The sequence below is a fragment of the Diprion similis genome, chromosome 12 (genome assembly GCF_021155765.1).
Source record: "Diprion similis isolate iyDipSimi1 chromosome 12, iyDipSimi1.1, whole genome shotgun sequence".
In the NCBI taxonomy this organism is placed as follows: Eukaryota; Metazoa; Arthropoda; class Insecta; order Hymenoptera; family Diprionidae; genus Diprion; species Diprion similis.
In genome coordinates, this window is record NC_060116.1 from 14,963,479 (window position 1) to 15,035,567 (window position 72,089).

The 72,089-nt window shown below is 46.4% G+C and overlaps 1 protein-coding gene across 1 annotated transcript; it reads left to right on the forward strand.

The window, feature by feature from the left end:
* Positions 1 to 8,092: 8,092 nt before the first annotated feature.
* Positions 8,093 to 48,394, forward strand: LOC124413672 (transcription factor collier-like). Its single transcript, XM_046894393.1, has 8 exons — positions 8,093 to 8,103; positions 25,651 to 26,292; positions 33,827 to 33,980; positions 36,572 to 36,635; positions 40,837 to 40,892; positions 47,531 to 47,604; positions 48,197 to 48,265; positions 48,388 to 48,394. The coding sequence occupies exons 2-8, from the start codon at positions 26,222 to 26,224 to the stop codon at positions 48,392 to 48,394; spliced, it is 495 nt and encodes a 164-aa protein (XP_046750349.1). The 5' UTR covers positions 8,093 to 8,103; positions 25,651 to 26,221.
* Positions 48,395 to 72,089: the final 23,695 nt, after the last annotated feature.

A 72,089-nucleotide genomic window follows, 5' to 3' on the forward strand; every position in this document is an offset into this window, starting at 1 on the left:
TGATCTCACGTAGGTATATGAGAAAAGGCTCGAAGCCTCGTTAATTTGTTAATTTTGGGCCAAAGTGCGGGATATGCGTTGTGGAAATTAGTTCGACTCAACGATCCGTCAAACGGTGGCTCGGCAAATACCTGCAAGATGAAGCGATGACGCGTCGGAAGGAGATGGATGGACCGCGTAATAGCTAAGGATACTTCGGCCCCGGTAAGGAAGAAAATTCAACGCCTTAACGCGCGGCCTTTCTTTTCCGCGCGTTTACTGCTCCCCTTTGTCACCCACCCCCCCTCCGAACCCCCGGTAATTTTACGACACATTTTCTTCTTCCTGTTGGTACTGCCGCTGATGCCGCGAGAGGAAAACCTAGGCACGGATGGAGAGCTGCGACGCGTTGTAGAGTGTAAGGGTGCCGTGGAGACATACACAATTCAGTTAGAGCACCGTAAGGGTGGTTTTACGTCATATCTTTTCCCGCCCCTCTACCCGCCTCGCTTTTTCTTCCTGCCGTCCCCGTCGCTCCGCGGTTCTCGGGACTCCGCCAAGTGGCTGCTTCCAGGGTATCGCCGTTTCCAACCCTGTAGCTTTGTGTTTTATTTATATACGGTTATTGAAAATGCGACGACTTATCACGTGGAAAATACCTTCAACCTACTTTTTCTTCTCTTTCAGACTTTCAGTTTTCTCATCCCCCATCACCTATGCCGGATCGTTAATCAAGTTTCAACCATTCATGGTCAATACGCGCTGCCGACTATCTTCATCCCCGTGGTTTTGTATTTAATATTCATCCTGTAGGACTCTGCAAACCGAATACGTATACACAAGCTCGCTTCCATGGCCTCCGCCTCTGGGACTCGGTTTGAATTAGCAGAGACATATTCATACGCGGAGTTTGCATCGAGGGTCGTTCCTCAGAGGACACTCCGTCATCTCGGAGCTCGCTTCACGGTGGACGCGGCCACTCACGTTTATTTCTACTGCACCCATCGCCGGGTCGCTGGTCATTAATTAAGACTTTTTGCCGTCTGACCAACCCTCACAAGTGGGGATGAAAAAACTTGAGAGGCTACCGACGCCCAGTGCCCCAGCTCGTATCGAGATATTAAAACCGGGTTTTTGCCCTTCTCGCGTCCCGGTGATCCACAGCGAATTTCAGGAGACGTAGTTTGAAAGCAAGAATTTAAACTCGTCCTATTCGTCACTCGGACTCGACGGAAAGCAAGGACTTTATTATATCGAAGGAGGGTACGGATAGCTCGGTATGAAAACTAACCCCCTGTCACATCCGGCCAGTCGCTTCGACTTTTCCTTCCCGTCGCTACAGGCGTTGCAGTCTCGGAGATTCGCGGAGATCGTAATTCTGCGAAATAATAATCATTATTGGAATTGCTATCCTTGATGTAATAGGAAGAAAAGAAAAACCAAGTAATCGGATGATCCTGAATCTTATCAAGTTCCACGAAGCGAATATCCGCTCCGATTCTATCAACCAAAAAGAACGTCCGTCACGTCTTATTCCAGCGAATAGGGCTAATACACCCTCTGCACCTTGGATTTGCAAAACGGAAAGGGCGCGTCGCGGATCTGGAAATAGCGAGGCTTCGCACCCCACCTACGGCGAATGCAAATAAGCGAGCATCTAGCGTCCGGCATTCGGAGTGTAAGGCTAAAGAGCGACGCGGGGGTGGAAAACCGAAGTGTATGGATGCTGGGGGGGAGGGGGAGGGGGAGAAGGGCAGACGGAATAACGCGGCCCACCGCGAGACAAACAATATGTTAGCAACCCTCAGCGATATTTCGAATTTGAATTTAAATAACTTGGCAGGATCGGCTCGGGGACTTTGGGACCAGGAACGCACACACGCCCAAACTGTTTGACACCGTCGGCAGCGTCGCGACGCCTGCACACGCGGCGGTTTCCGTTATCCCCGTTGTATCGCCGCGCGATATCCCGACGTAGTCGTAGAATTTTTCGTCGTCTAGCCGACGTAGCCGGAGCCGGAGGCCTTCCGTTTAATTGACGGTTGATATTTGCAGAAATCCGCCAGAGACCGGCGTGGATTTCCCTGGTTGACCTCGGTTATTGAAAAATATCGGTCCACTCCTGCAAAGGAGAAAAAAAACGGCGATTTCTACGTCCAAAGCTCCCGCTGGACGCTGATTAAAGTTCCCAGGAATTCCCAGGAACCACCCGACTCGCGATTTCGAGGAGCTTTCACCCCCGATGAGCGGTGACGAGATGGCGAAAAAGGGGAAACGAAAGAGCTGCCGCAGACGCGCATATTCCAGCTTGCTTCTGTGAAAAATCCATCGACTGATCGAATATGAAATTGGCACGGGGAGGAAATTTATTACGAGTCCCGGGCGCTGCTGGATTTGATTTATCAAGCGACAAATCCTATCGCCACCAGGCTACAAGACTTTTCACTCCGTCCTTTGATTAAAATGCTGGCTTAATCATCGCTTCGCGGGCACCTGGGACTCTCGCAGCACCGTTGCTGAGTCCGCGATTTTTTCAGCCCCTCGATGTCGTCTCCGGCTCTTGCCTCGCCTCGTCTCGTCTCGATAAACCGAGCGAACGCACTATACGTTGAGATAATGCGCGAGAGATGCGCCTTTGTGCCCCTCTCCGCCTACGCTAGCTTGTTTTAAGATATTAAAATGTGTCATCAGCTGATGCCTTCGTTACCAACCGAGCCTCCGTGATGGATCCACCCTCGTTCTTCTCATCCATTTTTATACACGTTTTCATCCATTTTCCAACGTTTTTATTTATCTCTCATACACACGCCAGGCTTTCGCTCCTCCTTTTTTTCATCCATCGCCTTGTAATTCTGAGCGATCCGTTTCTTCGGTATAAATAATACCCGTCATCTTTTCTGAACATCTATAAACGGGCACGAAATTTAACCGTAAAGTTGAAAACCTGTCAGCTGCGTTGATGACTCCAGAATTCCATCGTAATCTTCTTCAATTTTTAACAGGTTCTCGCAAGCTCTTGGCAGGAAACTGTTTTTACGAAATAACTTGTTTTTAAAGTACCAAAATAAACGGTAGCTTATCATTATACTAATTGACCCAATCCTGTTTGAAATAGAGAAGAAAAACTTGATTCAGGATAATTTTCAGCGAAGTAACAGACTTTTGTAAAGTAAAAGAGAACAAAGAATTATTTCTCCTTTAGATCCGAAGGCTTTTGGCAAGTTACCAGAAAAGCCTAATCGCGTGTGGAGTCGAAACTCTGGACCGGCATGCGAAATTTTCTGGGACCAGCATGACGGTCAGTTTTCGTATCGTTTCGGGTAATCGAGGGGGCGGCGGGGGCCGCGCTCGTCAGGCAGTTCACGAACGCATTCGCGATTCCGCTTACGTTGAGGCGTCGCGACGGCCGGCGTCGGTCGTGATTGCGCGATTTCACCGTCCCCACTGCGGCCCGGATGCTCCTCGCCATCTCGAGCTAGATTGTAAAAGTTTTGACGATAAAAATCGCGCCGGTTTATCCGCCACCGATCGACCGACGACCGACGCCTGAGGCGACGATCAGCGATCCGGACGACGGGTCGACGCCTTCCTCGAGGTTGGACGCTGCGGTGAAACCAATTCGGAAGGAGGCGCGACTCCGCAAACAAAAAGCCCGTGTCAATAAAATCCCCGCGTTACCTACCGCCGGTGTAAGGCGCTCCGAGGGGGGCGAAACCGGGGGCCGCGGCGAAGTCGGAAGAGGTGGGGTTGCAATTTCCGTGGCTCGTGATTGGGGCAGCCTCCTCAGGGAGCAAAAACTCCATCTACAAATGAACAGCCGTGACAAGAGCCATAATTCCTCGAGCTGAGCCACTGCCTCCTCCACCCGCCGATACCTCTCCTCTCCTCTCTTCTCCTCTCTTCTCCTTCCATCTCCTCTCTTCTCTCTTTTCTTCTCCTCTCCTCAACGCCGCCTACCGCACGACGACCTCTGGTCTCGCTAGATTCGCGCCGATTCACGGCTTTCCGAGCTGTTATCCCCTTATCCAAACACCCGACACCCACTCCGCTTTGCCAAAGTAATCGAGGACGATGATTCCGGCTGATGTTTCCGGCGCTCGGACCTTTCAACGAGACTCAAATTTCATCTCGACTCAAACGGTGAGTCGATGCGGCTGTAATTGTGCTTCTGCAGTAAGACTTGCACAAAGCAGCCTAGTGAGACTTTCCTGTGTCAAAAACTTGATCAACGTTTATACTCTTTTTGATTGTTTTTATTCTGGTATCCTCATCGCGCTCTGAAGGGGGCCAATTGCCTCCCTCGAGGGATAACGAGGTGATCATCGGAGAGAAATCTAGCCGAGGATTAACAAGTCGAGCGGTTTGGGCGGGACTTCATTTACCACGAGAAGCGAGAGCTGAGATCGTCATCCCTTCCACTGAAACCGGAAAAGAAAACACCGAACCATGCCTACATACACTGTGTATGTACAGATATACATATACATACATATATATATATATATATATATATATATATATATATATATGTATATATATATATAATATATGTTAAATAATAAATAAATATATATGTTATATAATAAATGTTATATGTATAATATTATACATATATATAATATATATATATATATATATATGTATAACGTATAACGGGGGTGAGTTTCTCGGCTTTTGGTTTTTCGCTCAATTTCTCGCGTGGTAATCCTGCCACGTCTCGCCTCCCCAACTCGTTCCCATCCCCCTTCTTTGAAGCTTCGCCCTCCATCCCTGCGCAGCTTCTTGGGAAGGAGCTTGGATCACGGCGTATACGCGGGGATGATGTATGGTTGTGCTCGCGAAAAAATTAAACGTACATTTGATAAATAGAGTTGGTGTGGTACCGACTTTCACCCCGACCTTCCGCCCCTTCACGTCGAGCGGAAAAGTCCGACGGAATGCTAGCTGCGTCTGCACTGCAGCGCCTCGACGCTCCTGAATTCCGACTCGCGTCCCACGGGACGGCGTCACTCTCCACCGGGCACCCCGGCGTCCCGACGCCCGTCGATTACGAGAAACCTGCCTCACCAACCCGCTAAGAAAGACGGAGGACACCGCGAGTACGAAGAATTTTAACGGGATTCTTCCGCCCTGCGGCGAGGCTCCGATTAACCGCCCGGATCAGACTCGATTACCATAGTTTCATCCGGTTTTTCTTTCCATTGGAAAAACTGGACGACACCTCGACACCCGAAATTCGTTTTTTCTGTTTTTATTCATTTCTTTTCATCCACAGTACTCGAAATATTGCAGCCTGGGTAAAACGGCACGCATTAGTTCGCCCCGCGTCGCGAGGCTTTCAATTACGGGGCGGTTTACCCCGCATTTGTGCCGGTCATGGCGTGATATACCTACCTGTGAGGTGCAGGTGTAGGTATAATGCGATGCGGCGGGTGACTGTGAATCCCGTTTTTACTGACCGACTAAAGTGAATTCACGTGTCAGTTGACGGGGTGGCGGGTTTCCGTCATCATCCCTTAGCGGTGGTCTAATTACGACGCAACGCAAAAACATGACGGGGGCGATTTTTGACCGACACACGACTCATTAATTACAAAGAAAATTTACAGGCCACTCGGTGAACCAGACGACATGGCAGTGGACTCGCGTCGCGTTTGACGACCTAATTAGGTCATATATTCTCTTGTATCGCGGTTGCATGAGAGAGCCTCCGGAATTCCCCCGAAATCACCCACCTCCCCCCCTTCCTTTTCAACGCAGCTATTGCTCTCCAGGTGCGCGGTAATAAACAACGTCGGTATTAAAACCCGGAACAACAAAGAGAATGGAATGAAATTAAAAGAACAAACGATAAGGGGTAAGATAACGCGGCGCACCCTGCGCAATTCCCATGCCTCCCTGGGGCACAAAATCCTGAAGCGAAACCCCGGAGGAACTCGGTTCTATTACCTAAGGTTAACCACGCCGCCGTCTCAGTTTCCCGCGGACTTTGATTGGCCGGGCAATCCTATTAATTCCAGACTCTGGACGGCCGCAGGTCCCGATGGACTTTGGAGACCAAGTCGCGCATCACGCCGTGGCAGAAAATCATCCTGGCTATTATTGTTCGTCCTTACGTGCGCCCCCCCCCCCCCCCCCCCCCCCCCCGGGCTGTATACCCCCTTATAAGATACCCGCGAAAACGCGAAAGTCTCTCGTCCGGTCCGAAACCTACTGGAACATGGTTCGTGGCCACGAGGCAACGGTGCGAACGAGTTTAATACGGGAGAGGCGCGGTTATCACGCGGTTAATATGCAAGGGTTAATACAAAGGCGCCCCCCAGGAGTCGTATAAGGCGTCACACGTTCCCGGCTCTACCTTCCCGGCCACGTATGTCCTGCGGACGCGGCCCTTCACACTTTGCACATTACATGCCCCCCCCCCCCCCTTCACCTCTCCTCTCCTCTCGCGTGTGTTACGTATGTATAATACTGCAGACGTACGCGGCTGAGTCGAGAGCCATGCTACAACACTGCATATTTCATATTTATATTAACCTGATTAAGACATGTTGCCCCCTATGTTTAATGCAGATATAGTGCTGTTTGTTTCTCAAACTGGCATTCATTTTAATGGAATTTATAATTAAATGAAATAATGTCTGGATTATTATACGACGCAACTCGCTCACACATGGTAAGCCTTAGCCGGTGAACTGATACTCACTGTTTATCGTGTAACGCGATACTTTAGGTGTCGAGACATATTTTTTAATCATTTTTCATAATTTTAAATATTTATAGTGTATTAGTGATAGCTGTGATAATTTTTTCTCAAGAGTGAGAAATAAGAAAATGCCAATTTATGTTTAATTAAACTAGAGTTTAGTAAAACCAGAATTTAGGGGTTGACTTTTTTATTTTCAATCGGTGTCTAATGGTGAACAAACTGTTAGACTTGTTCAGTTTTTCATAGATTCTGCCATCGCTACGTGTTGATCGAAACTAACGTTTGTACAATCAACTGAAGATTTAAATATTCAACGATACCAGAGTCGCAAAAAAGTGTTTTACATACAGTTAGATTGTAAAAAATAGTCTTTTGGATGAAATTAGTAATCCCAGAGTGAAATCGGACTAATTTATATACTAAGCTTTTCATCAATTTAAGGTGATCAGTTTGAAGAATTGATATCCGAGCTCTCGATGTATCGAATATCGAAATCATTGTACCGATCACCAAACTACTTATTGTTGCTTTAATAGTAATTATTTGACAGATGTTAGTGACACAGGATGCACAGGATATTTCTGGAATACCCTAATCGAATTTACTCCAATTTTCATTTTCTGACGTTCCAAGTATACATTTCTTTTGTCTTCGAATCGATATTTATCTGTACAAATTACAGTCTAGAGAAAAAAGGAGCAATCAAAATTCTAACTCATAATCTAACCTTGCGTGGTTTAGAAACGTGAATAGCAAAGGTTGGCGCTCGCTATTAATCCCGTAACGAGGTGTAATTAGTGCCAGCGTCACCTCGCATCAAACTTTCCCGATTAATCAACCAGCTCGAAGCCTCGTGGCTGGCTAGCTGCCTCCGAGTCCGTGCAGTTTGGGAGGCTTGGTGAAGCCTCCGCATCCCTTTCGCGGTGGTGACGATGCCGCCGTAATGTAAACTAATTAAACTGGAGGCCAAGCACTAATGTGTCCATTATGTCCTGCGCCCGACGTGCCCACGTACCGGGGTCCCTTTTCACACCCCAAGCACACCCCTTGTTCTCCCTTACTGGAAACGGTCAACGCTGCGCGTCACTCTCTGCCAGTGACGTCTTAAAGGTTTAAAATTTTCCGGGCTTCTTTTCACCTCATTCGCTAAACAGTTCTAAAATTTTTTTCAACATTTATCATCGATTCATAGGATATTTTCTTTGGTTCGAAAACTTGGAGACCATAAGGTGAGATTTTTCTCATTATCTATGAACTCTGATACTGAAGAGTTTTTTATTACCATATTACAGTATTCGATTAGTCTTAAAACATCCGTTTCCTTAACATTAACAATAGAAAATAATTTCAGAAAGTTGTCGAATCCTGACTAATTTTCTGTCCTGTTGATGAGTGGTTATGCAGAAGGCGTCCGGGTAAAACCGATGCTAAAGACGATCCTGGGCAGGGGATGATGGTCACAGGGATGGTCGAATGCTAAGTTGAGTGCGGGGATGAGGCAGGGTCAAAACTTCCGACCTGACGATGCGGAGACCCGCTAACTTCTGGGATATCAGCGCTAGGAAGTACCGTCGTGGTTGGCTTTATGCCGACTGTCTTACCGGCGTGTATTGCTACTAAGTAATGCCAGGTACCGGGCCCCCAGCTCTTGTGTAAGCTTAACCAGCACCATCCGTGAACATAACGCATAAAGTAGTGTCTGCTAGTCTGCGGGCTGCCGGCGATAAGCAGAAGCCCGCAAATGAAAAGGAGGCGAAAGTTTGCGGTGACGATACATCCTCCTTCGTTAAATTTCCTCGATCCTGTTGCCGGTGGAATTGATAATTTCACGATCGAGTGGGATCGAGATTCAAGTTTTTTATCGAATTGTCTGACTCCTTTTAGAGCTGAACTTGAGCATCACACACAGCGATACGTCTACGCCGGCAACAAATCATCCCCGTATCCTCCAGCCTTCGGACGGCGACAATTGAGCTCGTTTTCGATGGAGCCGAGCCTTTCGATGCAGGAAAAATGCACAATGTGCACTTGCCATACGGTCCATTGCAGCGGATAATATGATGTAGTGGAGCATTGTGCACGAAACGGTGAGGGCAGGGGATCGGAGAAAGGGGGAAGAGACAGGAGGGTTTCGGGGGCTCGGGGCGCAGCGCTCAAGATACACCAACAGATGGAAGTGTTAATAATTGATAGTCGCGCCCCCCTCATTGATATTTTAGGCCAGGGGCCTCGACTCGCCTCCCTCTCTCAGGGCGATACAGAATGTCGGAGAACGGGTAGCTGGTGTTCCTTTTTTGGGAGATAAAAATTCACCGCGCAATTGTTTCGATCACGCAGTAATCAAATTGAATCAACCCTGCCCGAGACTTTGTCTTGATTATTTTCCCCCGAGTTTGCAGTTTTTTTTCGTAGGTCGACGTAATTTTGTGTGCAAGTCAATGCTTCGACTTATCGGTAAATTTTAAGGACAAAAATAGTACGTCCAGTGGAAATGAGACTCGGATTTATTTAGTTAATTTTTTTTCTCTTCTCGAATCACTTTTTTGAGGGGTGAAACGGCGACTACGTCATTTTTCAATTTCGCTACACGGCACTTGCCGCCCCGTTTATGGGGCGCATCTTACATGCAGGCCTACTGTTTTTAATCAATTGGCTCGAGCATATTGCGCCTCGGGCGAATTGTGCGCAGTGTGCGGTCCTTTGGTCCTCTTACAAATTGGCACCCGCCGAGATCCGAGTATCAACCCCCCGCAGCTAAGTCAACGATACATCACGCCTCGATGAATACGTTTATGCTTTACGCTGCAGCCCAGCGTTTATCGTCTGCAGAATAGTGGAACTGAATTCTTCAAATCGATGTTATTTACCCCTGATTCACAGCGAATAACTTTAGCTTTTCTCTGAAAACTACGTATGCAGCGCTTCGTTTTTCCCTTTCGTAAAGTGCGCTGCACCCGTTTACCGTACGTAACCGAAACGTTGCATACTATTTGCTTTACCACTTCAATAGACGATCATATAAGTAGAAAAGCGTCGGATGAAGTTGGGACGGAAGTTGAATACCGGCTAACGAGTAGTAGCTACAGCGTGTAGTGAATGTCCGCAACGTCACTCCGTGACGCCCAATGGTTAGCAATGCTTTTATCCGACACGATATTATTACATATGCGACGGGTGATTTTCTATGCTGCAAATTGTTTCACGCCTATAAACAGAAACTGCACTGCACTGCCTGCCTGCCGCGCGACAGTTGGCTCATAAAATTGTAACGACGTAACGCACCGCTTATGCTGACTCCAGATCAAGTGGAGTGTTTTACGCACGGTTATCAAAATCCTACATCGCTGCACGGTGATTTGACTTTCCTCGGTCGTTCGCGTCATTTTTCACAGCTATTTAATCCTTCCTCTGGAAATTTGAAAAAAGTAAAACAAAACGGTTATGTTCAAAAGACGATCGGAGTTTCGCTAATTTTTCAGGACTCGACACACCATGGGACGAAGGATGACGGGGTAAAAGTGTATCCTCGCAGTCTCTTTTGCTCTTCGTTCACCCCGTGGTTTCTCACCTCTGGTCGCCTGCAGGCGCCGTTAATCCCTTGACGGACCTTACCTGTATAATTCATAATTATGACCGGTGATATAGTCAGAATATAGCCCGACTCGGTGACGGGATCGGAGTGTTTTGTAGCTAGTGTTGGTCGTTATGTGTGGTTCGTTTTATTGCGAGCCTGCGTTCGTTGTTTCGAAAAATGGGGAAAATTCCTATCGAGACAAGAGTGTGTAAAAACTCGCTGTACGGACAGCGGCCAACCGCGAAAGACGAAGTCCCTCATTTAGCAATTCTCCGAGGGCATGAGGTGCGCCGTTATACCGTCAGTGTATGAAAGATGCAGCCCGTGGTTTTATGGTCACAGTGAATGGCTTTAAGGTCGTCATGTCCACCGACGTCATAATATGGTAACGCCGTAGCGCCGCCGGTACTAAGCTCGTAATCAAGTATCTGTATCCAAGATGGATTTTTGTCGAATCCAAACCGCCGTTCGATTTATTATGCACGTTGTTCGTCACGGTGGCTCCCAAGCATTTTCCGCTCTAGTTTTTCAGACGTCGTCAATCCTCGATCCACATATACAAGGAAATAAACGCCGGCTAGACGAACTCCATCGAGCTCTTGAAACCCCCTGCAGACCAGCCACTGCACCCTCGGGATATAGCAAACCGGACTCCTTGTACCAGTGAACAATCCTTGACCACAGAACAGAACACATCCTGAAACGTGATACCTACGCGATACTCAGCTCGAGAATTTAGCAGTCCCGCGTTGTTTTTTATAAGGAAATTGATAAAGTTTCTAGTCTGACTAGCAGACGAGATTAGCTTCGAGTTTCTGAACTCTATGCACGGTGGCTGTAATCAGGATTCCACCTCCTCCTCTCCGCTCCGCCTGGATGGATTTGAGTTTAATTTTTCTACCCTGCAAAAGTGTGTCAACTGCTCGACTCGGCGATCTTGTAATAACGTCTTGGGGTGTAAACGAAGGTCGGAAAATGGCGAGCTGGAAGGAGGGGGCGGGACGTGTTGTATAGTTTTCAGCCGAGTCGGCAACAGGAGTTCGCAGGAGCAGCACGAAGCCGTCTAGTGGCCCCCTCAGGGGCTGTGCAGTGACTTTCGCCCTCCCATCTAGCCGCCCCCGGTTTCGGGCCGAAGCTACGAACCCTGAGACACTCCGAGACCCGGACGACGCTTTCTGAAGACGGTTATACCGGAACCAGCCCACCCATCCCCCGATTAATGCCGGCGTGACAATATGCTTGATGTCTCCCAGCTGCCTCCTAAGTCTTGCGTCATTCCACGCGCTGCCCTCCGTACGCATCAAGTCAAACTTTGACTCTCACTCTACCATTCGAGGAACCGTATAAACATCGAGGAGGCCTCTGGGACCGCGGGGGAAAACTCTTTAAGCACTGCCAGGCTAATTGTTCGGATATACTATTGCCTACATTACACTCTCCTGAAATCTGGGATTTATTTTGCAGCCCTGAAGAGCCTCAAACAGTTTCAAAAATCAACCGCAACCCCCTGAGCTACAGAACGGTGGGAGTTTAATCTCAACATTCAATCTTGCGCGTTGCAAGAGTCTAATCGCGTTTGTCACGCTCGTTCCGGTTGTATGCCGAAATGAACGACTCCCAGTATCATCGGTTTGAACGGTTCTGCCTGCGCCAAAGATGATCGAATTGTCTGCAAATTTACAACCCCGGTCGTAAAAGTATTAGCAGGTATGATGTATTCTCATTGTCCGTACAACGTGGTATTATTTGCCTGTTACCAAGCTTTCTGCCAATTCATTCTCGGCATGAGGTTTGGTTTCGAGAAAACACCGTTACCTGATTTATGGTGCCTGTCTCGGTCACATTTTCACCTCCCATCTCCGTCGTTTCAACTCCTCGGAAAGTTTGCGCGTGAATTCTTTGACCACGAAATTTTCTGGCAAAAGATGAGACATCACGTCCGTTACGTTCGTCCTTGTGAATCCTTCGCTTCAACGTATACATCGCAGTCACAAAAACCGTCTGACCAGTTTTGATCAGAAGAAACTGGTGCCTCTAACTTGCTCGTCGCGGAAACTCACATGTTGCGAGATGCCGCACATATGACGAGGTCTTCATGGCTCGTTACTCTTTGAAGGAAGGAGAGCCAGCCAGGCGCAGAGAGACAGGGAAATCCTGCCGGGATGGGCAGACAAAGGAGTATGTACCGCACTTGCCCCATCCGGGGTTCTCTGCGGTCTCTAAAATCTGTCGCTCGCTCCCCGCTAGCTGGAAGCGATAGCGATAGCGGAGTATCACGTTGTGCTTTATAATGCAGCGGTGGGATATGTGCAGTGTAGGTGCACTGAAACTGCAGCAGTGTATCGGTCCAGGGTGTATATCTCTATTGAGTGGATTTGAGTGATAGCCAAGAGGGGTTTGCGATAGCCAAGCCACATCTGTTTGCAATTGAAACGAGTGGTTTGATTTAGGTTTATAGGTTTGCAGTGTATAAGCATTGTTCGGGGGATTACGTTTAAAATTGGATTACCACCGCGCTTTGATCCGTCGTCCGGTAGTCTGCCGCCGTGCCACATTCACCTTCGCGTCGTTTCTTCTTCTTCTTTACAAACCGAAGATTATAACGAATATTCTCTGCTCATTCGAGACTGAAATTGGTTACACCGTTACGGAAGAACAAAGGATCGGGAACTCGGCGATCGTTCTAGGAGGTAATTTCGGTCGGAGATAAACCGTGTAAGGTCGTTGAGATGAAGCAGACGCGATGTTTTCAATAAGACAACGCAGTTAGATGTCTCTAACCGCACGTTTGCGCAAACTGTATTGTCGTTCCGTATCCATATCCAGGGAACCCGCATTCGCTATATCTGCACCGTAACGGGCAGGCCAGCGCACCATCGGTGTCATCGTATCGCCTTATGGTCCCGAGGCGTTGTTATGCCCAGTTATGTCTGGTTATGTGGCAAGTAAAACTGCGGGAATACCACGGAACGACCCCTCCCCCCCCCCCCCCCCCCTCCTCTGTTTTTACTACTCTGCTACTCTTGCAGTTTTACCTTAACCCGCAATGAACAGGTTAAACTATGATGCCATCCGAAAAATCAGGACTTTAGGACTTTGAATCCACCCCATAAATCGTCTGCAACTATCGCTAAAATACCTCCTACTCTGTAGGTGATGGTCTGTTGGTACCGAGCCGTAAAGACTCGTAGGGGTTGGTGCCTTTGTGCAGTTGGGCAGTCGTCGCGACGCCTCGCTGCTCACCAAAGCCCCGTGGCCTCTCAATCTGTCATAGCGGTCGCGGCACCACCAGACTTGCAGACTTTTCTTCTCTCGCTCCCTGTATTCGTCCTGTTTATAGACACTGGCACATCGTCGATCCACTCTATAATCCAAACATGGGGTGGCGCCCATCCACCGTAACCGACTGCCATGTGTTACCCTACCTTTCTACACGGGGTTGAACAAGGTACGCACTCGGAGAACCGTAGACAAGATGAGTACACCCGACACTTTGCTATCCCGCAGTCTGCTTTGCCTTCTTTTATGATCTTGTTGAAAATCGCGTTATTTTTGAGAAAAAAAACTTCTGCATCAGTATGAAAATGAAAAAATTATCGTCTGTTTGCAAGGTGACTCAATTTTTATCTGCGGACTTTAACTTGATTCAGTGAACATCCCAGATTTTTTAACAAAAAAAAAAAGATCATCGATTTATAATTTTTGACAATAACGTGTACATTTTAGTTACAAAATTTAAACATGCAAACGAAATTCTTTCTCGTTACGAAAATTCAAGGCTTCTGTTGTTGTTTATTGATAATAAAAATCGAGTACACAACCATCGAGAACTGATAACTGTCGACAAACTGAACTGAGTTAAAGAATGATTCATTATTGTTTTGAAAAAGACGGCATTTCCCAACGAAGTGATTACGACGTGACTAATCTGTGTTTTTAATGCCAGCCAAAGTCAACTCACACCAGATACCGCAACCGCTTTTAGGCTCTGCATGATCAGGCAGGACGAGAAGAAGCATTCAATCAGCGATGTTCACTGGGTCAGAAGGCGGTATAGTGAAAGGGGTCGGGGGTAGTTGTTTTCAAACAACTAGACCGTGTTCATCGAGGCCAAAAATTGTCGGGTGATTTTTCTGGCCAGGTGCAGCGAGCCTTGTTAACTCGGAGTCGAGATCCGAGTCGTCGAAACTGCAGAGCGAGCCGCGAACAATACAGGGAACAATGGTACTTGTTACGACGCAACGAGATGTCACCCAGCTATGAATTACCGTAGTCGAAAAGGGTTCTTCCCCGATGGGGTCGCCGTCGCAGAAATCGAACCTGCATCAAGCGACGAGCGTTCTTCGCGCAAATACGAGCGAAGCGCAAGCCGAGGTGTACAGATGTTCCTTACAGGGTCGACCACCTCCTGGGGCCACATGCTGGCGCACTCCGATTTTTTACTGTGTGTGCGAACGTCATCCGTGTATGCAATACATCCGCGAGGTCGAGTCCTGTCAATCTACGTGAGGATCATAATTCGCCAGATATGAATCATTCCTGCAGCAAGTTGTTCTCTGCAGCTACCGCTGCGGTGCCCCGCGAAATCTGAGACGACTTACCGGGGATTTGCGTCAGAATATGACGACCCTGGCACATCTGTCTGGCGCTGCGAGGGGTGCTTTCAGAATCTGCAATGGTTCGATGAACACTGGAGATCTCAAAGTCCACTAATTATCGACGAGAATGGATTTTCTGTGAAATTAGCTGCCGATGGAACTTATTCCCAAGGCAAATGCTGTATTCTAAATGGCACCATTTTTATTCACAAGAATTCGGATTCAAAATATCGACGCCAGTTTCGAATGCGAATCGTTTCTACAATTCAAACAGAGCATAGAGACCCGTCGAATACGTGATGCTGAATTTAAACAATACACGTAATATTCCTTAACGTCAAGAGGCGAGGGTCCTTTGACATGTGAAGGTGTGCAGGTAGCATGGCACAGGTGAAACACGGGCTGGAATGCGTTTACACAAATGGAATTAACGGGGCAGTTTAGTTCGGCAGTCGATCGGACGATAGAGAAGGATATTTTTCCCGTCGTATTAATACGGGGTTGGAAACAGAGTATGATCGGGCTTGTAATGCAGCCCTTGGGGCCAGTGTGATATGATACATTCGCTTTGCATAGTCATCCGTGCTACTGTACACATCTGCATTTCGTAACAAGCTACAAATACCTGACTGTACCTGCCAGCATGAACACCCCGGTATTTGCGCCTGGCTAACCGAGTGATCCTCCACAACAGTCGGCCAATTACCTATCTCTGTTTATTATCATGGCGTCATGCCCAGATTACGCCACTTCAGGAGCCGATCCTTCATATCACGCGGACTTTGATCCTGCCGCGTAGTCGAATTCGAATTCCTTTGAATGGAAAGTTTGATATTCTTTTCTCGGTTTCTACGTTACAGCCTCTCGACATGACCGGAATGGTGTATACATGGTTGCGAAATTTGGCGATCGATTCGGGAAACGAGTTGTTAAATAAGGCAATAACAACGTCCTCGGTAATTGTGATAATTAATGGACGCATAACGTGCGCATGGATTGTATTCGTTGCACCCCGCGATTCGTACTATATATGGCACAGGGGTCACCTGCTCTGCTGCATATTATATACCCGCAGAGACATGCGGTATTATGTAGTATTTTGTTGTGTAATTAGTAAACAGTCGTTTACATTCCTAGCGTGATTCTCACTCGTGGTCGTTACGATTTTATCGTCGCATGATTATTCTGCGGTTGTCATTCCGCCGCTAAAACAGGCTTTCGAGAAGCTTGCCGTGTCTTAGATTCGATACTGCAGGAAACAAATCAAAGTTTCTTTGGCGATTGAAATAATGGCGACGGTGATGACATCTCGTAGAATTTTCCGTGCGTAGTTGTTGGTTTTCAGCGAAGCCTGAGCTGTAGAATTCATGAAATCGGTCGCGAAATTTCAGCGCACGATTAGTCAGAAATTGAGAACCCTTGAAACGGGGTAAATAACAAATTGAAAATCAATGGTATTACGAGATTATGCGTTTATTAGCAGAGCTGCAAGCTGCCCAGAGCTGTAATATCCAATAATTGCGTAAATTGCTGGATGCAGAGCCGACGCGACGCAACGTATCCCCAAAACGCGAGAACGTGAAAACACCCCATGCGCATATTTATTCGTAATTGAACGTACTCAGTAATGAAACAGAAATTACGATTTCCAATATTTTTTGTCCAAAGTTTGACCAATTTTGACCTCGACTTTAGCACAGCTCTCCGGTAGGTACGTGAAAATAGCTGCAATTCCAAACCCTGCAAGAATTGATGACAATTTCGGTCCACGTGTCGGACGTTAAGGTCCGTCGGACAATAGATCACTGAGCAAGAATTAGATCGTTCGAATTACGGTGGCCAACAAACAGAGGATATTGCGGGGGAGAGCATGGATGCAGTCGTCCTGAACAAACATACTAATGTGAGAAACACACACTGAGTGGTACAAAGGCGGCTGACCCGGGAACGAAATCACCGGGCGACTGCTAATATCGGCTAAAAATTGCGCAGCCTCATTCGCCCTGGTGCTCAGTTACACGCAACCTGTGAACCGCCTTCTTCCAGGAGTTCGCATCATGGGTGTACTTACGTATACTGACTGCAGCACAGCCAGCAATAAACGGTAACCTTTACGGCGTGACGAAATTACCAGCAGTATCAAGAAGCCCAACGTGCGAGGCTTTACTGTTATTCTTTTACCGCGAAGGAACTGTAATTGCAGTCGATGGATTAAATCGCGAAGAAGAAGAAGAAGAAGAAGAAGAAAGAACTCCGAGAGTAAAAGCGCACCAGATTCCGACAGTAAATCGATCGCTGAATCCTGCGCCCGAACTCTCTCTCTCTCTTTCTCTCTTCCTCGTTCTGAAAAGCGTGACGTCATCATCGGCAGGTAAGTTATGTAAATGGGCTTGAAGGAAGAGCGTGCAGGACTACAGTGTGTCGCGGCGTTCAAGATGGCCGCACTGCCCCCAGGGAGCCGGCCGCAATCCAACGGCGGATGGCCCCTCGACACCTTTCTTCATCCTCGTCCTCGCGGTCCTTAGTCCTTCGGTGGAGCCGGGATCCACCGGGTGCTCAGGAGTCAAAGAAAAATTACCGTATTCGGCTAATCGTCCTGTCTGCGTTAAGCGAAGGAGGCGATTCCTGGCAAAGAGAGTGACGAATGACGCGATTAGGGTGCACGATCCTGCGGAGTACTTCGAGAAGGATTATCGTTCTTCGTTACAGCCAAGTATTCGGCTGCCCGATACACCCCGAAAGATATTGAGAAACCCACGCCTAATTTCTACAGCACACGCACGCCAATCTGCCAAGGATACTTTCTCAGGCTATTAGCCAACGACTCGTTAATCGGTTTAAGTCACCGGTTGCCGTGGTTACCCATGTAGGCCCACCTTTCCCAAATCCCCATCAATCTCCTGTACATATCAGCAAATATTCTTTGCACAAGACATCTTAACTGCAATTGCGACATGTTTGTTATTATCATTATCGTCCAACTTCGAAATTATGTTACAAGGGATTGATCGTTTCTGGAAGGAAAGGTCCTGATCATTTGTCTCCACTTAGGAAATCCGTTTGAAAACGACTCATGACCGTTGAAGCAAACAGCTAAGCTAATCATTCTCATGATTGTCACTCTGAGTTCTATACAATAATTTAGAAGCGTTCTTCCGCTGGTGACAGCAAAATATTTCATAAGTGCCGACTGATTTGAATCTGACGATATCGTGACCAGAACCTTAGACCATGTAGAATAATCCTTGGATGATAATGCCCTTCTGCCTATGGGAATAGCTTTTCTGGTGAATGGTGAGGGTAACCTGGAGCTGCAGGTTAGGGGGCATTGAAGCTCGCGAAGAGGTGCAGAGAGGAGGTTGGAACGAGGTTGTGGGCGGGGTAGAAAAATCGGGTGGCAGAGAGAGGAAAGACGAGGGAGACAAGGAGAGGTGGAAGCAGCCCGACCACCAGGGTAGGGCACCCTGGAGAGCTGTATAGTCGGCACACGCATCGGTTCACCAGCACGCACACAACTGGGGAAAATGTTACTTATTTTAGGAAACCCGCGCCTTTCGCGCTCACTGAGCTAATACGACTTCCGGAAGATGCGGGGAACTGATGGGTGTATATCCGCTACCGAGCGGGTGAATAAAACGAGATTCCGTAGCTTTTTTCCTTCCGTTCTTCCACCCCGTTCCCCCTGTGATTATCCCGAGTTGAGCAGCTACCTTTCCCAGTGAGCACACCCTTTCCCTTCCAGTATCAAACCTGCGAGATTGCCACTGCCAGTGCGAGCAGTCAACAAGCGTGACCCAGAATGCCACGCGCTGTCGATTAGACGACAGAAAGGAAGCCAAGGGGACAAATATCCGGTTTGATGGGTTAAATTCGCATAAATCTAGCCTGCCCTTCGTTTATACGTACCCTCTGCAACCTCCACCCGGTTATCCAGGCACTTTTGTATATCATTATAGATCCTGCAAGTCCAAATGATACATACACACGTATAGAGCGTGAATGTGGTAACCGCCAGCTATTTATCTTAGATCCCAATCCATCCATGCACTCGGGAATGCTTTAGCTTGAAAATACTTTTTATCGTTGGAGGTTGAGTTTCGAACTTTTATTAAACTCTGTGGATCGGGGGCACGGCGCCATCTCAGATAACAGATTACGGGCTGTATAGTAGCTAAAAGTCCTTCAATTTTTCATAATCATCAGATGGGCTATACCAATTATGGACTAATTCACCTCCTTATCTCATTGCCGCTGTGTTGCGACGTAACATTTTAATCACCCGATTTAAAAGCTCTGACTTAGAAAATTTTACACAAATCAAAGTTGGTTGAATGATTTACAAGACTTCAAACGTTGTTAGTATACGTATAATTGGAAAATTACTATGAAAACGAGAATCCTTACGGAAAATCAAAGCAGATTATTTTATTCCCGCTTGTATCTCATCAAGAGCTGACTGCTTGGACCAAAACGCAAAGCGTGTTCACTGAGGACTATTACCAGGAGCATCATGTGGCAGCGTGGATAATAAAGTATCTATTATAATAAGCGGTAAGCGAGGAGGAAGAGAAGAGGCACGCGTGCCAGACCGGTTTTCTTTGTTTTTTAGATCCTACGTTTTTCATTTACTTTTTTCCGCATTGTATATTTTTTTCTCTCCCACCCTTCTCTTCCCCCAAACCGCCTCACGCCCTCTCCATCCGTTCCTCGCTCTTCGCAGTGATTCATGGGACCTCTCTTGATGCTGCCCAACGGCCTGTAACATTGCCGCCTTATGGCTGCGACGAGGCCCCATTTAAAAATGGAGCCGATCCTCTCGCTGCTTTATCTATATAGGTATAGGGATAGGCGTATACCTGTCTCGAGGTGTTTTCAGAGGCGAAAGTCGGAGCCCGAAGACTTTGAAAAGTCTTTCTATACCCAAGAACGTCGCTGTAACGACCTGTTTGCAATTAACTAACGCAAATTACCAAGGACTAAAGTGTCATTTGGGGAGATTTCGATTTCTACCACTACGGAACAGTTTCAACCCCAACGGAAATGGCCTGTGCGATAATTTTAACAAGCCATTCTAATGCCGGGTGTTTTCTAATTTTTAGTCATACTTACGTATGTCAACTTGCAATTGTTACTACCGTTACGATCGTCGTATTAACAATATGAAAGCAAATCCAACGGCGACAGAATATCGGACTCTCTTTCCGGATGGGGAAAATACCTCAAACTTTGAGTCTATGATCCTGAAAACAACCAGCATTATTCTACCCAGATCCACAACGACATGTGGCAAAACATGAGCAGGAAACACTGCAAACATAGGTGCGTACCCCATGCCAATGTTATCATACATAGCAGTGTAATAAGCTTAAACTATGTCGAACGAACTTCGGATGGAAGAGATCATTCGGATCACTGGATCGGCAGTAGTATGTCGGCAGGTCGTATATCGGCCCGGATTAGCTGACTGCGGTTACCGCAGCAGGCGACAACATTGAGACATATGCGGTTGACGAATAATTGGATTTACCCTGCTCTCAGCACGACGTTGCTCATTCCACGTCGCCCGGACGCTTAGCTACCCTGACGCTGTTTGACATCGGATTAACGGAATACTTTGCGGGCAATTGTTAATGCAGAGGTGTTGATTTGCGGATGAATATCTGATTGAGCTGGGAATGAGCATTAATTCGTTCAACGAAACTATCGAGCTACGTCAGTCTGGAGGTCTGAACGCACTTACATCGTGCAGTTCCCTCATGGTTTGAAAAAATTGTGAAAACTGTCCCTGCTGGTGATGTTTCTGATCGAAATATCCACTCTGTGACTGTGTGATAATGCAGTGACGGAAAATACGGTTAGGTGTGAGTACAGATCGTGAAGCTATGCCGGAGAGGACCTGCCCGACTAAAAAGCTTGCCGATGTTCAGCCCATTCAATTTCTACACGACGCGAGGGGATGATTCTTTGAAATCTAAAATGGACAGATACACTATAAAGGACTCGACAGAACTCCGAGGGTTTCACCGCACTTGCTCCGTGTAACAGCGCAGTAACACTACACCACCAGTTTCGTTTGTGTGTGTGTGTGTGTATCTATCCGCCGTCTCCCTATCGTATAGTGATGGTGCGCGGCATAAGGGGGTCGACATATGCATTGCTTAGGGGGTGAACAGCCCCCGTGCCATGCCCATCACCGTTATCCCAACTCTCCGCACGCTGGAGAACTAACGCACTCTCTCCCTCTCTCTCTCCCTCTCTCTCTCCAACGCAGTAATCCCAAGGCGCGCGCTAAAATATAACGGTCTGTAACTCAATGACCACGTTTGTTTACCTTAGTCCGTATATGATTTTCGAGTACCTCCTTGATTGATTATTTTCTTTTCCTTCACCCCTTGTGTAAACGTGCAAAGATGGTGCTCGTAGTACGTACTTACCGGTATTTCCGCTGGATTTAGTACCCGAAAGCCATACTATAACTTATCGAAGTGAAAGTACCCGCAATCGAACCTCTTGGAAAATTGAAAATCAGCACTTCTGATTAAGAAATTAGTAATCGGGTAGAGCAGGTTGTGCATGGTCCAACTCATCGAGTCATGCTACTATAATTACTCGGTTTTTCATTCCAATCCGAAGGTTATTCTTCTTTTATGAACGAAGGATCCCCAGATTACGAGGCGGCTAAACTGGGCTGGTAAAAATCAAAAAGAGAACAAGTAGAGCGCCTAATGACGTTGAGGCCGAGAACCTGTTGTGGCCCCGATGGACACATAGAGGGATGCGGACAAGGGGGTTTCAATGGGTAGGTGTCTCGTGGTGGCTGGGCTAATAAATGGGCCTCTTCCGTCCCACATCTGTACGCCTACCAAAAACTCGAGCCCCCCCCCCGTTCGATCTCTCAAACGTATAGACGTTGTACCGGGGATGATAATGCTGCACCCCCTCAGTAAAGAAGGGGACCCCATTATCATTATAATTGTGCATCGATGCGCTGATCAGCTGTATTGTCCTGCCAAATGCTAAACCGTGTACCTACAGCCTGGCCTTCGCTCTCAATATTGCGGCTTCTGCTGCTGTTTACCATTTTCATACAAGTACCTATGACAAACTATACTGTTTCCGGTGAACAGGTATAACACACGATTGTAAGATGCAATTATGCTCGATTATACTTTCACTGTCAAGCAATGCTGTGAATTGGTAGACGATGAATCATTAGATTTGTGAAGTGAGAATTAGTCACCGAAAATATCTTTTTTGTTTTTTAATATGGAATCTGTAAAAATGTGTTTTCCATGCAATGGATTCGTTCTATGTAAACAATATCAACGTCGTCGTGTCACTACGAAGGGGCTTGCAAGGAGGAATAACAAATTCAGTTAAGAAGTAATTGATCATAGTATGGGGAATATCCGCGATACGGACGTGAAAAAAATATGGGAACGAAATTTTACCGTCGCCGTATAGCGACCCGTGTAAATGGGCGAAGTATAAGCCGTCGATGGCCGTTGCAAATCTCCCTCACATCGCGAATTCGATTAGGATGACCAACTGAGGCACGCGATATGTGGTACCAGTCATGTACGGCGTAAGACCGAGTGTCCACCCCATCTCGTAACTAATTCACGCCCTCGGAGATATCCCGGGATATAAAAATAATTTGGTTTATGATAACGCGCCGCTCGCGACGGCTTCTCGATACCGCATTCGAATTTTCCATCCAGATGCTTACCATATACCTATACCTACAGAGACGATGTGTTCGCGGACGTATTCCCAGTTCAATAAATCCTGCAGCAATTTCGCAGTGCAGTTTTAAAAAACCATATTCGAGATCTTCACTCGCGTTATTTTCCGAGGTAGGATATCCGAAACCCGGTTTCGAACCGCGATGCAGATCGAGTCGCGTCACCGAATTTCTTGCAAATACAAATCGTCCGGTCCTACGGCGAAATACCAGCAAGAAATTAACCGGAGCAGAACGCATTATCTCCACTTGATATACCCTCGTAACACCCCGGAAATAAGGGGGTGGTTCTCAGGCGATTTTCTCCGCGAAAAGAACGAATCGGGGGATGAAGTGGGCGATAAAACAGAGGAAAGTAGTCACGGGGAGAACTGCTGAAGAGGAGGACCAGTTCAGCTCATTTTCCCTCCTAAATTCACGATTGCTATATTCGCAGCCCCCGTCGGTCGCCATAAATTTATTCAAACAAATTCTATAATTACTTTTTTCGAAAGAAACTAACTCTCTCCTCGTTCTCTCTCTTCGTCTCGAGATTTATGGACCGTGGTACTGCTCCTTTTCTCCCGCCACTCTCCCCACCCCCTCGATCCACCCTCTTCTTTCTCTTAGCATTTTTATTCGACGTGCAATTACGTGTCCTACAGCATAAAATAAGCTGATATTTCACCTAACGGCGTGTTGCTTCTGTCCAAAGGACTTTTCGCCAGGGTGGTTGCGTAAATTCGCTGTTCCAGCACCGCCGGACACGCCATATCGCTTCGGCAGACCCGACCGTGTCTTAAGGCGCGGTTTCGCACAGCAGGGTAATGAATGCGAGTGCGGCCTCGTGTTGGGGGTTGTTCGGTCCCAGAGCAGAGCCGTCCCCGGCGTCGCGAAAACTCCGATCCATCACTTAGCCCGTGTCTTATGCATAACGCAACATAACACCGCGGGTGGTGCGGTACCGAAGCTTCGACACGCGTGTTCGCGAATTATGGACGTGTATGTGGATATCCGTCCTGCAGGCTCGTCGAGACCTGGTCGGAGTCTTTTTTTCGCGGAAAAAATTCGCCTCGACGAAGGGTCGTTTGTGCGTTCCTATCGTTGCCCCGGTCGACCTGACAAGAAATTAAGAGAGGTCTGCACCGCAGCTAAGACAGAACGACAGAAACCCGCAACCGCGTCACCGTCTGGTCGCGGATGTCGAGGATTCATCCACGAGTCCTGAGGGAGAGATCAGCCAGTTCCCGGTACTTGATTGCGCCTTGCAAAAACTGGGCCAGATGCCGTTCCGAGGCGATCTTAGCAAAGTGAGGTGTCTACTCGCGATACGTGACGCAGATGATTTCAGATATGAGACGGGCATTCCGGTACGTAACTATTATTCAAAGGAAAGATTAGATTATAGATCAGAACCTGTGTAGCTTAGATACATCTTGAAGTTTGATCACTTCGGTGAGTTGTGGTATGCTTATATGATTGCGGTAAAGATTTTACCTCATATTGTTTTATTGTTTGTTCAATATATTTTATTTCTTCGGAACAAGAACTACTTGTTCACGAATGCATTTTTTGAATAATTTTTCGAATCTTATGCTGTCTAAGCTTCGAGGATTTTTCATGCACTTTTACTCTTCTCAATTTTCGGTTTTCATGTTGAGAATATGTCGTGGTCACTTGCTTAATCAACCTAATTAGGCTTAGGAAATTAGGAGTCTTCGCAAAAATAATATTTGCAGGTTTATAACCGATCCATCAAAAATGTGAATTCTGTTTGTTACAAATTATTATACCAATAGTTGTACAAACTTTCCGAAATGTTTGATTCGGTATTATAAAATTTAACACCAGTGATGAGTGATCTATACAGAGTTTTGAAATAATTACTCGATCTGTTATAGCAGTAAAAAGTAGAGGAAACCTCGGAGTCAAACCGCTGCCTCAACTTATCTCGCCTTTTTCCTAGTTCATAATACATTTAGAAAAAAATTTATGGCTATGACTAGTGAAACTTTAATTTTACAATAGGAAAATATGTGTCTGTATTAACCTTTGTTCATTCGATTCCTTCACATGCTTCAATTTTTGCAGTTGTAAGATGTTTATATTCGGTACTGCAATAATTCTATACTAACTTTCACCGACTCATTTTTATATATATTTTTTTTATCTTCATTCGGTTATTTTTTCTTACAAAAAATATCCAAAAACTTTGTGATATAATGAAATATAGTTTTGTCAGAATTCTGGTTTACACATTTTCTCGTTATACAAAAATTCGTTCAATTATGATATCGATCACTAAAATAGTAAGCTAGTGCAAAAAATCTATTTCCTGTCATCCATGAATTTCAGATAGAAAATATGTTCTCAGTGATTGATTATCTCGTGAACTGATTTCTGCATATAATTAAAATGAAATATCGAATTCTAAATCATCAACTGTGCGAATGATTTTCACAGAGATCAAGGCCTCGGTTGACTTTGACTGGAATGATGAACCAGCGGGAAAGGCCACATGATATCGGTAAAGCGCGGGGTATCTAAGGGATGAACATCGACGACAAGCCCCAACGGTACGACGGCATCCGCCGTAATGACAGCCTCGTAAGTCTACCACCAGAGCGCCACCGTCCCCGCCATCCGGTTCGAGGCGGTGCCTCGGTCACGTGGTCGAAGCGGGATTGGCGGATTCCCTAGGAAACGGTTGGCCAGCCAACGGGCGTCGGGGGTGGCAATTCGGGCCGGCGTCCGGTCAGCACTCGGAGGGACGTGGTGCCGCTCGGATCCGCCCCCGGCCTCCCGACAAACCCTGAGGGAGTCAGGAGCACGCCGCTCGCCGGCTCCCTGACACATTCGACAAGCGGCGTCGTAACTGGAAGCAACGCGCGGCTAGGGACCTCCGGCTAGAACGAGACGAGGCCACGCGAGACGTCCTCTCGCGAGACACCGGGGCTCTAAAAACAAAAACAACAACAACAACGACGACGACGACGACGACGACGACGACGTCAGCAAGAAGAAGAACAAGAAGGAGAACCGCAAGACGCGTGGGACCCGAAGAGAGGGCTCGAGGTTTCTTCTACCAGTGCGACGTTTTCACCGGAAAGACGTATAACAAGTGATACAATTGTGACGTTTGTGATTTCCTCCGCGGTCCGAGAAGCACGTGGAGAAAGTGTCGCGGCGATTGGACAGATGCAGATTAGAGTGAACAGGGTACCGTAGTGCGTTCGAGGTCAAGGTGCCCAGAGCTTGTTGGGTCCAAAGACACATCATATTCGACGGATGTGCAGTGAGCGCGACTCCTTCGTTATTTTCGGTAGCCAGTAGTCGAGGTCCAGCGAGACGAGAAGCTGAGCGGCGGCGAATTGTTGCCTCAGGAGATAACGCACGGCATCACCACGCGGTCCGACGAGTGGTCCGGACTCCTGCCCAGCTCCACTATCGTGGGTGCTGGCGGGTCGCCATGGCTCGGTCTTGGCGTCGGCGGCGGTGCGGGAGCCACGACTGGCGGCGGAAGTCCCGTCGAACTCGAGGGGCATTGGGGACGGAAGTTGTACGGGGCGAGCGTCGCCCCGCCGCCACCTCCGCCCCATCATCACCCCAGGGCACCGATAGCCTTTCCCCTTCAGGACATGAGGCAGACCCTCAAGGAGGAACCGGTGCCCAGAGCTTGGACGCAGCCTTCCATCGCCGACAATGGAACGTAAGTCGATTCATACTTTCCTCAATTTTATACTCGCGAAAATCTAATGATCAGAGAGAATTAATCGTTACTTGAGGTGTTCAATTTGGACCAGACGTGCACTAGAGCATAGCTGGTTTGTGCTGTTCTATATGATATTGAAACGTCGCCTTTATGGCCTGACATCTTTGTACCGCGTGGTACCTGAGTGTTATAAATTCCATGATGGATCCTCAAGCTCGCGATCTTGAACTGTGATCAACAATGTTTAATTCCGTGGATTTCACTAGCGATGACGTTATTGTATACGAAAGTAAGCCTTCAAATCTACTGCAATACTATCGGTGACGTAGTTAGCAATGATTCGAATGAATTTTTTCGTTGTAATCTGGTTTGTTCTATCGCTGAAAACACTGAGGAACAATTCAAATAGTCGCAAACTGAGCAGCGGATGAAAATCACAATTTGCGAGTCATTATAAAGAGAGTACCTGTAACATGACTAGTAACAAAGAACATGAGCTATCGGAGAATGTATATTACAATCCTCCTGAATCCTTTATAAAGTCAAGTGCATGAGAAGACAGGCATTTTATGCCCTCCAAAGTTCTTGAAGAAATTAGATTTCCACTTTCCACCGCATGATATATCGGAATATTATTTCCTCGTGCCAAGAGAAGAATCTCTAATGTTCCTCACCTCAAGCGGCGGTTATTTTGTCGCGTGATGGAAACGGTGGACTGATTTTGAGGGCCTAGGCCTATCCTGAGTCTGACTACTGGCTTCCGTCGGACGACGCCTGGGCTCGACTACTGCGGATGAACTTTTCTTTAGCGATACATGCTTTAGTATAAGAGTCACGGGAATATGCGGAGAAGAAAAGAGAAGTCCAAAAACGATATTCGAGTGCCGTTACAACTTTTGTGACAAATTTGGTGCACGAGGCTAAACGGAGAGCCAAGGGAGTAATGATCGCAGGGAAATGAAACATGCCGGTAATCCTCTTTAAACCGAATTAAGAGACGGTAATCCTCTTACGTACCCACCCGTAACACGCCCCGAGGCTGCCTCTTTCCTCCGCAAAGCGGGTGTTCCGGCCCTCGACGAACCCGCGGAAGACGCAGAGGGTCGGTCAGTTTTCGCTCGTCGTAAATTCCGCGATTCTTTTTCAATCGGAATCGGACTCCAGCTATACTCATTGACGTCTACGGGATTCATTGAAACTTGATAAACGCAGCTCGCACGCACATCCAGCGGGGAAAATGTCGGAAGAACGCGGCAACTTAATTCGGTAACGGATTTGTACGACGTGTAAACCGACGGTTTGCCGCGACGATGCTGCCGGGTCAAAGGTGCCAAGGCCCCCGACGACGGTGGCGAAGGTATACCGAAGCTTTTCGCTGGGGGTCGGACCTCTAATCCAATAGCGGTTCCCTTAACTAACCCTCCTCTTCTCAGCGTGTCACGACCCACGTAGCGAAATCAAGTTAATGTAATTGAGAATTTTACCGCCTTTTACAGGCCCGCGTTTTCACCTTGTGCCAACGGATTCCCTCTACTGCGGTTAGATACACAAACGTTTTTCGCGGGGAAAAAAACCATACGTAAGCCTACACGACCAAAAAACGGCTGTAAAAGTATAAAAAAAAAAAAAAAAAAAAAAAAAAAACAATTTCAGGCTCATCGTCATTCTCCTATGAATACTGAAAACATCGTACCTAACAGATTTTTGAAAGAAAACATTCGTTCGTAAAAAAAAAGAAAAATGATTAGATTTAAAACCGTCCAAAATAAAAGCGATCGTTTTTGTCTCAATTTGATCAGCTAAAAGAAGAACATTTATTACTTGGTCGCGATAAGAATATATCAGAATTGTATCTGACGATAAAGTATAGAAATTACGCGCAGAGATTCACAGCCAGATGTGTAACGAATTGCTCATTATCTCGTCGGGCATTATTAATCGTGTCGTGGTTGCAGCCCGTAAACAGACTCCGTTGCATTCGTAGAACCGAGTCGTATAATAACTGCGGAATTCCGAGCTTCCATGCCTGCACAGCAGCAAGTGTGGGGAGGGCGGGAGGGGGGGGGGGCGTTTTGCCATGTATTTATTGTTATTCTCAAAGTGTGCATAGGTGTTCCCCTGGACGGGTGTATAATACGCGATACCCGCTACAATTTTACTCGCTTACCTTACCCACTAAAATCCGCTCCGGAACGCTGCAGCAACCGAGTGTATAACCCGGTATTTCGGATATCTCCAACTGTATCCGAATATTACTAGCTATAACAAATTTATACGAATGGCTTATACGGGCTCTGAGCGTTGTGCAGCCACCGCACCTACATATTTTATCACACCGCAAATTGTGATCATCCGCACAGACTAGGAATTAGCTCTCCGCGTAGCGGATCACGTGCGGCGACGATTACCGGGAGATCGAAATTACGCGTTTATACTGTTCTTCGATTTTTCTTTCGCCACCTGAAGCAGAAAATTGTTCGCTTCTATCTTTGAATAATGATTGAAAACTTTGCTCGGAATGTGCCGAGGAGTAAAAATTAAATTGTTGATGCAATTAATTATTTTTTTTTTAACCTATAGGTTTAAAGTGGATTTTCTAATAATGTAGGGATAAAAAATTTTTTTTAAAAATTTAAAAAAATTATTGGACATACAAACCGCGAATATAATTTTCAGCCAGATCGTGATGGACTCAAAGTTAGATTACATCCTGGTGTGGGTATAACGATTCGGGAATCGTAGGATACTGTCAGAAACGCCTCGAGCCAAAGGACACAACCTACATAACGTACGCAATCCGGCTAAATTATCGCGAATTTCGGGACAGGCGTGAATCAACCTCGTAATTAGTACCACTGCCCTTCCCCCTTCCCCTTCCCACCGCCATGACACATTCCCTCCTCTTTGTACCGCTTTTGATACTGTGTGAGTCTAATACCCTCGAATTAGCTTTGCCCTTTGTATACATATATGGGTTATTCTGAGAAACTAGTCAACTCTCTTTGCACATAGAATCATAAATCGGCGTTACCGTGAATTTTTAATTAACTTTTACAGTATGATTTTTTTTTTTTTTTTTTTTTTTTGCAAACTAATTATAATTTCCTCGTAGCTTTCCCTTCAAAGCTCGGGCTTTTGAATTGACCGTCATTTTCGAAACGGTCTATACATGTATACGTTTACCTGTAAATACCAGAGCATACATAGGTATACAATAATACGTATGTAAAAAAGAAAAAAAAAAAGACTGGATGAGGCTGACGGCAAACAACAGCGATAGGCACTCGATAACGCGCTCGACACGTCTATAACCATAACGGCCAGGGGTGACAGGGGGGGCTGAGAGGGGGCGATGAGTACGGCGATATACAGACGGTATGAAATGACGCGAAAAACAGCCATTTAATAGAGGGATATTGGCGAGAATTGACAGTGCCCCCCCCCCCCCCCCCCCCCCCGCCCCGCCGCCATTCCTGACCCCCGTGCCATCCTGTGGCCGATTATAATTATTCCGACATGCTGCTAAATTGCCTCTATGTCCACCAATTCTCTTTCTCTCTCTCTCTCTCTCTCTCTGTCTCCCTTTCACTCGCTATAATGCCAACTACCTGCTTTTCTATGTGCACGGATGTATGTACAAACTGTACTGATACTCTACCTTATAGATACTTGCCAAGTAAATGCGTGGTTGTACGTATAGGTATGGGTCACTGTACATTCTACTCTGAAATAATGCCAACTACTTTGATTCAATTGTGTCATGAGGGTCAAACAATCGGTGTTTAGATGGTGAAAAGAAGTGAAATTTAGATCCTGAATTTTGCGGTTGTTTCAACTTTTGTTGTACTCGATTTGAAATCGATTTTCTTTTTTTAATTTTTTTCGAGATTATTCAAATTCATTTTGCAGAGGTTAAGTTTTTTTAATTAGAATATTTGAATGTAGCTAGCGTCAAGCGATAATTTAGACAAAATTTTTAGGAGCACTGGCAATTAGTATAATATTATATTGATTCAATAAAATGAAATTAAAGTCCGTGGTTCATCATTTTCGAAATGTATGAATATGGGTCTAAAAACTCGTAACTGAAATCGAAACATAGTGCATTTAAAAAATAACGTTTTCTTCTGCAATGATTAACGTTACAAACTAGATATTCTAATACTTGACTCGCAGAAACATGCTTAGATCAATTTCTCTATACGGATTTCCAGCTTGAGAATTTTCTCACAACACACGGTATTTTTTCTTTTTCTTTTTTGAGTGGTCCAGCCCCTATTAATACCATCTTACCAAACAGACTAAAATATAACAGCGTTAAAATCGATAAGTCATGAAGGTTTAAAATCGATTTAATGTAAGTAGTAGGTGCATATTTAATTATTCTACGCACGATGCGAACTTGTAAACTATTTCTTCGGAAATCAGTACATGTATGAATCCTACGCACATGAGTTTAGTGCAGGTGCGCAGTGACAACCCGGCGTACATACATATGGTGGTAGGAATTGGTGCATGGCAAACGGGGCAAAATAATCGGACATCGAGAGTTATGGAGCGCGAACCGGCCGCCGGTTAATCAGCCACCGATAATTATCGACACGGGCCGTACATCACCCCTCCTCGTATCCCCCGCCCCAGCCTGACACCCCCTAAAGGCCCACCCTGGATCACCATGCCGATAATACACCGGCGGACCGGACGTGACAAACGGACCTCCGGTCCCGTCATTTATTTCACAAATCTACTGCAAAACTCCGGCTATTCATTTCCGGACGCCGTGTCTATTCATATTAAGGAGGCTGGTTGGTCAAACTTCGATGCCGTTTTATTAACTCTACCAAGGGATCGTTGAGTGATAGTTAAATAATTATTTTTCAAAATTACGGTCAAATAAAAATCACGTAGAATCGTTCGACTTTTATCAACGACGGATTGATTCATCCGGAAGAGTAAAGCTTCTGTCAAATCACTGAAACACTTTTTTTTATCATCTTGGTATCTTTGATTATTTAATTTTACAATATTACATTGATATAGAATGCTTTACAGTAATTTTGTGGAGAAAAGTGATCTGAATAAATTTAGCTAACGTGAAGTAAAATCGTAGGTTTTACGTTTATATTTTCAGAGTTTTTCGTTGCTTAGGAAAATGATAATTTTTAGATAAATTCTTATCATATGACTGAATATAACAAATAAATAAAAAATAATTGATTTCTTGTTGACGAACTTTCGCGTGGAAAAAAATAGCTGATTTTCTCAGAATGCTGAGAAAACTAAAACAAAATCAAAGCAACAATTGCTAAAACGATTTCCAGCCTGTTAATACGAGGTGAGCACCGCGATTTGGGAATAATTTCTCATTCCCGCGGGTTCTTCCTCCACAGAAGCGGGTGTTGCGCCTTCCCAGGGGTGGAGAGATGAGAGAGAGGCGCGTAAAGCATTTTAGACCAGGGTGAACGGGCTCTTGTCACCTTTTTCCCGCAATTAAGCTATCCGGTTGAATATTTAACACTTTGCCAACACGAATCTACTCCGCTTATAGTCTACAGGATTCGCGCTCTTTGCGAGATTCTCGCAGGCACTGGGGATCCTGCAGGCAATTCCAGAATTTGGCACCCCAACGTTTACTCTTCTCGCTGACTTTGTTATTCCGTTTGCACTAATCTCTTACCGAGTAAAAACCCCACCGAAATCACACGGTAGTCTTGCGAATTTGATCGCAACGATTTACAGGCTTTAAAATTTGCGATTGGAGGGTGAAAATGAAAAATGGCTATCATATCACCAGCGCTTTTTCCACTTTTGAAACCGCGCCTTACCTTCTTCACCCGGAATTCCACGCGTTGTGGAAAAGGGGCGTGCCACATGGCCGAGCTCACCGCAAATTCCCAAAATCACGAGGGACAGCCCATCACTCAACGTCCATTCGCACGTGTATCGCACACATATAGTTATACATTATATATATTGAAACTTGAAGCCGGGTTTCTAAGTTTTCGAGAAATACAATTACAAAGAAAAAGGGAAGAGGCAAAAATTTGTTCGTGTATACTCGCCTAACCATAGAAATACGAGGAACATCCCTCGAAACACGGGATTTGTGAGAACAATTTTTCAACCTGTCAAAATATTCTGAACCCCTTGATGCCATCCAGGTATGGATATCCGCAGGTAATTGTCATCTTAACTTCTACAACGCGGAACTTTAGGTGATCCTTTTTTTTTACCTTGAGCTTAAAATACCCGGCATGGGAACGTCGCACCTGGAAGTAAAATTATTTTCTCAAATTTGTCGTTTTAATAGGCATAATTTACGCCGCGGAACAAAAGCATGTTTTACAGTATAACAGTACGGCTATCCGCGCTCACTCTTCACATACACCCAGCCTATTTAAATTATGGCATAACGAAAATGATATCCGTCCAACGCGTCCATTTCATTAGTAAAGTCCTCTGGGTGAAATAACTTCACACTGCCAATTAATCATGCCTATACGTAATTGCGACGTTCACACTCTGCGTAATGCGTTTGGAGGTACGTAGATTACACTCGATGATCAGTGTGCAGGTGTACGGAATTATTTAATGAAAGGTGATAAAAAAAGGCGGGGGCACTTCCCTTCACCACGCGCCAAATAATTAGTACAAAAATAATGAAATATATCGGCTAAATTGTGATCTCGGGATCTGAACCGACGACTCGATGTCTGGTACATTGAAATTCTGATTTACAAATCGTTGAACTGGCTCGACTACCCGCAGCTGGACGGATGAGCGATGATGGGGTTGAAGTGACTGACTGATTGCGTAAAGAGGGTGAACACGCGTTTAACGCCGCACTCGATTAATAATCCAGAGCCAGCGTGGCTCTTCGGCTGTGTACGTACAACCATCTAAACATTCGGGTTTAGTTAAGGCACGTCGAGCAGTTATACGTTTCGAAAACAACGCCACGTGTCGACTCTTCCGGCTCTTGACGATTTCAACTCGTTAAATTTCTTAAACCTGATTTTTTAATTCAAATAAAGAATTTTACCAAGAGTTCTAAATTTTAAAGCGAAAGAACGATCGAGTTACACCGCGGATTTTAGCTGGCCATACTGTATATAAGGATTACGCGCAATCCGGGGCAAAGTTGGGACCCTGGCACCATTGTCACGATGCCGAATCCCGTGGCCGATAGTACAGTCGCTTTGGCTATTATATCGCGTAGCGAAGGGGTCTTTCCGTGCCATTACTCAAAGATGGTACTAGAGTCCGGCGGCCTAATCTCGGCACATGAGACCTTAATGGGATTTTAAGGCGTTGAGGCCACCTGCGCACTGCGCCATCCGTGCTCGTTTGTCTTTCCTTTATACTTCCATCGTTCTTCCCTACCGATGGAGTCTTTGGATCCGTTTCTGCAGAGTGTCTTGGTCTGTATACGAGAAAGAAAACGTTCTTGATCGCTTTTCACTCGTTTTCATAGAAGGAAAGAAGTTCTCAGTGACGATATCTGACCTGGCATCTCTGCGTCTTGTTTCAGGGTTGGCGTCGGCAGAGCCCACTTCGAAAAGCAGCCACCGAGCAACCTCAGGAAGAGTAATTTTTTTCACTTCGTTATCGCGCTCTACGATCGGGCGGGACAGCCAATCGAGATTGAGAGGACGGCCTTCATCGGATTCGTCGAGAAGGATCAGGTAAGCTGACATTAATTATACCGATTCTGTCTAAGATCCGTTGCTGCAATTCTGTCGTGGGTACACGATGGGTATAGAAAACGGAAGACAAGGATAGTGGAATACAATACGTCCGTTGACGTGGCCAGCAACCATGGCGTTCATTAACCACCGTAGATAAGACAAAACGCCCAGAACGCGAAGAAAACTTTTGCAATGTGCAGGACTCTTCGCCATGACGCAGCATAAATAATATCAATGCTTATGGCCGTGTGATTTTCAGAAGAATAATGCACCAAGTATTTATGACTCGCAGTAAAGACGACTGACGTGCAATTTTAAATTAGTTAAATACTCGGCACCGTTTCGGGGTCATGGAAGTCGTTTAAAATTTTTTTTTTTTATACACATACTGTTGAAAGCAAATCAACATTTTTTTGGAAAGCCACCCTGAAATTATCTCGAATTCTATATTATACGATAATCACTGAGAAAATTGCTCGAGGCTTGTTTAGTATTTGGTAAAAAAAAATTTCCCATCCAGACGATGTACCGAGGTTTTCTTTACCGCGTATAAATTTACCGCAACTTTCATTGCTCGCAACCCGACCACCGCGAAGCCTTGTGTACCTACCACCTGTGTTTATTGACTTTCCGTATTTGAGCATTTGTGAATAACGAATGACTTCCATACACCAGGTGTAATCTTTGATCAGCACGGCTCATCGTTGATCTATCGGGTGCTATTAAGTTGCGTGACCAATGAGAGAGACGGAGGGGAACTCGGTGGTGGAGTCAGGCGGTCGAGTGCCCTTCGTAAAATGTCGTAACGACAAGCTAGCCACTCGTGATCACAAGCTGACTAATAAATATCCGCCTTTCATCCCTGCAATACAAGGCTTTTGTACACGCTGCTGGTATTATTGATGTACCGGCTTGGTAAAATCAAGCCGCAACCTGCGCGTTCGATACTCGTAATCGACACGCGTGCATGCCGGTTATTGTCCATTGATAGCCATCGCCAATCGTCCCCTCCGACACCTGCCCTTTCCATTTGTATATAGGACACCATGTCCGACGCGCCAGAATCATCTTCGTCTTCCTTACTCGGTGCAACTCGAGGCATTCCTTTCACTTTAGATCTCAGTCAAACTCTGATATATTTTCTCATCCGGAATCTAGCGGGTGAATGAAAATTCACTTCTGATCAAATTTTTTGTGACAGACTAAAAAACTAACAAATTCGGTCTTTTAAATGTCAGGAATTGCACTGCTTCCCCAGTCAAAGACGTTTTACGAGTTTGCACTTCACCGACGACTTCAACGTCGACGAGACGTGCAGGGATCCGGAGTTTAAATATAAGACATCTTCGAGCGTAAGCCGCGTACACGCATCTTCGGAGAATCACCCTCAGAGGAGCAATAAGGACCCGAAGTGTAGTCGAGAGTCTGTTCTATCTTTGGCGCTTTTCTACACATCAATCGGGCCGGGTGTAAAAGGGGAGGATTGTTCACTTCGAAAAATGTCCGAGTAAGGGCATTGTCGGGATATCTTAACGAGCTCTCGACTCGCATCAACGTGTGAATCAACCCCCGAGACTCTCGAGCCTACTTAACTAATTACAGGAGTCAGTGCGCTCGCGTTTAACAACGGCGAAGCGCATTGGTGTCGAGCAGCAAGCTCGTAGGTATGCACGTGCGCTCGCAGTTGGCCTGTATAATTCACGGGTAGTAGACAGTTGCATCGCGTGGTCTCCTATTAATTAGGGTCATGCACCGAGGGCATACATCAACCCCCAAGCTGGACGGCGCTGGGAGTGCGAGTAGGTATGAGCCGGGTGTCGGCGTCGCGAGCTATCATCCCCTATTTACATATTTTCGTCCGGTCCGTGCATCTCTTGGAATGGAATTGACGTCGTGTACGCCGTTTACGATTCACCTCGCAGAGCTGGAAGTGCGATTCGGAAAATACTTCTTGCCACACATCGCATAGCATAAGATTTTTGTGAAAACTCACCCTCTCTACATGTAGTTTTCTTACTGATGCACATGCAGCGGCGCGTTCAGGGTTGTTGAAAATGCATTAAGGACTGTCCGCTCTGGAAGACAGCATATGGCACAATGCACGCGTGACTCGTCAGGAGCCAGCGCATAGGGGATAATTATGCATCGCACGCCACGCGAGGATATGTATGACCGCATACTCTGCCTATGTCTATGACTATAACGTAACTATGCTGCAGCCAGAAGCTCTTATATACGCGTTCATCAAGGAATTAATAATTAGCGAGTGACGTTAGGCGGGTGTAGTACACCTACGATGTCCCATACATACGTCAAAATGCATTTAATTAAGTGCAGTCAGTGCTTCGAGGCGGGGCCTGCACCCTCCACCTCCCCCCCCCCCCCCCCTTCCTGGCGAAGTAATCATCTTGATCTACTTTAAACCGCACGCTTCTTCACTATCTTCGTAAAACCTTCCTACAACGGCACGGTTTATGCGTGCAGTGGCAGGCCTTCGATATCACGGACAATGTGCTCGGGTTTTTATGATACTGCACTCCAGCCATTCATTGTCTTCCTGATGAATTATTATCATCTTTTTGTTACAGGAAACCGAGGGGCAGAAGACGAATAATGGGATCCAGTACCGACTTCAGCTGCTCTACGCTAATGGTAAGGAAAACCATATTTTTATGCTGTTTTTCTGGTTCTTGACTGGTTATTGTGCTGATCGATTGTGAACGATCAGGTACATCGGAACGGTATCATAGATCCTTTATACAAATACGAGATAGACTTCCAATTTTGACAGTTCATCAAAATTTCCATATTTCTCTTACTTCTGCGTCTCGTAGATCTGAATTTCCAAGATGTCGTTTGATTCGTTTTTTATTCAATTATCTCGATCACTTATCGGACGATCGATCGATCGGACCGTACAAATTAATACATCGTCACCTACGGTGGTCACCTGATCTCGAACGAAGAAGTTAGGAGCTATCATGGAGTGTTGACGCACAGATCAAGACGGGCCATCAACATTCCGCACGGACACCGGACGATCGGTCGCATATCTATGTATCTTATAGGCTCTAAAAAGCTCTCGCGCTCTCCAACTTTCAACGACTCGGTCAGTCAGTCAGTTAGTCAGTCAGTCAGTCAGTCATTCCGACGGACAGAACCAGCCGCAACAGAGACATATTTTACGTCACCCTGCATCAGAGAAGGGTGTTGCGGCTGGACGACACAAAAAGGTACTTGTGACGTCCGTGCAGCAGAATAGCTCGCATTTTGGAACGGAATGCCTGCAGCCGATGAAGGGCCAAAAAATCCTCACGTTTGAGCATCAAAAACGTCCCGATTGGCGCCAGCTGCCAGTAAGAATGATGACAGTAATGCTCGATCGATTTCCCGAACTCCTGTCAAGATGGTAGAATTGTTTTCACGCATGTGGCTCGTCATGTCTTGGTGCTCTGAAAATTACTCGCTATTGGCTCGAGTCTCCATTTTCATTGAACGCTGAAACACAGGTAGAGCTAATCTTGTGCACTCCATACTCAGCAACCTCGAGTTCCTCGGGTCCAGGTTGGTTTTATACCGAGTTTCGATCAATTAATGCGAGATTTTTGCCAAGGGGGGGGGGGGGGGGGGGGGGGGGTCGAGGGGCAGCCCCTCCATCTATGGCAACTAAAACGTGTTACCAACAGTGCGAACAAGAAACAACTGACTGTGTTGCAAAGATAGAAACGCGAAGGTGATCTGTAACGTCCTGCGGTGCAGGACTCTCGGACCCCGATAGCCGCGGCTCTCCTTGTCCGAGTCCTTCGGGATCGGGATCCGGGACTCTCGCGTGATCGCCTCGCGGTACGATCCCTATTAGTTAATCACCTGTCAAAAGTTTAGCATAACTGGGCCCGTAATGCGCCGCCGGGAGTTGGGACTGCGTTCAAAAGTGATACTTTGGGAAAAACTTGACCGACCGCACCCTGTAGGCCGATCGTGTACGCCGATCGCCTCGATCCTTAATCGGTTGCACTCCTGTTCGATCGCTGGTGCCTCATCTTTCTCCTCCTTTTTTATCCCCAACTCCTTCTGTTTCTCTTTCTCTCCGTGCTTTTTTTTCTCTCTCGCTCTCCTCCGATGCCCACCTCGCTCGTCTCGTCGGTCGACTGACTCTCCGGGGCCTCTCCGAGGGCAAAAACCATGCCCCGATATGGAGAGCCTCGGGGGTCGCCCGCCGGCTTCGCTCGATCCTCGCAGCACCGCTGATCCACACTCGCTCCTTATTTATTATTTAATTATCGATTTATTGCTCGCCTGCCGCGATGGTGACGCGATGACGGACTCGGACACCTGACGCTTCTCAACCCACCGCCAATTTGTCTTCTCAGAGGCGATCCGATCTACGGGAATGAATGAGACGCAAGGTGACGGTGGGAAAAAAAAATCAAGGATCGAATATAAAAAACGATCCACTGACCTAGATCATCAAAAATCAATTTACATATCGACTGACTTCAATTTTACGATCTTGCATTATTCAGGCTGATTAAGATAAATATATACCGCATTTCGAGGATCTTGTATACAATTGTTCAATCAATTTTTTGAATTCTCAACCTGCGTGAAACCATGAGAAAATATATTAACGATCGTTTACGTTGCTGACCGACAATGTCAAAAATCTGGATTTGATCTTCGGATCCAGTTCATTCATTGATTCAAGTGGCTCGAACGATTGGATCGTGATTCTGGAATATAGCTTCCTAGGGTTAAAAGTGGCTTCGATTAGACACTGAGAACTTGGTGCGCGAGAGAATCGGATATCCATAGAACAGTAGAGGAGTGCAGAGTAAACGTACCGAAGTGGGAAACTGTTGCTTAAACACCAACCGCGAAGGACAAACTTGTGAGCAAGTGCGAGTGTAAGAGCGGTGTATTCAGGCACTAGTCACACTCTTTTCAACTATCTCGGGTCCTCCTCCCTCCGGAAACTGCGCCAGGGAGAGACAATTGTATCCTCGGGACTTTCCGCCTCGCACTATTCCGTGAAACGAATACCTATTCCGCGCTTATCTTCACAACCAATTTACGCCCGCGTCATCCATGAGTCTAGACTAGTATCAGAGCGTATTTTGGTACGAACAATCGCAGTTTTTACACTCTCACCTACGATTTGCTTAACGGGTTAAAATATTTCTGGAAGAACTTCGGAACTTCAAAATCAGTCCTGGTTTACGGGTTGGAACTGCATCTACAGGAACGACAGCTGGCTGGAGGGAAAGGGATCAGGCGCTTAAGGGTTACGACGGTTTTTTCGGGGAGCGGGACTCCCGGATCTCGTATATGCCGCTTGTAAACCGGGAATCACGTCGGCAACAGAAAATTTCGGGAGTTACAGCGTAACTACGTCTCACAGCACGTCGTAGTTTCGCAAAGACTTTGCGCATCCCACCGCTGACACCAGAAAACAGGCTCCGGCATAAAACGCTCGGATTTTTGCGCACCCGGATTCTCATTCTTCCTCACGTTGTACCGACTTCGGGTGAGTAATTTCAATTCAGCCCGACTGTACTCGAAGCTTGGAAAATACCGTGGTGTCCGTTAAACCCTCTGTAATCCCGACATAAGACTGGTGACCCGTAGTCCACACCCTCTGGACAGCATCCAGTTGTGCGCCGGTGTGCTCGCAGGATAGGACAGGATGTTAGCCAGCGGTTGTAGGGAGTTCATCTCTCTGCAGGTTTGAGCCAACCACACTTGGGCTAGAGAAGCCCGAAGCGAGAGCCCGTACAGGCAACTAGATGTACACCCGTAGAACCAGACCAAGCAGCATTATGTAGCCGTGGATTATTATATCTGGCCCCAAACTAGCTCACAAATTACCTCGAGAACCCGTCGCGGCTTATTACAAGTCCGTGCTACGTGGTCCGCGGATTTTCAGCTTAAGCTAGGGTCGAATCGGGACTCGTGAGCACAGGCCATAGTTTTTATTCCGATAAAAACACGTTCAACCTCACTAACAGCGGGTTGTCTCAATTTATGTTATCAGGATAAACAATGAAAATATCTGTGAAATTCTCTCAGGACCTTTTTCAACGGTTGAGACTATTTCACCTACTCATAGGTCAGTTTTCAACCATGTCTTAAAAGTTTTTGGACAGGAATTGCCGAATTCTTCTTCAACGAAGACAAAGTGAGGAAAAAAAAACGATTTTCTGATGCACCGAGAGAAAGAGGACGCATAATTTCATGCGATCGGTGTGCGAAGGTACGTCTCGAGCTATACAGGGGACCTCTCGAATGACCACATGGTGAAAAACGATCCGGGATATGGGGCACGCGTAAGTCCCGAGAGAGGCGTGCTGCCACAGTCTGCAGTCGGTCGTAAACGGTTTTTAATGGGAAACTTTTTTTGCCAAACGCTCATTTCAACCATCCTGAAATTCTGGGGATTTGAAAGCGCTTTTTCCTTGTGCCAAGACTAGGCACTGCATTTACCTTACATTACGGGGCTTGATTAGGTATGTTCTCGTTGTCCGATGGTGTTACCTTCAATTTTCCTTACCGAGAACAAAGAATTATCGGATTTTAATGAAAATCCGACGAAATAGGTAATAGATGAGTAGGTTTCTGAACTCTCATCGTTGATTCCAATAAGCGTATAAGTTTGGTCACAATTTTGTGCAAAACCTTAATTCCAATATTTTTGTTGCACAGATAGACGAACAGAAAAACATTTTTGATCATAGAAACCGATTTCCCATGCAAATCAGTCAAAGTCCTGTGTGTGTTTGCACGTCAATATGAATTATTAGTTTCGTTGACGCACTGAAAGTATCGCAGAATAATATATCAATAATTTATGTTTCAGGCGTGAGGCAAGAACAAGACATCTTCGTCAGGTTGATCGACTCCGTCACCAAGCAGGTGAGCGACGATCATGAATTTTAACTAGTCGCATGAAATATCATTACAAAAAAAAAAAAAAAAAAATCAGGCTGAAAAATCAATTCAGCTATTAAATTGGATCTAAATCCCTGCTCAACGGATCGGTCTAAGAAAAATAAAACGAAGGGAATAAAAAGAGAAGAATTAAATAAAATTACGAGCTCTGAAATTTTTCCTCTAGTTTCTCATGGTAAAAATTTATTACATCTTTATTTTATCAACTAATTTTTATCGATTGAATCAACGCGGAGTAAAATCGGAAGAAATACTTTTCTCTTCAACGTTTTGACCGCTGCGATTTCCGCAAGACTATATGCCGCACTGCGTCGCGACGTATTGTTATCGGAGCCACGTGGCGTCAACCGAACCGGGTATCCTGCCGTCGGCCCGGTCTGTGCGGATAGATCCTGGGGAGTAGATAGGAGCGAAGGAGGATCATAACCTTCCGAGCAAACACAAATAAAGCCGGCAGATTAGAGCAACGGATAAGAGGTTTACGGGTGAAGGGCGGTGTCGGTGGTGGTGGTGGTGGTGGTGGTGGCAGGATATCTCCTGGATTCTCAAAGCCACGAAGCCCCGGCGTAAATCGTTCGCACCTCAGCCTCCGACTCTCGTTTCTCTCAAGACAAAAGTCACCTTATTTTCCCCCTGAATCGCAGTTTTTTTCGAAAGACGCCGACAGGATGTTCCGCAGTTTTTGGCCGGTGGAATCCTGCGGAGGAAACAATAAAATCAATCGTTATATGTCGCATAGAATTTTTGAAAACCTGTCATCCTGCAGAGTGATCTACATGTGCAATAAAATTCGCGGTACCCGATTTCTGCACCGTCCTTCTACCCCCGGCCTGACTAATAAATGGGATGGATTCGCGAATTGAAAAGCGTTTTATGCCCGCGCACTACTGCCACGGCTTAGTAATTTAATCAGCTAAAACTAACGTCAGAGTGTCTCCCGCCGAGATGTTCCTCTCCTGTATCCTTTAGCTCTCTTTCATTCACCGTAGATTCGAGTCTGTATAAAATATTCACTCATATCCGTGCAATTCATACCTGAGATAAGATTATTTAATCGGCTAAAACCTTCTTCTTCTTCCTAAATTTGAAAAAAAATTTCAAGTTTCTTTCACTAACAAAACGGGCTTCTCGTTTGTGAAACGGGAGTTCGGCGAGCCTTCTGACACTTTTCTAAAACTCTCGCGAAGAGCAACAAGGAGCGGCAATTGCGGATCCAGTTTACCTCGCGGGATTTATTCCCTCAAAAATCGTCCTCTCCGCGGCTCGGGACGGACAGCGATTTATCTTGTCGTTCGTGGGCACATACAACGTATAGTATAGGTAGGCACCTGTGTCGGCGAGGCAGTAACGAACTCGGTTATACCTACCATCGGCGGAAATTTTCCGCATTTGGAAGGCCAAGCCGCTCTGGATACGCAGTGTTGAATTAGAATGCCGGTTGTAAATCTGTAATAATTGAGTGCAGGATTTCTCGATCCCTCCGTTTATCAACCGCAAGAATAATGAGTTTTTGCACGGTTACATAGTATCCGATTTTCCCGATCCCGTTTCGCCGTTCGATCTATAAATAAATTCTCAACGATCGAAAAAGTAGATAAAATTAAGAGACCACTTTGAATATTAAAATTCAAAGAAGACGAAAAACATGGAATTGAAATTCAAAAAAATTACAAAAGGAGACACGCAGACATCCAGTTAAAATTTTATCCTCACACATCGTTAGCGAATTGTAATATGTTGAAAGACACTTTTTCTTTTCTTCTCTCCTCTATCTACTTTCTCGTATCTACTACTTTTTTCGTTCACTTCTTTTTCCGAAATTAAAAATGCTAAATGCTAATTACTTCAGAGAGGGGGGGCAAAACATTTATAGTCTAGATGCGTGGAGGGAGCGGCGAGATGGAGGGGGACGAAGTAACGTTGTTATTCTAAATGAATGAGCAACACGAAATTGTACCAGAATTTGTAACAGTGTTACTCTGCTCTGCCTCCCGTTCGGGACTCTGTAGATACAGATGTACGTATATAGTACGACTGGAAAGTCTTACACGACTTGCAACTGCTGCTGCTACCAGCTCGAATAAAGACAATGGCGAGTTTTATTACAGTAAACCATTTCAGCTCCGTTTCTGCGTAAATCTTTCATCCCGTAGTCAAATTTTATGTCCTTAGTATTTCCACCATAGCAATACTTGCAAAAATGGATTTCAATTGACTAGCGTACAAATTTCCGTATGATATTCCGTGATAAAAAAAAAATTTATTTTAATTAGAAGCGTCCTGTAGAATTTAACGTATTTATTTACTTGATTCAAAGCTTAAGGCACAATTCCTTGGAATATTCATTGAGGCAACGGATTTGATCAATTTTTTATTAATTATAATTTAAAAACGTCCTGAAAGGAGGGTATTTTAATTGTTTCAAAAATTGACATTTCTCATTTTACACTCACGTATGGAATATTTAAAGTTTTACATTTCTCGCAGCGTTCGGATATGGGGATAAAGTCCTTAATTACAAAAACAAGCGGTTTCGCGCAAGGACACACGTGTAAGCTTTTATCTCCCCGGCGAAAAATTTACAGCCTTTATCGAACAAAGTATCGCAGTGTAAAGTAACAACAACAATTACGTATACCCGCACCTATAATACTCGAGGTTAATCGGTGATTTTAATTTTTGTCACGCATTGAAAAATCCCTGCTGCATCTCTGCTCTGCGGTTGAATATAATAACATTAATAATAATAATATCATCCACCCGAGCTCGAAGTTATTTATGTGGTAATAAACTTTTCATAATCGTAAAAAAATCGGCGGGGTTGATTATTACATTAATATATCATTCAACTTGAATGCAAATTTTTTATTTATTATTATTTTTCTCTCTAAAACTGTGCTAATAATTTTAAATTTCAATTCACATTTAACTCGGGCATGTGACAAAACTATTTCGCGAAATTGAGAAGCTCGGAACGAAGAGCTCGTCGCTTCTTGAAGTTCCGGTAAAGCAAATTCGCAGCTTTCTTCGCGCCGATTGAAAATTCCATCTTCAGAAACCCCCGCCTCCCTCGGCGTGGGCCGACAGAGGTTAGTCAGACCCTATGGTGGCTCATCAGATCGCGTATGTGTCGTTTTAGGCCCGGGGCGTCGCGCCCCATATGCAAGACTAATGCTAAAATATGAGTATTTAACTATAGATTAAGGAAATAATAAGCTCGAGATAAGTTAATCCTTGGATAGATAAGAAAAGAGCGACCCCAAACCGGCGCCAATGCTGAAGGGAGAGGGAGGATTGTAGTCGATGTTAGCTCGACGCGTGTTCTACAGGGACAAGTATGCAGGGGCTGGTCCACCGATAGGAGTGATTCCCAGGGGATAGCCGAATCGATTCGCGATAGAAATCATTACGCCGCATTTGAATGCCTATCTCCGCATTTATCTGAGGCTCTTTTATTCCTCCGCTTCATTGTGCGCGCGTCTTTCCGGGTGTGCGTTGGTGTGTGTAAATGTACAGATCCACGCTTGTCGTGTTCTACCCTCTTCTCGCCGTGTATATTGGCATTGCGTAGTCTGTTGGCCTTTCTTCTTAATTTTATCGAGATAGAAGTTTGCTCCGAAATTTCACAACCCCTCCAGATACTTGACGGGTTCGATTTTCGAAGGAGATTTTACCGGCTGCTTGAATTATTTTACTTCAATCAGCCCCGCCTTGGCTTCAACGTTCACTGTAGACCCTTTAACCAAGGAATGTTGAAGGGAATCGACTCTGTTATATACGCTGATAAATGGTGGTTGAATTTATTCAATATGTAGTATGTTGTTTTAATAATTTTGTGTCATAATCAACGTTGTGTTATTTTTATCAATTCATATTTCAGGTTTCAAATTCATTTTTCAAAAAGAAAAGTTTCTTAAACTCAATTTTACCTTCATAAAAGTACAAATTTTTTTTCTCTACATTTAACACAAATAACTACTTTCTCATTTTCGCAAAACTTCTTACCAACAACTTATCGGTTATCGGTACGTATCTACCAAATGAATTTGGAAAAAATCTTTGACTCCTTAAGAGTTAGAATTAAAACAATAAGAATTGATATACTTGGTGAGAATGACGACGGAACTTTTTTTAACCTTCGGGATTTTTTGTGACAGAATAATTTTGTCCTTCGTAAAAAAATTTGGCAAGGAGTAAAGCGTCCAGCAGCAAGTGGTGAGATACTAGAGGAAAACCGTGATCGGATCTATGGCTATTAGTCCTTCGTTGGTAATTCCCGTGGGAATTATACGGGGGGCAAAGCGTAAGAAATCCTTTTGGGACTTGCCGGAAGTGGAAGTAAGCCCCACGGGGACGTTGCTGACTGGTCGCACCCCCAGAAAGACGACGGCATGTAGTCAACGTCGCGGGTTCTTCCGCGCCGGTGGAGCTGTCTCCGTATCGCAAACACCAGACATCGTCCGGGCGACGATCACACCTGGGGACCACCCCGTTTCATTTCCGGGTCCCCGGGGCCCAGTCGAAGATCGCGTGCCCGTGCCTCTGGACCCTGATGAAGATCGAGGGGTTGAAGAACCTGTGAAGTTATCGGCCGTTTTTAAGGTGTCGAAAGGCGGGCGCGTTTTTTCATACCTTGGCAAGGCTAATCACCGGTTAAGCACACAACGAGTAGAACAAACGCTGAGCCACGAGAGATCGAAAGAGCTCGGTAACACGGCATCGACACGCGACCGATGTTTGCACAGCGAGTATTATACACCGTCGTCGCACAATACAATTCGCCTGCAGTGAACTAGTTCCCGATATTACACACCGGATCCGCCTTGTCGTCTGAGAAATTAGTTTTGTTTAAACTTCGTCCCTGTCCACACCTAGACTTTTTTTTTTTTTTTTTTCCTTTTTTCACAATTCCATGAATTTTCTCCCCATCGAAACACCCCGGATCGTGGATGAACGGTAATTGATCACGGCACATCATAGATCGTCCACTTTTTCATTTCAACTTTTATTTATTTATTTACGCCGAGGGTCCACCTAGAGCGTAAAATATAACGGGCATAACAGGTTATACGCATCGTCGTCGTGGTTAGTTTTAATTATTCAAATAACAAATAGGCTCGCATGACTTTTTCCTATTAGTGTATAGGTACGTCTAATTCTTCTTGCAGGTTGGTGTAAGTATCTCTCCGCACGAGAGCCTCGCCTCGCCTTTCCTCGATTCGGCTCGCCTCCTCTTTCCCCATCCTTTCCTCCCGAGAGGATCCCTGATTTAACCTGCGCGGAGAAAGAGGAGGAGGGAGGCCTACCCCCCCCCCCCCCGCCCCACCCCGCCTCCTGTACGTTTGAGTTGCAATTTCGTTATATCAGCCGCATAAATATTTGACACTGGTTTTCGCAAAATCCCGGGGCAAAGTTAAATCCCCGGTTTTCGCGGTGTGTGTTTGATATCGTTATCACCACCCCGGCGCAGTTCGCCCCAGCAATTCCCGTAGCCGCGCGCCATTCGCGCACAAACTCCCTGGGATATTGTATTTCAAACTATTTACATTTTATCACGCCGGAAACATCTATACGGAAATTTTCGTTATTATACAGTTTGCCTAAACGCCGAGGTGCAGGGGGTGGAAGGGATTTTAGAGGATGCTTTTAACCATTCGATTCTCTCTGGCTATCCGTCGAAGAATTTTTTAGATACAGAAAAAAAAAAGAGAGAATTAAAAAAGCTTTCGGGGTATATTCGAGCGGTAAGCACTATCTTGTAAACATCAAAAGCTCGGGTCTTGTAACCCCCTTCCAACGTCATTATTCCGGGGGAGGCTAATCCGGTGCCGAAGCCCTCTATACATAAATACATGAATATACGGGGCAGCAAAGTATGTTGTCATTAAATAAAAATCAATCAGAAGATCGTGGAGTAGGCTTAACGGATTTGCGTGTAACGCCCCCGGCTTAGCCGAGTGCAGGTCCTGCCTCCGGTAGGGGTCCTGCGTCGCTCTCCAGGCGCTCGCGTCCTTCCGGGAAACAGCGTCGCAGTAATTGCCAAAAGAACAGTTTGGCACCCCCGGAATATCCAGAAGGCATTCTCCAATATTCCCATCTTTCTCTCTCTCTCTTTTTCTCTCACTAACGATAGAAAAAAAGACCAAAATAGTATCACCATCTTAATACTACTACCGTATACTTTATTAATTATTATTAATTCTTTATATATGGATAATATTTCTTATTTAGGCAATCAGTTGCTCTCTGTGTGATTTCGTGAATAATTGTATCCTCAGTCTAAGGAAAAATTGGTTTTGAGTAGTGTCGATTGTGTTCAAAATTATTAACTGATCAAGTATTATTATGCTTTATGAATTTGTTCATAGGTGACGTTATGGTTAATAAACAAAAGAAATACTCTCTCTCTCTCTCTCTCTCTTATCTTTTGTGTGTAAATATTAACTTCTCTTTTTTTATCTATCTGTTTTATTTTTGAATATCCGTGTCTCTCTCTTATGACAATATCGCTACGATGAAATAAACTCAATCAATCCATCTGCCTATCCATCTCTCATGAAAGCAGGACTCGTAAGACGTTCTCATTTCTTTTTTTCTTTCAGGCCATCATGTACGAGGGACAAGACAAGAATCCGGAGATGTGCAGGGTGCTGCTGACCCACGAAGTGATGTGCAGGTGAGTCGAAGCCGCGAATTACGCGCCCCCGCGCTTTTCGGAGATACGCGGTTGCGTTACGCGTCACTCCCCAACGCCATTCGAAATAATTCCACACCCTCCTGAGGGGGTGGCGCGTCGTACCGTCGACCAGCTAGCCAACCAGTCAGCCAGCCAAGCCACCCTTGCAGCAGTAAACCATAAACGTAACGAGCCGTGCGCTGCGCGGGGGTGGCTGAGTCACTGGCCCGTGGGACTTGATGTCGGCGGGTAGAACGCGCGGGGGATACCCTTCCGAATCCCCTGGGAACTCGCTATTTTTCGGATCTACTTCCCTCCACATGCTGCTCGAATCCCGAGTTCCTATGCACCGCTAATGAAGTGCCGATGCAGCGCTTATCCGCATTTCAATACGCATTGCACATCCGTCACTCGTTTAACTCGATCCTTAAAAGTCCGATTCGAGAAGCAAGTCTTCGCGTATGCTCGCAGCCTTCGATTAGTCGAGAATAATCACCTGGCCGGGATGAGAGTGACGTTTAAACGCAACAGTGTAATCTGACAAGAAAATCATTCTTCAACTAACGAGTTTTTTTTCCTTCTCTCATTACAGTCGGTGCTGTGACAAAAAGAGCTGTGGAAACCGAAATGAAACACCGAGTGATCCAGTGATAATCGATCGGTGAGTAACTATCACTTTCATTTACGTTCATTTTCAAGATATTCCGCTTTTCTTCGATCATGGAGATGATCCGAGCTCATTTATATTAAAAAAAATTCACTCCTCTGCCACTGGTTCCGCAGTACTTGACGGACTAGCAATATCATGTTCATCACGAGCGGTATAATAATAACAATAATGATCTATCGCACACCCACTTAGACCCGTTCGTCGAAACCGCGTTTCCCGGTGTGTCTGCACCGAAGCAAAAGCAGAGCTGTGTAGGTATGGGTATCTTTGAATAGCCGGGCCATGGAGCGGCCGAGATAGGGTGGTTGTAGCTGGGGGTGGTAACAGGGAAGGAGATCCTTTTCCCGAGGGAGAATAGCCGAGATAGTCTTCAGGAGGACATCTTGAGACCAGCGGTGCTCATCATGGCCGTCCACCGTCCCGATGCAGCGGGACAATCGAGGCCGATCGAATTCAGTCCTAGCTGTCCATCCACTCAATTAGTCAGCCTTGAGAACGTAGGAGGTGGGCAGTCAAGGGGTGGTAAGCGATACACGAATTAATCTCGAAAATGCCCCCGCGGCGGTGGTGGTGGCGGGAAGGACGACGTACGTAACAGCAGCGGCGTATGCAGGGGTGGTCGCGTGTCCTTACGCCACAACCCCGGATCCGCTAGTGCCCTTCATTTAGTAGACACACTCAACATTGATTGCTATTGCCAGCGGTGCAATATAGTTGCGACAAGCTGTTGTGTTTTGCCATGGTACCTACTGTTGTTCATGCGGACGACGGCTTGTGATCGTCCTCGTCGCGGACTGCGTCTCGAGTGGGAAATTCCACCCCCGATTTTTCTTTTTATCGTGTGTTTTTTTTTTTTTTTTTTTTTCTTCTTCTTTTTTGTTTCCTTCTTTTCTTTTTATTACATCCCTCACAAAGCCCCGCGATATGCGCGGGGACCGATGGATATCAATGCCTGCTCGTTGATTGAGACGGCCACGGTCGATTGTGACGTGTTCATCCAGGCGTGCATCGCACCGCAATTCCCTGCCTGCTTTTCGAGGTCTAGTTAAGTGCCCGGTAAACAACCAACCCTAGAACCGACGAGACGAAACGCTTCGTACCTCTACGTTCGACGCCATTTCAACTCTCTTTTGTTCTACACGTTGCACGATTAATGGACCCGGTACTCGCAGTCTTGCTGACATCCCTTCTGATATTCAGGCTCCTGTATGACCAACTTTACCTCCGGAATTGGTCCTAGCGTTTATCCCGATCCTCTTGTAGGTGTAACTTATCAGATCACATAGTCTCTTTGACGTCCCGTCATCGAGTTGATCGTCCTATATTTTTCTAGAATTTTATACATCCGATTTTTACATGGCAACAACCTGCTGGCATAACGCGATCATTCCACGGAGCGATATTCCCTAGGATGGAGGAATTCCGCGAGCGCTGTAACAATCAATCGTTATCGTAATTGATTACGATTGGTCGAGGGGTGCGGGGGGCTTGCAGGGTGACGTCACAATGACGTACGGATTGTCAATCAGCTCCGCTTGTGCTGCAGTTAATGAATGCAAATCACATCCGACAGTGTGTTCGACGTCCGATTTCCGTCGGAATCCACGAACCGATCCATTCCATCACGTGTATCGGCATGAGTACTGGGTACACCTACAACCAACGGTGTGTTGTTGGTTTCACGATGCGTCCGAACTACGGATAGCGAGAGAAAAAGAGTCAGAAAAAGAGGAGGAGGAGGAGGAAAAGGGGGACGACGAGAGTCATGCGATGCCTATTTACTTAGGTTGATTGAAGCAGTTTTGGACGGATGCCTGTGTGCACTCATTACCACACATACACACACGCCTGAATAAGATTCATCTTATCGATCTGTGTCATCTGTTAGGCACGATGCCACACTACACTGCAAACCTGTCATTAGAGTCAGCCTATGTACCCTGCAAGCCTGCCTGCCCACCTTGTGCCCACCTATACTGGCTTATCTCGTAACACGTGGGTAATTTTAATGATTTTTACGGGACGCGCGACACGAGGAGGTCGTCCATCCATCCTTCCATCTATCCCTGGCTTGAGTAATAACTCCTCGCTCGTCATTACCGGACGTTATATCGACGCATCGCTCTGCTCTTTTTCACATTCCGTTTGTTTTCTTTTTCATTCTGCTTTTTAACGCGTGTCGTGCGTGCTCGCCAACATCTGATATTACCCTACTACTCTTGACAAGGGATAGACACGCGAACCTAATACGCCGACTAATACTGATAGGTATACAGACTACCATAACCCCTGCTCTAATTGACCAATGCGATTTGCTGTAAAATGGAAAAAAGTATTAAAACTTGTGAGTTATCTTGTGACATTCAAGAAACCATTGTTTTTTTTTTTTTTTTAATATCTACTGGAAAATAAATTCTTTAAACTTGTTCAGTAAAAAGGCGTTATATTATGGTGTTTTCGGAAAAATTTTAAACAAAAAGATGCTCGCCTAGGATTTTATCGAAAAACTGAGCATCGCGTAGGCGCGCGCGTATATTCTCGCCGACAAACCGCAACTTTCCGACCACCGACAGACCTTCTTTGTCGCCTAAGCCTGGCGTCCGTCCCCGGCGTCTGTCTATTAGGGAAATCAAAACACACTCAGCTGGTGCGATGGGTTTGGGCGTCGTGAGTAGCATATGGGGCCCTGGGGGTCCGGAGAGAAGGTATAGATATACCGCGGGGAGTGATGCATTCGAATGGACCGACCCCAAGTCTAGCGCCCTGCAGCATCCCCACAGCAAAGGACCCGAAAATAAAAGGTCCGAAATGTGCGCGGCTGGCTCGTGCGTCGAAGCGAAAAATTGTCGGATAAATCACCACATCGCCCGATATTTGTCCGAGTAATTATTTTTGCTTTTCCCAATCTCGAAATTGGGTCAATATATGATGAAACCACGGGGCAGAAGGGCTGACGTTCCCCCTTGGGATACTTTCAATCGACGCTCGGCGTTCATTTGTTGACTCGTTTGTTTCCATTTTTTTTTTTTTTTTTTTTTTTTCTTTCTTACTCGGATTCTCCGTTTTTTAACTTCCAGTCACAGCGTAGTGTTCCGCGAATAGGTAGGTATCGTTGATTTGTTGCGAGTCCGGTGAAGGGAGAGAATCGAAGGAGGGATCGGGGTCAAGGCGCGGATTCACGAATGAGGAAGGATAAATCGAAAGCAATTATGGTGTAGCGGAGAGAGATGGGGTGGTGGATATAACCGAGGGATAGAGGACTGAGAGAAATTCGGGATCTCTTGCAGGATAACCGAGAAAATGAATACCTAAGGTTGAATGTCGAATGAATAAAATAAAGTGAAGCCCGATGTATAGTATATACCTTATACCCTTGCCGAGTCGAGGGATATATGCCCCGGACAGATCGATGGCGATTTTTCACTCACTTAGTTTGGCGCGCATCAATATGCATTAAGCTGATCGGCCCTCTATTGAGTTTCTGCTACGAGGAAAGGATCTGCTTCGAAGGTGAGGATGGGGTGAGGGTAAACAAGGACAGTCGAAGAGGCGGGATAATAATGACGAGAGAGAGAAGCGAATATGCGAGAATATAAGAAGCGAGGATCGGTGTGCAAAGGAAAATAATAAAACACAGCCGCAGAGCGAGGAGAAAAGCGACGGAATAGAAACGAGAGCAGCCGGAGAACCGGAGGAGTTAAAATATTCTGAGAAAATGTGTATGGCATAGGTTGGGGTAAAACCACCCCCGTATCGGGGTAATTCTCGACGCGAAATAACCGTAACAAAATCGGTCCAAGCGCCGTGATACCAAGAGGGAGAGAGAAAGAGAGAAAGAGAGAGAGAAGCTGGGCGTTAAGATTTCAAGACGGGTTACGAGGCTTTCGGGGGTGTTTCTTGAAAAGCTGCCAGAACCTGCCGCTATCATCTAGGACCTAGAGAACCCGTCGGCCGTCTAGTACCGAATTATACCTTCAACGGTCGCCGTAATTTGCACTCGTACGATTCGGCGGTGCAGCACAGAACCAACGTAGAAAGAGTTCGTTCTCCTCATTCTCGTCGCCGGAGTTTTGACAAACTTTTTGCGGTAATGTGTGCCAAACGGTTTCGAAGCCCCGCACTTTCTGCGGGTCTTCACCGCTCCGTAGCTGATGCATAATGGATCGATCATTCGGCATAAGTTTTCCATTAGCAAGCGGAATAGATCCGAGCAAGATTATATATATATCTATATATCTATCGGTAATATCGAATACACATTCCTGACGTACGCTCCACGTGCTGGTAACCCCCTCCTTCATGGTAGGGGCCGCAAATTTTTTTTACCTATCTTTCGCTAATTGGCTGAATTTACGATGTCCGCGAGGCCATTTTGGGCCGTTTAATGCCAGGCCCGATTTGCTGAATTATTAAGGAACTGGAAACTGACCGAGTTGCCGATCGGTAGCCCCTAAAAAACGGCAACGTTACGACCCTCCGCGTGGTAAATAACTTGTGGATCCGAATTATCGGTCAATTATTTCCCCATCACGTAAACATCAATGCTTGGATGATTATTGCGATTCTCGTACAGAACGACGATAGCGTATCTCGAATGGAGGACCGATCGCAATAGCGCCGAGACGAGGGCTCACGATGAAGAGAGTCGAACGGATAAGGAAGGCACCGCACCAGAGTCTTAAATTTACAGTACCTCGTTAACCTTGGCAGGCGGGCGCTTAGCGAATCGCGGAATTCGCTCGAGCGAGTGGTATACCCTTATATCAAATCACTTTACTCGGGGGGCGGACGCGCCGACGCCGACGGCGTGGGTATAAGTCGGAACGTGGGCGCGAACCGAGTGTTTCCGCCCGATTACCGGCTCAAATCGTTTGGAAAGCCAAAGGAGAATTGCGTGATTCGACTCTTCGAGAAAACGAAACTGCACCGGGGTTTGATGGAGCCAGTGGTTCGCCGGCATGGCCTATTCGAGGGGAGCGGGGTGCCGCCTCAGTACGGTGCGAACGAGGGTGAAGAGCTGATGAGGAACGGAGATGGAACTAAGGAACAGATGTCAAACGTCATGGGTCGACGCCGACCAGAAGGAAGGGCGTCCTTTTAAGCGACACCGATCAGATTTTTACTGCCGCCTCGGACTTGATCTTTTAATTCTATTATCCAGGGCAAGTAGTAGCTGAACGATTGTCTTCAGAAAGGGTGGCTGAAAGCATCAATTTAAAAGTCTTGTAGCGTCATTATTACGAAGTGAACCAAGTGCCGAGACCAGTATCAGAGACTTGGACCACGTTGTTGGGATGGTGGCCTGATCATCTGTGCATCTGGAATCCAATCTATCCGTCATCGGAAGTCAGAGGACAGTACAAACCCTGTTCTTGGAATTTTCAGACTGTTTTTGAAGGGACGAGTGTGAATCGAACACGTGACACGACATATTACTATGCAACTGTCACTGGTGGAAACAAATGTCGTTCAGAAGCGAGGATGAGCCGTGACAATGGGACGAAAAGGATATTTAGCGAGCTCTGCAGGAGATGATAATAATTGAGTCAGCCGCACGCGACTCTTGGAGTGCCTCCCACCCCAATGAGCCTCTCAGCACCCCTCGGGGCCGCTGGTAACCACCTGTTTTGAGTGGCAGCGTCCATAAAGGCGCGCCGGGGCCTTTGAATCGAACAACCACAGTGATTGCGAAGACTGCGCAACCCTTGCGATAGCCAACAACATACGGACGGCGGGACCAGGCTCACCCTGGATTTGTTTACACTTGTTCTTTATCGACTGCGTGGAGCGAGAAGAACGCGGGCTGCTCGTCAGTCGTCGGAAGCGTGGGATAATTGTTACGTATCGGACAGCAGAGATTTATGGTCCATCGACGGGACCTCATTCCTCGATGACGAACAACACGCGTTACTCGAGACCACGTCCGCAGCTCGACAGGTGTGCAACCCTCCCTGGAACGCGGGGACGTGAAAAACCGCGACGAGCAATCACGGGGATTTCTCAAAAGCTGATTTCCACTCAGCGGGTATATGCCTCTATCTCTCTCTCTCTTACCACGGCTGTGTATACAGACGCACACTCACGTGATCGGCTGCAAAAGTGAGGCGAGATAGAGCAGTGGATCATCATTAACAGGATGGCGCAAAACCGGCGACGTCTGATTGACAGGAGTGCGCAAAGACTTCCCGTTTTTCCTAAACCCGGTTTAAGTTCCCGGTATAAACCGCGGCAGGAACCTCGGCAATTTCTCGGCGAGCCGTCGAACGGTCCGCTTCGCGAGGCGATGGCAGCACGTAGAGGTGATGAACGACCGGCGAGGCGCCAAGCTATGCGAGGAGACAGCCGAGCCGAAGAGGGCGAGAGCGAAAGCTCGCAACCGATTTGCCGATTTCGTTCGGTCGGGCCGCTTTCGGCATTGGCGTATCGCGTAATTGGTTCACCAATTACGGCACGCTCCCTCGACTTTTTATGCGTCGATATAAGCGCCGCGGTGGAAAATCGTCGAGTTTCTCCCCGAATCAGCAACACGCGAATAGAATCGCTGATTCGGGACACAAATTAGTCGGCGAAGCCGGGGGACCCGAGCCGTTAGTTTTGGTCGCTGAACCCCGGCGAAGGCTGACGGGTACGAATCGCCCGGTCGATTCAGGATCCCGTCCTTCCTCCAGGTGACCGGATGCCCGATCGATACCTCGATATTTACACCGATTGATTGGAAAACGCGTTGCGGTGCGGAGTGACGGGACAAGGAAGAGCTCTTAGTCCTGGCTTGTACTCCCCCGAGGATACTCACCCTCGCGCATATCCTGTCCGAAGTATCTCTATAAATTTGCATGTAGAATGTAAGAGAAGCGTGCAGAGCCGGGAGGTTCTCACGAGACGGACGGCGAGAGGATAGCTCGCCTTTCAGAGTCCTTCGTGTCGTCCTCCGAGAATCCTGCTGCGCGTTGCAGGCGACCTGGTCCCCTCAAAATCGATACGTTTCTTACCGCGCTCCGTTGCATCTGTCGCTCGTTCGTTAGCTTCTCGTCGGGCAATCCGTCGAGCCGCAACCGATCGTCCGCGGCGGACCGAGAAAGGAGGAAGGATCGGTGCGGCCCTTTCGAACTTGGCAGCCACCCGCCCTTCTTTCCTCTTCTCCCGGGCGAACGACTCAATCGGAGTAAGAGCCGAGGAGGAGTTTGTCCGATTGTAACGACGGCGTCTCGCAACAACGCCGATCGAGTGCCGCCACGGAGTACGGGGATGCCCAGCGATGGGTCGAGATGGAAAGGACAAAGGAGCTGTGTAGACAGTTTCGCAAACAAAGCCTCATGAATACATTTGCTCCGGACGCCCGCTCGCTCGCTCGCCTCGGCCGATGGTGTGCAGCTTCTCTCCTTCCAAGACACCCCGGACCTCACGGAGAAAGTTCCTAGCTGAGGGAGCGAGAGGGAGATCAGGGAGAGCGGTTTACCCTCGGACGGGGAGCGAGAGAGGAGGCGAATAAGAGAGGAATCATGCGGGACTCGAAGGGGTCCAGCGTTCGCTCGGCGTTCTCTCGTTCGGCTGGCCTCCAAAGCCGAGCCAAGAGGGGTGGACAAGCAAGGCCGCTGACCGGTTGCCATGGCGACCATATGGATTGATCCGGGCAAATATCATCCCCGAAGACGCCCGAAAGAATCACCGGATTTTAGAGAATGGCCAGACTCCGGCATTGCCGCGTCCGGGAAGAAATACCACCTCGGCCACCTTTTCCGAAGGATACGCGGACCCGAAACGTTTCCAGTCGACTCAACACTCGGATGACCGCATCGTCGAAAGATCATTAATTCCCATGATGCACTCTAGTGCCAGAGTACCGTCCATCTGCGAACCTCGACCTGCACGGCTAAGTATGGAGTTCGATACCCACACGTACGTATATGTACACCTCTTATGACGAAAAGGAGTAGAAAGAATAAGAATAAAAATAAGAATAAGGATAAGGAGGATAAAAAAGAAATCCGCGGGAAACACCGGGAGTACATTACACCACCGTTGAAAACGACACATCCATCACGCACCTCGTATAGTACCGGATAGTCGGTAAAAGGCGTTGGTAGCCTTACGGAGTGAGCAATAGGAACGTGTCGTGCCCTATAGAGGCCATCGCCGAGTGGCCGATAATCAGTTTCCGCGGACAGAAACGGTGTAGTAAATAATGTAATCTTGTAGAACGCTGGGTGTACACCGGCTCCGGAGTTAATAGGTAGCAGGCCCGAGTCATGGAAGACTGGACGGTATCAGTCAGTCCTCGATGAGTGATTCAGTGCGCGTCGTTGCTCCAACTGACTCACTCACTCACTCACTCACTAACTCACTCACTCACTTGGTCGGTCGGTTTGCCACGTAGATTATGGAACAGTGCAGGGTCGTCGGTTCTAGTCCGGCGAGTCGAGGCGACTCGCCTTGGTCTGGGCCCAAGTGGTTCTCACCGCGTCATCTTCGACGGTTGGGAAATTTCGCGGGAGCCGATGGCCGGTGTCTATCGGCGAGGGACGGACCACCCACGGCGATGACGCTCCTTATAAGTATCAGGACTGTTCGCATTATGGAACGATTCCTCCGTCGGTCGTCGTCAGCGCGGTTCGACTGTCTCCCGAACGGGGCCGAGGACTCCACTTCTTACCGCGAGAATTATAAATTAAGCTATTAAATGTGTGTATTTAAGTTTTTTTCAACCGGGCATATGTCTCTTATAGGCATTAAGAGGGAACGTCCGCTGAATTCTGATCGGCCGGTGCATCGGATCAGGGGACCAACTTCGATCCACCGTCACTCGCTACTCGAGTCACCCGCGACTTATCTGGTTATCTGGTTAGTCGGCTCGATCCCCCTCGATCGTACGTCTCGAACGTCTCGACCGTTCCGTTCGCCAGGCTACACGGGAATCTGCCGAGGGAAGTTCCGGTTAAGTCAAACACCGATGCAAAGTCGGCCGGAGTTTAGGACTTCGAAAGTCTCAATGAGCCGTGTAATGCTATTAAAGGAAATCTTATTACGACCGTACCCAAGGCTCACCGTAAATTCCCGCTCCAATACCATCGCCCGCAACAAGTATCTTCCTAATTACCTTTCGCAGTCGGTTAATACGTCTACCTACTTCGTTATTCATCATTTTCTACGGGCAATTACTACCCACCGAAAATTCTTCGTCGTCATGTTGCATTTTATCGAGGCGAAAGAACGACTGCTCAAGTTACGTCCTCGTGAATTTTACGTCCCAATGGTAACCCGTAAACGGTAAACAGGGTATGGAGGACAGTAAATGCACATATACAATATACATATGTATGTATGTAACCAAGGAGGAACGGGGTTCGGAATGAGGAAGTAGAGGGTTGATTCTATGATTAATACGGCAAACAACAACCAGGCTAACCTAATCCTACGGCTCCTCCTCCCGGCTGTTGTACCCAGACTGCAAATATGGATAACCACCGTCGACATTGCGTATGTGCCTACGTCAGGCAGATACGCGCGTCAACGAGCATGGAGACCATTGCCCATTGGTGGAGGTAATCAGGATTCTCTAGCATTTCGACTTGTTCGTTAGTAACTGGTCTGGGCGACTCGATCTAGTTTTATCTCGCACCCTGAGACCAGAGTGGGAGAGAACCAAGCCGCAGGGCGTCACTGACGCGGGATATCATATGGCCGCAGTAAATGATATACGCATTTCTCGACGCCGCCATATGTCACGGAGGGTGAAATGCGCCGGTTTATCCGAAGGCCTGTATTAAAGGCTGGCTCTGGTGAACTTCTGAACTCGGCTGCATGACGCTCGGAAAGTGCGTAGCGCGTCTTGAAGCTGCGTTGGAAGCGCTGCGGATTGGACGGCGAGGAATAACCGCGGCGAAATAAAGGCGGGCAGTTCCATCCGGACGCTTGTAATAAAAATCAGGGTTTCGGTGGGGCATCAACTTTGCCGGACTGCCTTCGCCGCGGCGAATGGTCAGATTCGATTACTTATTTACAGGACGCGGCGAAGTTTGCGAGCGGCAAGTTACCGTCGACGGTGTGGGAAAAACGGGGAACCAATAAGCAGACAATTATTCGTCAATTAGTTCGATTGGGTTAGGATCTCGTTCGATCTCCCCAGCTGCTCGTGCTCCGCCGAACGAAATCTAATAAAGTGTCCATAGTATCGAGTGTCAAGGCGAACCACCCCGAAGAACTATACGCGACTCAACCCCTCCGAAGAACCAAACTCGGGTTCTCGTGTTGCTCTAGAACTACCATTGTAATTTTTGATTGGCTAATCTAAACTAATCTAATCTAATCTGAAAACGGGGGCTTCGCCAATCCCCCCGAGCAACGACACTTCGTCATCCGTGCGGAGAGGTATGAGGAGAAGAGAGAGAGAAAGCGAGAGAGGGAGATCAGGGAGAACGACGAAGGGCGCGAGTAACGGGGTGGCGAACCCGGCGGGGATCAACGGGAGCCACCACGCTTATCTTCAAAGGACTTTGACACTTTGGCTGACAGACGCTTTGCGGGTGCAGGAAAATTCAAAACGTTGTATCTTGAAGACCGAGTTGGCTGGTAGATTGAAAGTATTTTCTGAGTACACTTGTGCCTTCGATTTCCCCGTAGATATTGTGGCAAAAAAAAAAAAAAAAAAAAAAATTGGAACTGAAGCAAAAGTTTCTGCAAATGGAATTCGGCAAGTCACTTTTTTCACGGACTCGGTTACACTGGCAACATTGCGTATAATCTCGAAGTTGAAACCGTCGAGGATGATCCCTGCTCGCACGAACCTCGTCAGTAAATCATAGAGGGCCGGCAATTTGCACTGCAGGATGCACCCAAGTGCATCAGGGAATATCTCGGCGAAGCTTCCGATTAACCTGACCTATTCATCCCTCGATTTCCTCGGTCTGGTGCAGCTACGGCAAAGCAATATTCTCCCGCACGGTGCTTTCGGCGTATGGATTGAATTATAAATTCAGAGACGCGAGGGTTTTATTGTTCCATCGCTCAATGAAATTACACAACCTCACAATTTCTAGCTCGCGATATACTGATCTGCGGCTTACGTTCGTTTCTCGGACTCTAATCTATTCCCAAATTTTCTCTCTCTTTTTCTCTCTCTGAATTTTCTCAGACAGTAATTCTGCCTCGCAAAATACGAGAAGAACTAGGGGTGCCAGATGTGCTCCCGAAGGCCGCGTGCGCCTTCTCATTCGTTTGTCCAACTTGGTACGCACAAGTTTCCCGCGTGTCGGGGTGCCTGAACCTTCTGTAATTGATAGTGCCACAGTGTCGCTGCGAATCCAATGAGCCGTACGAAAATAATAAGTCTCGGATAGTCCCTGTTTTCGCCTCCAATACCTCGACCCCGTCCTAAGGGCACACGGCTATTGGCTCCAGGGGTGGACAAACCCCGTTCACTGCAGGGACCCTTTAAGAATGGCCAAAATTTGATAGAAAAACTTTTTGCTTTTGGAATTACGGAGAACTGGAATTTTTACATATTTTTCTATTTTTCTTTCGTTCTTTGTACGATTATTCTTTGAATTTAATGGCACAGATTTTTTGAGGGTAAAAAAACGTCCCAAGATTTTTCAAAGAAACTGAAAAAAAACGCAACGCTAAGCAATTTGCAACTGAAAGATCGGACGGTGAGGTGTTCGCCGCGTGCTTTTATTAATTCCTCATCTGAACAGCTACTTGAGGATTGATTACTTAATTATGAAAAGCACCAAGCGAGCTTTTCGTCACGTGAGCGCGGGATAGGCGCCCCCTCATTTCCGTATTTACTTGACATGCGTGCTCGCAGGTTTTGAAGCGTACGGACTAACGACGCAGAGCTTTGTTTCATTATTATTGCTTCATTTCCCTCCCATCCTTCTTGAACACAATTCATTTTTCTCTCTATTTCACATTACAATTATACGGTTGAAAATTGATGAGCTTGCACGAAGAGTAGGCCTTGCCTTGTCTCGACGGTAACAGGTTAATTAAACGAGCACTGTGCCTGAAATCGAGCGCTTAGAAAACAGAAAATGAAAATAATGTGACGAAAAAAAAGAATAGTAATAAACTCCTGGAGTAGCTAGTCGCTGGTCGCTCTACGCGAGCTTTGATCATGATTAACTCTCACGCGACGCGTATATACACTGTGCGCGTAATTATCCGGTAGTAAAAAAATCGTGTCTACGACCACCGCGAGGTACGGAAGAGGAGCTTAATCAATTATCGTGAACTGATTAACGGCCTCTTTTTTTCGGCTCTTTGTATTCGAATCCATCTGTTTTCGAAAAAGCTTTGGCAAACCTTCGTTCTCAACGCGGATACTTCGTTTCGTAACTCGAACTCACTCGTGAATACTTTTTACTAACATGGATAAATCGAGATATGACTAACGAAAGTAGGATGAAAAAGCACGCGCAAAAAGATAGATGAGAGAAAAACGAAACGCGCGCGTGTGCGCCGTGCGCTCGCTGATAGCGCACCACCACAAATCCCTACGTTGACGTGCGCGCAGCCCGTCGGCTGCGCTCCCTGTAATGTGTGAAGGGGGCGTATGCGCGCTAGGGTGTCAAGTTTCAACCCGGTGACACTACAATCGTCCTGGTCTACCCGGCTTGAGAGATCTCGTTCCTGTATATCCGATAGCTTAGCCAAGTGGTCAGAGCCGTCCCTAGCGCCAGTGGCACCCCCGATATGCTCGAAGGTTACTCAAAAATGAAGAAAAAATTTGCCCATTAACAACCAAAAGTAATAGTTTACCATCGAATGCTACGAACCATAAAAAAAATCCTGCAACGCTTGATCCGAGACATTTAATTGTATTTTCATTTCGTTTATAATTGGAAAATTCTGACATTGTTTTAAAAATATCGTAAGATTTATAAAATGGCAAGTGTGATGTAACGAGGAACTTAGACATCGAGGATCACAAGCGCCCCCCGCTCCTGGGGCCCTTGATAATGGGCGTAAAAGTAAGTCGTCCACCCCTGCGTTAGCTAGCCACCCCGGAATATATATCGACGTAAAATGAACACTGGAGGAGCATTCATTCTGCGGCCCCCAGTTTCCCCGGCGCGGGTACCGCCGCACACTTCACCCTCAAATTGGCAATTTTATCAATAATACGAATCTAGTAATTTGATAGAGATATAATGCAAATTCGGTTAATTGTTCCGTCCGACGTACCGCGAGGCCTCCCCTTGCCAACGACATCGTCGACTCACCCTTCTGATGCCATTTTACTGAACTGGTCTCGAATGTCTTTCAGCTGGCTTGAATTTCCATCTATACAGTATACACCCTGACCCATCACGGGCCTAAGAGCAATCTGACAAAAGGATCGGAACGCCGTTAAAGGAAACGGCTTCAGTTCACGTTGACAAATGGGGAAAACACTGATTCAGGCATGCTGTTATAATCCGTTTATTTTATACAAAACTCGACGATGCAGTTACGTCGATGAAACAAAGTATGGTTACAGAAAATAATATCGCTGCACAGAAATTTAAAAAAATGACAATCTTATAATGACCTACGTTCGATTTCAATCCTTAAAAATTCTCCTCTCCTTTCATGTTAGAAATCACATTTTTTATTTTCAACTCTAAACTCAGATCACTAATTTGTGATTCTTATTGTTAGTCACTTTCACAATCAGTACTACTCCAACCGACGTCCTGAGCTTCTGCTGTTTCGGTATAGCCGGCATTCTTTCCGGGGTCGGTTAAAGAGGCACCATTTATCAAAGGCGAGTCTAATGTATTCGAAATGGTACAACAAATGCCGTGTAAATGGTAATACTCATTGCTGCCCGGCCCACGTGGCTTGCACTGGAACAGCCAGGGCACAGATGGCCGCCCCAGGCACTTACTGGTTACCAGTTACCCCACACTGCCCCAAGGCAAAAGGGATCTGTACGGTTAGGCTTGCCCACTAACCATATTTATTTACGAGCCAGTTCAATTTGGCAACTTAGAATAGCCGCCGTGAGGTTATCGAGCCGTTGACGTCACACCACGTCACGTGAGCTTCTCTCTGTTTATACTCGCAGGTGGCAAAGATGAAGTGCCAAGCCTCCGATCTCCAAAAATTTTCGCTCGGAAATTGATGACGAATAAACGAATTTCACTTTCCTTATTCGGATATGTGAACCGTCCGTGCATTCACAGATTTGTGCATAGTCACACGGTCACAAATCATTCTCGGATATCGCGGTGTGCTGTTTAGTCTCCAATGCGCCAGACCTGCGCACAGTGCCGCGTACGTAACTCACCAGATAACTTGCGTGATTTATTTCCATTCTTGAAACAGTGATTTCTGATCGTCGATGACTTGTTGCGAGATCGGTATTACTTTATCGCGATGAGGACCTTTAATTGACGAAATCATGGAATGTTGGGGGTTCAGAATCGACATAAAACTTTGGGCGTCTGGGAGGAAGGACGAGGATGACGAGACCAGTCAAGTGAGCAATGGTTCACTGTGAGATATTGGTCCCTGTATTTTTATTTTCACACAGAGTCTTGTTTCTTGTAATTTTATTTATTTCCTCGCCGGTCGCTGCAGACGCCCCGATCTCGCCAGATGCCAAGAGCGTCTCCTCGCGCCGATCGTGTCGATGCTGATGGCCGCGCACGCATGCATGCATGCGCCCATCCGAAGCCTCCCACTGCGATAACGGACTATTTAGCCACGGTCGAATACCTCATAACTAACTCAATCCTGCAGGCTTCCTAATTAAATATCTATCGTTTAATTAGGAATGATTTACCGCCCGGTCAGACGGCTCTGGGCGGCAGGCGAGCCAGCCAGCCAGCAAAGCAGGCAGGGCACCATTCGCTCGGCAATCATGCAGGAATTATCCTCATTAGGTCGATCCCGAGGAGTACGTCTGTCGAGGCTGGTATATTCTCTCGTCGTTGGGTCCGCCGACGTCTTCGACGGGCCGAGGAGTTGCTCAGCTATTAGATCGAGCTCGATTCTGCCGCTGCTGCTGCTGCTGCTGCGCGTTGCCTGGAAGCTGGATCCCGGGAAAAAACTGGAAACGCGCGACGCTCCCGAGGGCGACGGATGACGGGGGGCCCCGAGGGGCCTGACCAGCTAAAAACAAGTCCCCGAACCCCGCTAGTGACAACCAAGCGAGCCGGGCCTCACCTCGCTAACGTCGAGATCCAGGCCCGCACAGGAGGCGGCACGACGCCGTCGTCGCGACGCTGTTATAAGTTGGACTCTGATGCGAAGTCGAATCTTTCCATCCTCATTAATCCGACGCGACTGAAGGTCGACCCCGATATCCTCATAGCGGATTATACTAGAACTGGTTGTAAATCTTTTCCTCGACGCCGGACACGTTCCTGCTATTCCTGATCCGCGGATCGGTTCCGGCAGGTAACTCCTGGATCCCCTTACTCCTCTTATGTATGCATTAGATGCGGGGATAGTTTGCCATCGTTTATACGCCAGGCTCGTTCTTTGGCGGATTTCTGTATTCCGATCTTCACCGGTTCACGGCCGCTGTATTCTTCACGCTGAGCTTTCGTTTTTTATTATTTTACTCAAATATACGGAGTCACGAGGACGATAGTAAATCCGTATATTTTCTTTTATTCGTCGATTTAGTCTCAGGTGATTTTTATAATCGCCCCTTCGTTTTGATAGTTTAGTTACCAAGTTACATCTTTTAATTTAAATTCTACAAATAGTTGTTGGTGTTTTTTTAATTAGTGTATAATTTTGTATGAAAAGTTTTTAAACATATAACCCAAAAGAGAACTGCATTTGTTAATTTGAGTGCATTAACTACGGTGAGAAATAGAAGAAACAAAAGAAAGAAAGAAAACTGGAAGTACGAGTATTGCCATTTTATAAAATACTTTCAATCAGGATTAAATTACTCGATAAAAACTTCCACTCCAGTTTCTTGCGACTAATGAATGCACAGTCTTGAACATTGTAAGGAAATGTATTTCAAATCCTTGAATATATACGTCAACCGATGGAATAATTCAATTCCCTGAGGGTAAACGTTCATTTTAAACTGTAAAGTGTGTAGAGCAGGCAATAACTCTTCGATAAATTGATATTTAATTTGCAGTTTCGTTGAATATTCTGAGATAAAAGTGTCAAGGAAATACGAAACATTCAGTCTTGGTCATTTCGTAGTCCGTACCATAAATTCGATACATCTACCTATAGATATATGTAAAAGAAGCTAATCTCGTACATAAATGAGTTGAACTTTACAAACAAATTTTAAGCGGTAAAAACGAAAAAATGCAAAATACAACTTCAAAAAATCAAGCTCCAAAGTCACGTGACTTGTATGTTACGCATGTGTGGAACGAATAGCGAAAAAACGAAGACCGTCATTGCCCGGAACGGCTTGTATGGAGTGATAAGAGGGACTGTTTCACGATAATTCGTTGGGGCAGCGGTGAGGTTGCGGCGGCGGCGTCTGCGCGGGCCGAAGGGGGCGGAAGGCTGCGGAGCCGGTGTATAAATTGTTCACACGTTCACAAATTGGAAGCCGGTGTTCTCCCGTCGGCTGGAGCGTCGTAGGACGTCTCGACGCCGAGGCTGCGAGCCACGTGACTTAGGTTTCGGGCGTGTTCGCTTCGCCGGATACATAAAACACTTAACGACTAATTTCCTCGTGGGTGTGACTGTTTACCGCTTTCCTCCCTTTTCCTCGACGGCGCGAAAAAGCTGTCAACAGCCGAAGGAGAGATACAACCGAGAGACGGATGGACAGACAGCGTTGAAACTCGATGACAAATGCGCGTCTGGTCAACTAAGGGCGCCAAAATTTCCCGCCATAGTACACCGGGACTTTAGAGGGACCGAAATCATCCTTGGTGTCCTGCGTTTCGTCCCTGAAAGACATTTCCTATATCTATACGTTTTTACTTAAACCCAGTTTCCTCGAGGCGAGCAACGCCTTCGACCCGGTGTCGCATTACAAATCGTTCAAATCATCCTGTAAAACTGTGTCTGGATTGCCTCCGACATTTTCGAAAGAAACCGACACTCTTCGGAAGGAAGACCAGCTGCGGTTAGCCGAAGGAAGAACAAGCTTTTCCAATTTGCAATACGATCATTTCGTTCCTCTCATTACATCTGCTTTGCAATTTTATAAATAACGTTTTAACTCATTTGGAAGCTAAACCAAACCAGCCATGATATCCGGGATCTGAAAATTGATCAAGATCAATCTAGGGATTTCTTAGTTTCCGTACTTGCAATCAGACAAATGTACAAATTAGTGATTTTGTGCTGGAGATCTATTATTCTCATAGATCATTGGCCCCGATAAGTAAAATATCGCGAGACTCGAGGAAAGTCGATAATTCGTTACATTTCGGAGGAAAACATCGAAGTGAAAAAGCGCCATGACTTGACCGAGGCTTTTAGCTCGGGGTGAAAAAATGACAAAATGAGGAAAAGGGCTGGCTAAAGGATAGAGTAAAAAATAGTGGAATAGTCGAAGAGTGAAACAGGTGCAAAATAATTACAGAAGTACGGTCAGTAGTAGGATTACTGCTCAGACATGCGATGCTTTTAAATTTATCGCAATCTTTCGGTTCGATTTATCGAGATGATCGACGTGAATGTTAATGCGTTACGAGGTTTTGTGTGGGCGAGTATAATAATGGCGCAGTGTAGCCGGGTGGTTCTTGAGGATGACGTGAGCGAGGCGTAGAAAAAAAGGAGGGGGTTATGGGCGATAGGTATGGAGGCTAAACGGCATTTTGCCCCGAGTATTACATTTATTAAATATTATTTACGGCAGGTTTTACGACATCAATGATACATATACCGAGTCTATCCAATATCAAATATAACGTCGTAACCCGGGCAGGATAACGGCACGGGGGAGGGAAAAGGGAGAGGGTCCAAGAGGCAATAAATGTACGAGGAACGCCGTTGTCGATAGGCTTCTATCCCTGCGTGGGAGGGCCGACGATGTTTTTTGAACAATACAATATTCAGGAAAAGGAGAGCGAAAGCCCGAAAGCGCTGCGGCGATCTCGGAGGCAAGAAACCCACACAAACACTTTCGGAATTCAACCGTTTTCTCCCTCCTTTCTCAAACGGTTCTTTCAAATTTTCTAACTTTTAGTTTCACCCTTTCTTATGTCCTTCCGTATTCCAAAAAGCTTCTACGTTTCTTAACGACCCTGAAACTGATCGATACGACACCCGATAGATATTGCAGCCTGGGTATTAAAGATCTATACAACCAAATCATGATCCTTCGTTCTTTGAAGATAAAACATCAAGATACTAGCCTCGGTTTTGGGTTTAAAAAAGACTTGTGTTGAACTTCTTTAACCGAGAATTTCACCAAAAACTTTGCAATTTTAACGAGGAAGAACGGTGAGGAAAAAACTGGAATTCAATCCTTCTGCACTCGAGCAAATTTCAAGTTCACGAGTCAGGGTCGAGTTCAAGTGAGATTAAATCGAGTTTGCAGGTGCAGGTGACGATGAGTTGTGTCCGAGTGGGTAGAGCAATCGAATATTGGTTGAAATCTCGAGTGACTTATAGTGATAGCAAAGGGCCAGGAGAGGAGAGGAGAGGAGAGGAATGGATGGAGAATGTAAGAGAGACGGCTGCCCAGCGGACGTAAAACTCAGAATTCAATTCAAATCGAGTTAAAGTTGGCGTGTGCCCTCCTGGAGGCAGTAAAACGTCGACCTATAGCAGACAACCCTGAAACGGCTAAATAGAAAACGCAAACGACACCTGAGTTTACTGCCACTCACTCTCCGTGTCGTCGCTATACGCGTATCTCTCTCCTCTTTCTCCCTTCCTGCCACCAGGACGAAGTTCAACCCCTAAAGTTTACATTCGCAGCCACTAGAGTAGCTACTCTACCAGCGCTTGCGGGGGTGCCGAGGGGTTGCATAAGATCACCGAGGACTATAATCGATATGAGAAACTCGCCAATCAGACACGCAGAGGAATTCGGACTCCGTCATCCGAGGACCCTCCGCCGTGATAAAAGCTAGAAACATGTCCGATTATCGAAAAAAAATCGAGAGAAATAATGGCGGACTTCTTCATCGTCTGTAGCCCTGCAATAATATTCGCGTTCGGCTATTTTTTCAGATCAGACACGTGGAAATTGGCTCACCGAAAAGTTATCTTACTCGTCTTTTCTATATTGTTCACCGAATTGTTTCGCACACCAGCATGCCTATTTTATTTATTTACCTGGTTGTTGAGAAATAATAAATACCGGCGAGAAGGGAGAAAGAGAGAATCCCCGAAGAGAGGGAGAGAGAAAGAGAGAAAGAAATCACTGAATCCGTTGTATTATTCAAGTACGTCCCAAGGCTTTCCGAAGCTTAAAAACAATCACGGGTAGTCCGGTTCCGCTGCGAAACAAGTCGATATAAAAATAAAACAACAACAACAACAAATACAACAACAACGACGACGAACGAGAAAAAATATAAAAAGTGGACAAAGAAAAAAGAAAAAAAAAGAAGAAAGAACGAAGAAAGTTTTTTCAAACCTATACTCACTCAAGTTCCGAAAATAACGCGCGTTCTACGGAAACCAACGACGCACAACAGCGAGCTGAGAAAAATATGCTCTTGAAAATGCATGCGTCGATTCTGAGGGTGAAAAATAATAAAAAAAAATTTGTACCATTCAGAGGACTTCTGTGCATCGTTAAACACTCTGGATCTTGAACGTGCAAGACTTTTCTTCGTCATTATACCGTCTCGTAGTTATTTTCACGAACCTAATAATTTCGTAGTGTAAAGAACAAGAGAAGAATCTTCGAGTACATGGAGGGAAATAAACGTGAAATAGAGTATCGAGAAGAAGAATTGATACGGGGTCATTCGACAGTTGAAGGAGCATCGGAAACGGAGTACAGTACATATTTACCCGTAAGACGGTACCCACCCCCATAACCGGGATGATATGCAGCTTGATGTACTCGTATGGATAGAGAGAAAGGAGAAGTAGTAACAGTTACAGCGAGGCTAAGGTGGCAGCCCTGCCACCTATAGTTACCGTTATATCAGATAGGTGTAAAGCTCTCCATACACGTACTATGGGCCATAATTTATACGAGGATGTACACAGGCAGTCGTGTGTAGAGAGGAAACGCGAGAGGGAGAGGGAGAGGGTGACTGTTCAGGGTATGTACCGTGCAGCCAGTAACATTTGCATGAATTTGTCGAGGTGATATCCTTGCGCAGGATCTCGCTTTAAGTTTAAGGCAAAGTGTAGGCACCCGGCATGCCACCTTTAAGAACAATTCGAGGGGCGTCGAAGAAGGGGAGGGGCGGGGGTGGGGGGGAGGAGAAGGAGGTCTTTTTTCAATTTGTTAATTCAGTGTAATCTTAAAGGCGGCTAATTTCAACCCCCTCACCGTGTCTCCCCCGGTAAGTTTAGTCTCCGGTGCGGAGGCGGTTGATTTGCAAAATGGCTGAAATAAAGGGAGCTACAGCGTTTTCTATGTTTACTTGTGTGTGTGTGTGTGTGTGTGTGTATGAGGGGGTGTAATACAGATCTGATTCCCGACTTATAAATTTCAATTTCTGAAGGAGGAGGAAAATTTTCTACGGTGTGTAAATCCGGGCGATTTCTCGTGCGCCTTATATACGCGCGTTGGCGGCGAGGGCGGCGAGGGTCGAGGACCACACCGCTATTCCTATATACGCGAAAGGTATACCAGGGTGATTTCCACGGCGAGGGTTGTCCAATACAAGGCTAGTGCACACATAGGGTGGAGGTTTCGTGGGTCGGAGCCGCTGCTCGTAGTCGGATGACGGGCGTCGAGCGTCGGGCGTCGGCCATGTTGTCTTGACATTCTCCCTCGGGGGTTGTCAAGGGTGGATATATTTAGCCCGCCGCCTCTGGGGAGCCCGCGAGCAGCCCCCCAACCCCCTGAACCACTCCCGACTTATGACGCTGTTGTCCAACTACTGCATCACCTTCCTGCACCAGTTTACAAATTGCTCTTGAGGAACCGCGAGTGGAGGGTCTCGTTATACGACGACGGAGGTTCTTACGCCTCTCGCCTACCCCGGCGTGAGTGAAATTGGAGAAATCGCGATTCGCGTAAGAGCTGTGCAGCTTCCAAACACCCTTGCAAGAAAGGAATCAAAATGGCTGAACACTTTGGGGGAGTAATAAATGGAAAGCAGCCGGTTCTCTATTTTCTCGGCACGGACGATCTTCGCGCGGGATACAGAGGGGCAAAAAAGAAGACACCCCCTCCTCGGATATCACACGCTGCAACGTGGTTTTCTGCTCGGAAATAGAAAAAAAATCAGAATAAAATAAAAAAAGAAAAAAAAAAAAAATCGAAAAGAAAATCCCAAAATGTCCTCCCTTTGGTAATACCTAAGTAAGGGCGGAGGGCAAACTATTGTCCGATGTTAACTCGGGGGTCGGTTCGGACCGATTCTTGGGACAACGGTAACCCGGCCAACGTCTCTTGAGACTTCCATTTTGACTCTGGGGGATTACGCCTGACTCCGCCCACCCACGGCTGAAGTTTTGTCCCCCTGAAACGTAGTGCCGCGCAGCCGAAAGCCACGCGATATTGATGACTTCTTTCTTTGCCGTATACCTACGCCAAGCCAAGAGCCGGGCTACTGCCCTCCTGCCCAAGGCCAGGGTGTGAGGGACGCCGAGGACGGGAAGACTTCCGTACCCTAACCAATGCACCCCTAACCTCCCTCCGCGCTATGCCCTCGTAGAAGGTCCACAACCTCTGCGATACTGCAGGGTGCAGACACGGAACTCTGGATAATTCATGTTGCGCAGCGCTTCAAACGACGCCTCAATCTTACCGCGGCTCATCTGGATCGATTTTAACCACCGTAAATGGGGATGATGAAAAAAGTCTGACTGACGGAGAGAACGGAAAACACGTGCACAGCTGTTTCAAGGAAACGGTGTACAAACTTATACTCTACAGTATTTCATGAGGAATGAAAGTCAGCGAGCTTTTTTCAACTACACGAATGACGACTACGTTATATTATCGTCTCCGGAAGGAAAAACCGGATGTGGATGTATTCAGTTTTAGGAAACTTCAAAATTTCGTTGGAACCTTTAGAGATTTTCCGGTCAGATACGCGATACTGAGTCGCACCTCTATCCAAACTCCTGAGCCGGTCGATGGCCTCGTTGTTTCATTGTATCTCTCTCTCTCTCTTGTTATCACTGGATCGCTTTCTCCTCTCAAGGAACTAGGTTTTTTGACTCGAATGAAAAGTTCAGAAAGTAGTTGGACTGCAGATTTCTCTGGCGGATAATTCGCCGCAAGGTCGCGGCGGTTTGAAAATGCAGGCAACGATGCCGATTCAGTTATACTCAAACTAATTCCAAGCTCTACTCCCGTGTTTTCATCCTGCATGGTAAAACACGGCGTGGAAGATGAAGAAAGAAAGAGGGAATGAGAGAGAAAGAGGGCCGGGAAACGCGCGCGTGCGTAAGATGTTTAGAAGCCAAAGCCCCGGAGGAGAAAGAGTGAGAGGAGGCGAGTGTCCCTGGAGTATCGACTTGCCCCACGGGACCTGGCAGTCGATAGTCCCGAGGGAGCCTCTGGCTCTCGCTTGCTCGCGTCGCTCGGGAGCGCCGCAACGAGGAGAAAAGGGAAAAGTGAGGAGAAAGGAGGGAGGAGAAAGGAGAGAGGAGAGAGGCAAGGAGGGCGCAACGCGGGGCAGGGTGAAGGGAGCTTTCCAAGATTGTATGAAATTATACGGCTTGTATCGTACAAGGGATACGGCGAGAGTCAGACAGGTGTTTTCTGCCGCTTAGCATTCGCCCGTAAAAATATCAGATAAAGTTACAACCCTTATTTCACTCTTGCGCCAAAACGCGGTCCAGCCGTACAGCTCTCGAAAAATGCAAAAAATTAGGGCTGATACCCTATAATCAACTAGACGAAGAAGGAGTTTTTCAACTTTGTCAGGCGTTTTTATATCTTGAATATACATATATGAGATGATAGGAGAAAAATGAAAAATAACAATGAAAATTTTCGGATTGCTTCTACAAGAACTCGGCCGAAAATAAAATCCGGAAGTGTTCGGACTGCGTTGGTTCCTCGAGCTACGTTGAGAGCAATTAATGTATCAGCAGAGACACCTGAATTATAAATTCATCCAAGTGGTGGAGTCCCGTTCCCGTCAGACATGCTCAGTAAGTGGTACACGACCCGTCTCATCTTTTCTCCCCTCTTCTTCCTCGTGTAACCCCGCTCCCTTTCCCCTCTCGGTGTTTGCTATTCTTACCCAACATCCGCAAGTGGTCTAAACTCGTCAGCGAAACACCCTCGACGTGTGCTTAGAAGTAGGAATCAAGGAATTGTTTTGAAGAGTTATTACCGCTCCACCAAAAATCGTTTCTCCAATCAATCGCCAAGAATCGTGAAAATTCACTTTTCGGTTTCACTAGATAAGAAAACCTAACTTTTTCGTTGGATAAAAATACGTTACAAGAAATGAAAAAAGGCAGATATTTCTCTTGTCACATCTAATCGATATAATTGGCAGTATCAGAAGAAAATGTTTTTTCCAGGTCCATAAAAGTGTTTCAAATTTCAATAATATTTCGGTCAGAGTAGTTACCGTTAGACCTGCAGGTAGAATCAATAGAAAACTTTGGACAAAAAAAAATCTTTTTTCATGTATGGGTCAAGGAGTAAAATTTTCCAAAAATTGTTTGGGAGGGGTTTAATTTTTTTTAACTTCTAATCGAGATGATTGATAATTGTAAAAATTATGCGTCATTAAATTCCACTGGCTTTATAAATACACTTCCGCACATGTGACGTTATACA

Coding starts and splice junctions, on each gene's coding strand:
- LOC124413672 (XM_046894393.1), top strand. CDS start 26,222: ATGAGGCAGACCCTCAAGGAGGAACCGGTGCCCAGAGCTTGGACGCAG. Junction 26,293..33,826: donor TCCATCGCCGACAATGGAAC/GTAAGTCGATTC, acceptor GTCTTGTTTCAG/GGTTGGCGTCGGCAGAGCCC. Junction 47,605..48,196: donor ACCCACGAAGTGATGTGCAG/GTGAGTCGAAGC, acceptor CTCTCATTACAG/TCGGTGCTGTGACAAAAAGA.